The sequence below is a fragment of the Adiantum capillus-veneris genome, chromosome 16, assembly GCF_014529385.1.
Source record: "Adiantum capillus-veneris isolate H3 chromosome 16, ASM1452938v2, whole genome shotgun sequence".
Lineage (NCBI taxonomy): Eukaryota > Viridiplantae > Streptophyta > Polypodiopsida > Polypodiales > Pteridaceae > Adiantum > Adiantum capillus-veneris.
The window spans coordinates 108,472,971-108,545,059 of record NC_140946.1 but is presented as its reverse complement, the minus strand read 5'-3'; the positions used below and the strand labels follow the sequence as shown (position 1 = coordinate 108,545,059).

Here is a 72,089-nt window from a genome sequence, read left to right as displayed (position 1 = left end):
GCAGCCTCATGATTTTGTTCATAATGGGAAAGAAAGCAAGGTGTGCAGGCTTAAGAAGGAATTGTATGGTTTGAAGCAAGAAACACGCGTGTGTTATCAAAATATTTATCCATACTTGGCTGCACATAATTTTCACAATAGTCCAATTGTAAGCACTTTGTATATCAAGTCTATGTATGATGGATTTATGATCATTGTGCTCTGTGTTGATGACATATTTCTCATTGGACCAAAAGAGTGACTATTGTTGATTTTGATGTGGATTTTATTTTGTGCTAGACAACGTATATTGAGAAATTTTTGCATACATTAAGCCTTGACGATTGCAAGCCTATTGCTACTTTTATGGAAATGTTTTGAAGCTTAGTCTTCATGATGTTGGAGATTACTTTGATGTCACACTCTATTAGCGAGCAAGTTGTTGGTTGCCTTAGTTATGTATGCATTACAAGGTCGAATGTTCAGTATGCATTCTCACATGTGAGAAAACTTATGCATAGCCAAAGGTTTATGCATTGAAAGGAAATTAAGTGGACCTATTGCAGCTTGATCACATCTTTCTAATATAGATCTTTGGTTTTCTAATCCAAACGACAATCGTTTCCACCAGATTTACATGCTTTTTGAGACTTAGATTAGGTTGGCTCTTATTGAAGTCGCGGAGCGGAGCGTGGGTCGACTCTCTCTCTCTCTCTCTCTCTCTCTCTCTCTCTCTCTCTCTCTCTCTCTCTCTCTCTCTCACACACACACACACACACACACACACACACAGCGAGCTTACACAGTACAGTACGTAGAGAACTGTTAGAAGGGTTATCTCCCAATACCTTATTATTCACAAAGTATATGTGAGTATATACAAAGAGTTAGAGGAAAGTGAGTTAGGCGGGCGGCCAGCCATATCCGCATAAGAGGCCACTTGGGCTTTAATCCCAACAACCTCCCACTTAAAGTCCAATGTGGCACTTTAAGTAACTGTAAATCTATGAACATAAATGTACAAAGATTTACATGGCTGCCATCTATCCAATGCCCAATAACTCACAACAATGCACAAAGCCCTCTCCTGGAAGTCCCTTTGTGAGTAGATCAGCAGGATTGTCCTTGGTGTGGATCTTTAGCAGTTGTATCTGCTTGTCTTCAAGTACTTCCCTAATGAAGTGATATTTGACATCAATATGCTTAGTCTTCGAATGGAACACTGGATTCTTTGCCAATTGTATAGCACTTTGACTATCACAATATAACTCTGGCATATCTACTTTGATTCCCAAGTCTGCAACCAATCTACCAAGCCAAATAGCTTCTTTGCATGCCTCATTTGCTACAACATACTCAGCTTCTGTAGTAGACTGCGTAACACAATCTTGTAATCGAGATCGCTATGATATGGCACCTCCAGCCAATGTAAAGACATAGCCTGATGTAGATCTCCTCTTATCCAAGTCTCCTGCATAATCTGAGTCAGTGTATCCTCTGACACTCAAATCCTAACTACCATAGCATATGCGCATACTCTTTGTATGTTTTAAGTATCTCATGATACCTTTCACTGCCTCCCAATGTTTCTTGCCGGGATTTGACATATATCTGCTAACCACTCCCACTGCAAATGCAATATCCGGACGTGTAGCAATCATTGCATACATCAAACTACCCACTGCAGACGCATATGGAATCTTATCCATTTCAGCCTTTTCTTCCTCAGACACAGGACAATCTTGTTTGCTAAGTTTCACATATGGTGGCAATGGAACACTCAATGCCTTTCCCTTCTCCATATTGAAACGTTGCAAAACCTTGTCAATATACTCTGTTTGAGATAACCAAATCAACTTCTTTGATCTGTCTCTCTCAATGCGCATACCAAGTATATGACTTGCCTCACCCATGTCTTTCATGTCAAACGATTTTGCCATCTTTGACTTCAAAGCTGAAATTTCTTCCAAGTGTTTGCCAGCAATCAACATGTCATCCACATACAAAATAAGGATCAGCCAACTGCCATCCTTAGCCTTCTTTGTATATAGACAGTGATCGAACTCACTACGTTTGTAGCCTTGAGAAATCATAAACTGGTGGAACTTATGGTACCATGCCCTCGGTGATTGTTTTAAGCCATAAAGACTCTTTAGCAACTGGCATACCAAATGTTCCATGCCTTTCTCAACAAACCCTTCTGGCTGCTGCATGTAAATTTCCACATCTAAATCACCATGCAAGAACGCTGTCTTAACATCCATTTGGTGCAACACCAAATCCAATATAGCAACCAATGCAAGAAAGCATCTCAATGTAGTCATCTTGACCACTGGAGAGAAGACTTCATCAAAGTCAATGCCTTGTTCTTGCTTAAAGCCCTTGGCAACAAGCCTTGCTTTGTACTTTGGCTGACTATCATGAGCGGTGATCTTATACCTGTAAACCCATTTACAAGGTAGAGCCTTTTTGCCCTGTGGTAATTTAACCAACTTCCATGTCTGGTTTTTATGCAGAGCTGTCATCTCTGACTGCATGGCCAACTGCCAATTTTTCGACTCAACCACTTGTAATGCTTCCTTGTAACAAGGTGGTTCTCTGCAATCTATGAGCATGACATAATTTAGAGATGGCACATAACGATCAGGTGGTTTGGAGACACGCTCAGAACGTCTCACCACAACTGATTCTGCCTCTCTAGCCACTATAGGCTGTTCTTGAGCCTGACCATGCTGTCTTGATGTGCTAGCACTAGGTCCATCTTCCCTGAAGACAACTCTTCTGATCTCCTCTGTATTCTCTGGCTTAGCGTGAAACTTGGCTTCATTGAAATGCACATCATTGCTACGAATAAGCTTTCTGGACTCAGGATCCCAAAGCCGGTAACCCATCTCGCCCGATTCTCCGTAGCCAAGAAATATACACTTCTTGCTCTTTGGTTCTAACTTATTTCTGAACTCCTTAGGAATATGGCTATAAGCTTCACAACCAAAGACTCTGAGATGCTTATACGAAGGTGCCTTGCCTGTCCATAGCATCTCGGCCACTGCACTCTTATCCAGAACCCTACTAGGAGACCTGTTGATCAAATGGACTACTGTAGCCACTACTTCCGCCCAAAATCCATCAGGCAACTCAGCATTTGACAACATGCTTCTGACCTTCTCTTGTATGGTCCTATTCATACGTTCTGCAACCCCATTCTGTGAAGGATTATATGGTGCAGTAAGTTCCCGCTTAATCCCTTTTGCTTCACAAAAGTCTTGAAAAGCTTTGGAAACGTACTCTCCACCATTGTCAGTTCTCAAGCACTTCAGCTTCTAACCACTCTGATTCTCCACCAGCTGCAAGAATGTCTTAAAGACCTTGAGCACCTCATCCTTGTGCTTCAAGAAGTAAACCCATACTTTGCGAGAATAGTCATCTATGAATGTACAAAAGTACGCTGCTCCCCCTAGTGACAAACTAGGCATTGGTCCGCATAGATCACTGTGTACAAGAGCTAACCGTTCGTCCCTACGATTCCTCTTTGATCTGTGTGGTTCCTGTGTTTGCTTATCATAAACACAATGCTCACAAAACTCGAAATCTTGAAATGAAAAGCCAGGCAAATAACCATAATGAGAAAGTATTTCCATTCCTCTTTTTGACATATGTCCCAACCTACACTGCCACAGTGACACACTTGGCTGCTCAATCACATTAATTACATGGTTTTTAACCTCTGAAACATGTAAAGTGTACAGAGTTCCTGACTTGCTGCCATGTGCTACAGTCATCGAACCTTTGGAGATCTTCCAAGCGCTGTTCCCAAAAACTGTCACATAACCCGCATCATCCAACTTCCCTGTACTAATCAAGCTCTTTCGGATTGCTGGAACATGTCTGACATTCTTGAGCCATAAAGAAGAGCCATTCTGAAACTTCAACTGCACATCTCCCACTCCAAGTATGTCACAAACCTGCTCATTGCCAAGTCTGACATAATCTTTAGTAGCCACATATGATGTAAACCACTCTTTGTGCGGAGAAACATGTAAAGATGCCCCTGAGTCGATAATCCAATCACTCATAGCATGTCCATCCTCTGCAGTCAAGAAAACAGAATCAAGATTGCTTATAAGGAAGATGTCACCAGCTGCTATACCAGAATCACTGTCTGAACCAGATCCTGTGACATTCACCTCTTCAATCTTCACTGAACTCTTCTTTTCATCTTGCTCAGAACTCTTTGTTTTTCCTTTTTCTTGTTTCCACTTCGTACAGTCTCGCTTTATGTGACCCTTCTTGCCACAATGGTAGCATTCTATGTCATCCTTTGACTTCGAATCACGAGACTTACTTCGGTTTTGTGCCTTCTTACCCTTCTTCTCTTTAAACTGTTGTCTCCCTCGAACAACCAAAGCACTATTGCCTTTGCCTTTGTCAATGTTCTTCCTGTTCACTTCCTCTGTGAGCAAGCTGCCTTCTACATTGACACTTATAAGACCTTCTGGCGCGACAGAATTGCTTAACGCTGTACGAAAAGTATCCCAACTGTCTGGCAAAGTGATTAAGAGAAACATAGCTTTCACTGAATCTGGAAAGACTATCTCCTGTGCTGTTAACTGGCTGAAAATTGTGTGAAATTCATTCAGATGATTTGACATGGTTGTCCCTTCCTTCATCTTCAAATCCACCAATTTCTTGAGCCAGTAAATATGAGAAGCAGCACTTTGTTTCTCGTACATACCACATAGCTTTTGCCATACGCCATACGCTGTAGTCTCTTCTGCTACGTTGAAGTAAACATTTTCTGCCAGTGTCAGCATGATTGTGGAACAAGCTAACTCGTCAAGCTCTTCCCACTCATCTTCAGCCATACCTTCTGGTCTCTCCCCTTTGAGCTTCAGCGGCTTCACTTGTTTTTTCTGCACCAAAACCTACCAAATCTGCTTCTTCCAGAATGGAAAGTTTGTGCCATCCAGCTTCTTTATGTTGTAAAGAGTCTCACTTTGAGAAGATGCCATATCTGCCAAACTGCTTACTCCTGAGAAAAATCCGGCAGAGTTTCCCCTGTAAACTGGCCTCTGTACACAGTAAACAAGCTGTAATCAACAAGCTGAACACCTCTCCTCAGGAACTGTCAGTATTTTGAAAATTTTTGACAGAGTCTCCCCCATAAACTGAGCTCTGGGAACCAAAAGATAGCTCAAAAAACAATCATAAATAGCTGACCAGTGACAAATCTAAAAAATCTCTGTAATATGCTGTCCTGTAAGCATACATTGTCTCCTCTCTGGGCGATGACAGAACCTGTATCTGTCTCAAGACTGAACCCTGAACAATGCCTCAACGGCCTGACGCATAAGATGCAATCCAGTGTCTACACAAAGTCATACATCCTAAGGGATAAAAGTCGCCGAAGAGGATGCGTGTAGAGGGGAACTCCAGCAACCTAATCCACCTCACACTGGGTAACCCAGCCCCTAGTGCTTGGCTTCAAAAACCCTCACACACGACCCTCTCAGATGGCTCAGCAAACTGCCCAGAACTAGCATGCATCCTATAATAGACCAATCACTGTCCTATGACCGCTGTGGCGGTCTGTCTGCTAGCGTGACTCACAACTAGCAGACCCACAATCACAGTACATCAATCTGCAATACATGCCAGTGGTGTTAAGCCATCGTATGGCCACACCTCCCCTGGAACCTGGCAAGCACAAGAAGTAGCAATGCAGACTGCAATATATATATCTGATGATATATATGTGTACCTGGTCTATAGATGATGCTCTGAAGACTAATAAGTGATGTATGTCGAAGTCGACCACCTCCTGCTTGCCAATCTACACAAGACGGATTTCTTTGCGGTTGAAATCTATCTTCTGCTGTAGTGCTCAGAACGAAATTCTGAGGGCATAAACGGCTTCGAAAGGGGGGTAAAACCCAGGTCGCCCGCTGGAAACGTTCCCGGAACGCCGAGTGTGAATTTTCGAACTTCAGATCCAGAATCTGCCGGAAAAGTGCGCGCGCGCGCGATTGCGCAGAACCGCACTGAACCAAGGCTCTGATACCAATTGAAGTCGCGGAGCGGAGTGTGGGTCGACTCTCTCACACACACACACACACAGTGAGCTTACACAGTACAGTACGCAGAGAACTGTTAGAAGGGTTATCTCCCAATACCTTATTATTCACAAAGTATATGTGAGTATATACAAAGAGTTAGAGGAAAGTGAGTTAGGCGGGCGGCCAGCCATATCCGCATAAGAGGCCACTTGGGCTTTAATCCCAACACTTATGACACATGAGTGTCCACTAGTGGTTTTTGAACCATGCTCGGCAGGTCATGCATATCTTCTTTCATGCTCATCTGCATATACAAAAAAAAAAATACCAATTGATGGAATGTAACAATGCATTTGCAGCCTTGTTTCCATAATGTGGTTTTTGATTGAACGATATTCATGTAATACGCCGATCAGAGATTATTGGTTGTGAAGGTAAATGGAAAACGCTCTTTTAAGCAGTTTTAATCAAGAATTCAAATCCCATTAACTCCACAATTTCATACACAACAGCTAAAAATTACTAATCATAAGTAATGTGCATCAACACAACACCAATACCACAACCACTAGCATCAATTGTAACCAGAAAGAAGGGTCTTTTAAAATCAAAAAGTTGCAAATAGGATCATGTGTACATGCATATTTGGAGTCCCAAAATATTTGTGATGTTGCTTTGTCCAATTCAAAGATGTATTCTTCTTTATAAATTGAGTGGCAAAGCTATACACGAGAAATTTTGAATGAGTCTTTTATAGTACTTTCATAGTCCAGAAAGAAAAAATTTCATGAAGGTCAAGGCCATTCATTAATAATAATAAAAATTATATCCACAAACATCCCACTACCAAAGAAAATGTGACCTAAATGTGAGTGCATGAATGTGTGCGTGCGTGAGGGGAAGAGGGAGAAGGAGGAGAAGAGAAGGCACTATATGTGGGTGGAGCAAAGTGGCAAGAAGAGCCCTCACTCTTTATTTTTCTATCTATATAAAGAATAAGGATTAGTGCAGTCAGTGGACGACTAGACATCGGACGTCTGACTCGCACCCTCTATGTCATATGTTGATCCATTAGCTAGAACACACAACCGAGGCTCCCACTAGCAAAAGTGATAAACCACTCACGCCATGATGTCTCATGGACACTGCATACTCATCTAACAGCCATCGGGAATCAGTGTCATCTTTGTCAGACATAAAAGCAAGAGGAACACTAGAGGTAAACATGACATCACAGTCACTACCATATGAAGCTACCTCTCTAGTATGTATCAAAATCATCTCTACATCACGCATACATCTTTGTCGTTGCCTCATACGTTTGAAACAACGACGTCTAATGTGCCATGTGTGACCACAATGCCAGTAATGCATGTATCAGCAAGAATGAAACCGTCGTCTCCTCTCACCAATCATCGGTGTTGACTATGACCTGTTACACAAACAAGATGTCATATCTGTGAAAAAAAAATGCATATGCGTTAAAGTGGGAGATAACTAGACCACAACCCGAATAAAACATAAAATTGCATCTATCCAATGCTCACATATGCAATCCGTAGCTCGACTAAGCTTTACCACGAGATGTACGAAAATAGTGTCCAACTGCTCTAAACCAAAATAGAATCCGTGCATAAACAAGCGCCAAGTGATAACGTAGGCACAAAGAGTATCAACAACTCAAAACTAGGTTAAACAGTCGTTAACTGAGCATAAATCACATAACTATAAACACTAGTCGTGAGCAAACATTGTGTTCAAAAACGCATCCCATAAATAATATTGCGGATCCAACAACTACGTTTATCGGTACTTAAGCATGTAGAACTTATAACCAATGACTACTTGTAAACTATATGCAGTAGACTCACAATCAGAATATTCGTCGGTCGATAATAGTGCATACCATAAATCAACCTGTAGCCACTACGAGCATACTATAAACTCACCCGTATGAGAGTGGATACAAGAACACTAAATTTGTGTCCAAGGAAACAAAAATTTGTCAAAGTGAGAGTAAATTGACCACTATACCATCATAGAATGAGACTCCAGATACATGCAACATATGGCGAGAATCTAGGGACAATCGGACAAAGTCTCCCTTGAAAAATGAGTAAAATCTTAATGCAAATCTCAACAATAAAAAATTGCATCCAAGATGTCAAAGTAGGAGATGATCTCGACCATTATAAATTGACCCAAAAATCTCTCAAATGCTCAACATAGATAGACTGTTGTACATATCAACAATGGCTCCATAGAAGTGTACAATGGCGGGAACCGCATATAACCTACATACACGGTACCAAGACATGCGCACAAGCCGGTGCAATGTAATGCAAACACTACTTGTGGAGATACACGCTCTCAACAGAGCTCAAAACGCACTCCTCAATGCCATATGCATAAAACCTATATGTATAAACTTTCCACATTTGTGAACTGCTGCAAAACCATAATTTGCCAAATGCCTGTCATCTACAAACCTGTAAACTGTCAAGACCTGTGATAGCCAGGCTAGAGCAGGTCAAACCACAGATATCATACATCACAGCCAAAACGCATATAGCAATGCACATCTTCTCACAAAAATGAATGGGGAGCTCGAGGAATCTATGAACGCACGAAATTTTTTGCGAAGGCAAAATATAACTTCACTTGTACCGATAAGCCGACACGACTATGCTGACAATCAAAGAAAATCAGTCTTTGAACCACATAAAGCATACATCAATACGCACTCCCGCGTGTGTCAAAATACTGCTCGTCAGAGAAGTCAAAATCTCTGGATATCTGTGTGTCAAAACATTGCTCGTCAGAGATGCCAAAATCTCCGGATATCCATGGAAAGGGCATGTATGTGGCCGAGAGTGGTCATCGATGTCGAGGCTATAATCCGTAGTCAGCACAGAACCATTCACCAGATGTCAAAGTCTGGGAGTTTCGGAAAATAATCTATGTCGGAGAAAAGTCACCAACAGTGCTGACGCCAGGAGGAGGCTGAGAGCCGATGGCGAGAAAAGCGCTCGATGTCGATGCCGATTTCCACCGTCGGATGAAAATACCTCGCCAATGCCGAACACTGATGCGAAATCGTTGAAGCAAGATAATCGCTAATGGTTTACTACGCACACAATCCCACTCTCTCTCTTTTCCAAGCAAGAGCATGAACCATCGGATGCGCACGCGCATGTATGTGTGTGTGTGTGTGTGTGTGTGTGTGTGTCATTTCCACACACTCGCAACAATCTTGCCTCCAAAGCCAAGTGTGTGTGTGTGTGTGTGTGTGTGTGGAGTACACACACTCCAAGCTTCCCTTGCTTAAATGTCTCTAGCTCCGAGTCTTTCTTCTCTTTATAGCTCAAAAGCTCCTCCTTTTTTTATAACACTGGCCAAAAACACCAACGATGATAAATTTGCTTGCTTCCAGGAGCAGTCTGCCTTTGCCAACGCTACTCATTTTCTGCATAGCCGTAATTTACCATGCTACTGGATATTGGCAACGCTGTATTGCTTTAATCTTCCAGCGCTGCAAATTTTTTAATGCTCCCAGGCTTCCAAGCTCTTTAGTTTTTACCTTCACTCCTGTAATGTGAACCAATCGAGCTCCAATCTGCACACAGAGCAACGTGGATCTTTGCACACTAGCCAATCCTTGCGTGCATGCGAAAGAGCAGGCACTAAATAAGAGGGGTGGGTGGAGCAGAATGGCAGGAAGAGTGCAGTCAATGGACGACCGGACATTGGGACGTCAGGCACACATGTCGTTCACTCAACACGATCTTCATACTTCAATAAGATGCGGCAAAAATGTAGGTGCTGTATTTTGCAAAACCAAATGCCATTTAAAGAATTTTATTTTGTTCAAATTGTGTGAAGAATGCAGTTCTGTTGACATCACTTTCCATGATATGCACTTTATGATATCCAGACTTCATATCTATCTACGAAAAAAAAGACAGCAACTAACTTATCTAACAAACCATCAACACGAAGAAAAGAAAATCAATTCTTTATGGTGATATTATTCAGTGCTCTATAGATGCATATGCAATTGTTGCACTAAGAGAACCGGTGCAGTAAATGGTGAACTACTTGGTTAAATTAAATCAATAATTTTTCAACCTATACTTGAATTTTCTTTTATTCAATTTGATTGTGGTGATATGGTGCTCTACACAGTGTCCATTGCTTTGTGAGTTACTGTATGGTATAATCACCCTAGATAATGGTAATCATTGAGGTAGGTCTTCAACAAAAATTGATATCTTATCTTCATGTGACTCAATTTCATTGATAAGAACCAAAATGTGTTTGTTATCTTGTTATGATACCCTTTTACTTTAGATGTAACTAAGAAGAGATTCTATTTATAGCTTTAGATCTGTTTAATTAGAGTATATATATAAAGACTAAGCGATGATCTCCACCCAACCACCTCCTTTTATAGGATACTTGGCCCTATCTTTAAGAGACCCTTCTACTTAGTACGCTAGCTAACCTTACTTAGAACCATGTCCCACGCTACTCTTGTTCTAACATTACTCCCCCTCTTAAAGGAGAGTTTTTGTCCTCAAAAACATGAATGAAAAATCTCCTCTTAAGAGCGCAAATGTTTTTGTAACTTTAATTGAAAAATACCAAATTGTATACTCATACATAGAACTAATTGCTACGAGACAATAGTTCACAATTTTGACAATAACTCTTCGTCTAAACTCCAATTTGGGCAAATTGTAGGTTCACTCAAAATCGAAAATAACCTTTGTACATTGATGTAAAAATCAAAAGACATTTGGAGTATAAAAGGCTTTGCTACAGCAACAATTTTGAAGTGAATAGGTTGGAAAAGTTTACTCTCATCTTTTGTTTTGCATATAACATTGCATGCAACAAGGTTAGCATGTAATGTGGAAAACGATTCCTCAGCATGGAGGTCTCAACACAACCATTCTTATCAATGAAAAACATGATTTTGACGCACTTAGTATTGTTGCAATTTTGCCTTTCAGATACATGCCAACAAGGCCTAAAAAGTATGATCCTTTTGTTGACACTTTTCTTTTTTGTCTTATAATTTACTTTTTACTACTACTCTTCTTGCTTGCAAATCCAATGAAGAAATGAAAATAAGGCCTTGTGCAAGGATGCGCCGCGGGAATTGTGCATTTGGTCCCAAGATAAGAGCATCTCTGGCCAACAACTAGAATTTTGTACAAAAACCCTTCATATAAATGAATATTACTCATTTGGTACAAACGGTCATTACCTAAGTGGTGTCGCCATTTTTTAGGCTTTTGGGTGCTTTTTTTATGTAAATAGATTTACCATTTTGTTTTGTACATTTGAACCTCACTGGTTTCAGTTCTTAGAGTTGTCTATGTGCTAGGTTCTTGTACCTTGACACTAAAAAGACCAACCCATTTTGAAATAGCAAACCAACCTGTTGTTCCAAACTCGCTCAAACTTAAGAATGGGCAATAGAAATAGACATATGGCCAAAGATGAATGCTCCTTTTCCTTGTATCCTACGAACAATAGGCAAAAGAAAAAAGAGAAAGAAACGAGAAGACAATAGAAGAAGAGGAGAAGAAAGACGAAGTAGAAGAACATGTAGTTGAGGAAAATGTAAGAGTCAAATTTCATATTTCCACTCATCTCAAGCAGCTTCCACCATAGCTGGCTCTAAGGCCCTTGAAGTAAGGCGTGGAAATGGAGGGGTCATGCTTTGGGGTCGGACATGCTACAATTGTTGGTGAAACTAAGGGACTATATTAGGAGTTACGCGAGAGTTGGCGTGACTGAAATTCAAACACATGTAGCAATGAAATAGTGCTTCTCCATTTGTACTCACTTTTTTTCTTTGGTTTGGACTCAAAATGCTTTGACTTTACAAGAGCAATTAATAGAGATCAACATTTTGGGTTTGGACTCAAAATGTTCTCTTGGAGGCATTCCAGCTATGCACCAATCAAAACATTTTATTTCGCATTTTTGTGTAATGTTGCACTTTATCGTGTGCTTATCTCGATTTCTTACAACTAACATATAAGCAAAAAGTAAGCACAAATTTCTCCCTTATATGAGTTACAAGGTTTAGTTAATGATGCATAAATTACCCCCAGGGACCAGCATATAGACAATTCAAACACCACCACCCAACCAAGTATTAACCAAGATAAGAGACCCTCTTGCACTTTTTATCGAGAAAAGCAACAGATAAGAGACATAATCATGTTTCATGCAAGTACTGTAAATAAGAGACACAAACGAGTCGATCGTGTTTCCTTACCATTGCAAGTACGTTAGTTTGCCAAATCATGTCAGCACTAGTGAGGGGGGGAGAGAGAGAGAGAGAGAGAGAGAGAGAGAGAGAGAGACCACTATGTTACATAAGTCCTCCAGAAGGGAAAATCATGTTTGAGGCAAAACTGAAATGACACCTGAATGTTGGAGCAAGCGAAACGAAGCCAGAAAAGACCACGATGCAACCATCCTTGCCAATAAAACAATGAAGTAAATGCACTATAGAGGATGACATGAGCACCCCTGGGGATTGTAAGGAAAAGCAGAGAATAAATTCATGCTACTCCTTGTTCCAACTCTGCCACAAGACTCCCAAATTCCTTCTGTAGGAAAAAAACACACTGTCAGAACAATCAGCTCTTATTTAACAGTATTCAAGTGAAAAAAAAAAAAAACAAGCTGTTCTTTCACAGTATTCAAGTTAAAAAAACCATAAAAGAGCCAATCAACCCTCGTGCATGTCCTAAACTAATTATTGTCGGACAATGCGGACTCCTAGCTTGTATCAGCCAATGATAGTAGGCTACTTTGGACAAAAGCCAATCTGAATCAAATTATCTATTGAGGCCAAGCTACCTCATTTGAAATTGCATCCAGTAAATTGGTGCGGCGGCTAGATCAATTTCTATTTATTGACGATCTCGTTCCCCTGTCCCTGCTTCATCAAAGCGAGGAACAAAGACTGATCGTGTTGCCAAATGGCTCTAAGAGTTCACAACGAGCCTGCCCAATTTCTTGTCAAAGCCCCTACATTCCTACTAAACCCGTCTCTACCCCTTATAAAGACTAATCCAACACCTAACCACAAGTCCTACAGTGCTAGCAATGTCCACAAGGAACCAATCCTATGATGTTAAATGGAGACTCCGGCTGGCAACCCTCTGCATTGCATGTTAGGAGCAGCAATATCCGCAGTGTCTGAGGAAGGCATCGAGCAGGGCCATACATCGAGGGACAAAGGAGGTGAGGCATGTTGGAGTTACACCACTTTGCTGCTTCACCTAGGATAGAGCATACCCGCATCCTATCAGGTATATAGGCAGCTGCTGGTGAAGGCCCTCGTGATCCCAATGCAGTCCCCATCTCTAGACTGCAGCTGTGAGAATGCAGATGGCATGGCATGCTCCTACGATACATAAAAATATAAGAGCACGAGAGAGGGGCCCAGCTGACCTGCTTCCTGATAGGTATATAGGCAGCACTAGTGCACATTCTCCCGACATACGTTGCTTGACCGAGCCACTCAGCTAGGCAAATCCAGACGCCCGCGACCTCGAGGGGTCTCCCACCATCGACGAAGGCTGCGGCAGAAGATACAGATCACGCTAGCTCGACATGCAAGACGCCCAACCAGAGTACTGACCATGGAGGAGGTTGATGAGATTCGACAGCGACCGATGAGAGATTTCATTTGAACCCACCAAACACCCCCCCGAATCAGCTTCAGATTCATTTCCTTTTTCCTTAGTGTTTCAGTGTTAGTTCTTTGTAATTTTTGTACTCAGACATGATATCAGATTCACCAATTGTAACTTTTTGGTCTCATAGGTCATTTTGGCCTTTCAAAGATGTTAATATAAACATTTCATCTCTCTCTCTCTCTCTCTCTCTCTCTCTCTCTCTCTCTCTCTCTCTCTCTCTCTCTCGCACGCGCGCTTCTGTGTACAATGGCCTATCACCCAGAGGAAGTACAAAAGTGGGTTAACAAGGTGTGAACTATATAAACATCAAGGTGGCCTCTATGATGAATGTAAAAGGAACCACTATTGGGGTGCATAATGCCATGTGATGTGGCCATGATCTCGACGGAAAAGAACTGACGATCTCGCCCATCTATGAAGAAAGACATATCATTCTGGAGGAGCCAAGTGTATACAGCAGCTCTGTCCACATGGCTGTCAAAACAGTGAACATAGGGGAGGACTAAGAGCCCAGAATGTGGGCACGAGCCTTCCACATGGTCCAAAGCGTGATGCTGCGTGTTGTGGTGAAAACTGAGTCTCGGTGGCAGAAATCCAACTCATGACCTGCATCCGGTATCATCTATAAAGTGTCTGATCTATATGGGAGTACGCAAGAAGACTGGATTTATCGACAAGCCCTGAAAATAGGTGTGTGACCATGGAAATTGAAAAGCCATGCAACTACCCCCCACGTCACAAACCCATCATGGATGCCCACTCTAATCAACAAACAACAACGACCCATCCATACTGGCTGTGCATATGGACAAACCCAGAAACAGTGCCTCAAATACTTGGGCTCCATAGTACATCTCTGTCAAGTCGGATCATGACCAGTGACTGCCGACCAAGTGCCTACAGGCAATCCAGCATGTGCTAGGATCCACATGGAAAAACATATCCTGCAGCTGATCCGGAGGGTCCAAATGCAGGACCAAAACTGTAGTTGGAAAGCGGGTAGGATGCGCTGATCCTGCCACACCTGTGGACGGTGAGGTGTATGCCGGGTTCGTAAAAGAAACCTCCTCCCAAGGGAGACTGTACTCAAAATATGATAGAGGGACTTCATCATCGCTCAACGAAGGCCAGTGCCACTCTCCAAGATCCTAGTCCAGCTGAAAAAAGGGGTTTGCCTTGCCAAATCCATAGTCTCGAAAGTGGAGCCTCCTCACAGTGAAAACAAGATCGACACATGATCTCCTCAGAGCCAACCACTCTAACAGGCTGCCAATGGGCAGTCAGCCTCTGATCAGGTAAAACCTCACCCTGAAAGTCCAATTTGATGTGACATCCATGATGGCCAGTCTTGGCACTCCTTAAGACTAGAGCCCCCTGCTAAGCAACAATCGGGTCTCCTAAGATGGGATCGAAGTACACCCACCATCCTTGATGGGAAGGTAAAGGAGTCTAGCCCTCAATCAAGGCATGCCAATCAGGTGGAATGACCTCATCGATCTCTCTCATACGGGCAGTAACCTCCCCGCGAATCCCGTAGGTTGCTCCTATAACATGTGCCCCAACCAAGGAATCATCTGACCAACGGCGTAATGAGCTTGCCGATCTGTCATGCTATCTAGCCCAATAAATGTGAGTCCTCTCACCTAGCTAACGGCCTTCTGCATCTCTTACATATGCATTCCATACAAGTGGCTGCCTCTCTATAACAAACTTGGACACTCCAAGTCAAGATTCTACCGCGACACAGCAGAGATTCACTTCAAAACAGTCCACAATTCACAATTGATTCGACACGGCCCGGCGGAGTTCCGTGCCTAGCGATGTTGGCCCCAAAGACTAGTGCCCCTTTCAGTATTTCTTTTTGTATTAATCTGAGTTCAAAGTACAAGAGAGTGGGAGGGTTCTCACTCTCAGACTCTTCGTCCAAATGCTCTCAAGAGTGAGGGCCCTGCCCACTTATTTATAAGTTACAAGGGATACCCAAAAGCAGAGTCCCAAAAGGAGTAAGTCAAAAGCCTTAAAAAATAAAGCAACTTATTCCCAAAAGCTGCCAATTTTTTTCAGCAAGCGTAAAATCTGCATATCTGTATGCCTTGCCACGCCATCAGCTGTCACGCAAAAAATAGAATTTCCGTACGGTATGTCCCGCTTTTCGTGTCGCAAATCAGGGAGCTACCACATCAGCACTGTCTCTGCGTTTCTCGATGCTGCCAACAGGGGTGTGTGTGTGTCCTCTGCTGTCCCACTTGTAAAGTGTGTCTAGGGCCATGCCACGTCACCCATTTGTGACATACCCCCCCCCTCTTGAAAGCATTGTAATCGCCCTCGATTACGCCTGCAAAACAGACAGAGGCCAGAAACCATCTTAGCAGACATTAACTGTTAGTACCAACGCACTAGGAGTAACACATCTAGCACATGTACCAATCGACAGTCACATATCACTTGACATCACAGGACATCACATGACAAATCACATTCAAAAATCATTCCAATCTCAGACCATGATTAATCGGCAACGTATATAGCAATGGCATCTAGATCCAGTCGGGACCTCTCACATGCCCGATTCACTAATCCTTATTGCAATCATGTCTATAGAGATTTATCAAACCGACATGCTGCAGTCATTTCGTCTATCAGTTCTTGCACTTAAACAAGTCAAGTACAAATCAGTATCATATTATCGGGAATTCCAAATCTTAAAGTCATTACAGCAGAATGCTGTCAGCTCACAATATCCCTGAAACCCAATAGAAACATCAATGACTCTATTATCAAAAATCGGAGCAATCCATTGACAAAGGAGTAGAGTGACTCCCCCTCTTGTGCAAGCCCACTGCACCAAATTCCGCCCAAGCTGAAATAGCTGTTCTATCAGAGTAGACTATGCTAAATCGAATGCTTCAAGGTAAAAATTCACAATCTAAAGAGTATCTGCCAAGTCCTCCTCCTCCATTCACTTCGCATCCAATGCGGGATAGTTCTTGAATTTAACCAAGAACCGTCTTATCGCTTTACCTTTTATCTTTCTATCTTTATGTGCCAATATTCGTTCTGGAACGAGTATCTCCTCGTTTTCCTCCACTTCAAGTTGCTCATCTGGCTTCCCATCATCAAGCACATCGCCTTTAATAAGCTTAAGGAGACTCACGTTAAAGGCTTTGTGAATCCTCCAAGTATCGGGCAGCTTAAGTCTAAAGAGACATCATTTATCTTTTCTTTTATCTGGAACGGTCCATAGTATCTCATGCTAAGCTTTGGAAAAAGCCGCTCCTTTCTCCTTCTTTCTCAGGCGTGCCTTCTCAAAACATAAGAGCACCAATCGTTCTCCTTTAATTTCAAATCACGACGATGTCGATCTGCTGCCTTTTTGTGTCTTTCCTGAGATTTCTGTAAAGCCTCCCGGACCTTGGTAAAAGCTGTGTCCAAGTCCCTCGTATACTGGTCGGCTTCAAAAATCTTATCTTTCGTGCTTAAGAAGAGTGGAACCTTCAGGACACCTACCTCTCTCCATTAAAGTTCAGTAATTTTGAAGTTTATGTTGTTGTGTTGCTATTGAATTCTCGCTTGGAGTGTCCAAGCTGGTTACAAAGCGCATATGTATGACTTTGAGGGTTTCAGATGTTTGGCAGCACTCTGGCTTTGTGAGGCCCTTAGAAAGCTTGTCATTCTCTCGCTCTTAGCAATGAGTAGGAGGACTGAATCTATCTCAGATAGATCCCTTCTACGCCAATGACCACATTTGTGACATGGGGAGATTTGTTTGCATCCTGGTAGGTACTACCATGCACCGGTGATTCTCACCATGGCAGACATACAGAGGAGGAGGGGTGCGATGGTACGCATCCCTAAGAGGATCTTGCTGGATCTAGAGCTTAGAGAGCTAGTGGAGGGTCTCTTATCTTGGTTAATACTTGGTTGGGTGGTGGTGTTTGAATTGTCTATAAAAAGTGCAAGAGGGTCTCTTATCTTCGTTAATACTTGGTTGGGTGGTGGCGTTTGATAAAAACTGCTAGAGTGACCTCTGGCCTGGTTAAACTCAATCGCTTCTTCCTCCAGGTGTCGGCAGCTCGCTTGGCTGCAGCCAGGGGGAAGAAGTAGCGTCTCCGACGGGGCATTGTTTCGTTTAGCCACGATACAGGAGCAGCATCCAGACAGTCCTTGGTTAAGGGAGCGGCAGGCTAGACAAGAGGTGGCTAGAACTGAGGAGCGGCGGCATGAGTTTGCCTTCCATCGACGACAGGCATCTTAGTGGACCCACGTGGGTGACAGAGTTATTGGGGAGTTTTTTGAGACGGTGCGCCCACGCCATGCACACACCAGTGCCAGCCTTCAATAATCTCAAATGGCGCCTTCCCCATCGAAGAGTAAATCGTGTTATTGTAGGCAAATTCCACCAAGGGCAAATACTTTTCCCATTGAGTCTTCTGATCCGAGATGTAAGACTTCAATAAATCGAGTACAACTAAATTTGCAATCTCAGATTGCCCATCTGTCTGCGGGTGGAAAGATAATGAGAACTGCAACCATGTGCCAATGTTCTCCCAAATAGCCTTTCGAAACAAACTCGTGAATCGGGAATCTCTGTCAGAGACAATTGTCTCGGGCATGCCATGTAATATGAATATCTGGGCAATGAACAGTCTCGCTAAGTGATCCGGCTTGACTTGCTTCTTCACCGGAATATAATGAGCTTGTTTGTTGAATCTGTCAATAACAATCCAGATACAATCGTGCCCGCCCTGTGTCTTTGGGAGATCAAAAATGAAATCCATAGCAATACTTTCCCAGGGGCGGGTGGGAATGGGTAAATGCTGTAACAATCCTTGCGCTTTATACCTGTCAAACTTGACCTTCTAGCATACCAAGCAGCTCCAAAAAAAATCGTCCACATCCTTCTTGAGTCTCGGCCAAAAGAAGTATTTCTCACACATCTCAAGGTGGTAACAATGCCGCGGTGACCCGTAAATGGTGGACAGTGGCATTCGGTTAAAACCTTTTCCCTCAACGGCTGTGTAACGCACAACATCGTTTTCTTCATCAAGTAGCCATCCCAAATGGAATATCCCGCTACTACCTCCCCATATCTGCAAAATCTGTATTTGTGGCATACTGATCAACCATATCCTCGAAGCTTCTATGGTGTATCGCGGAAATAGCCAGAACCAACGGCTTCCGAGACAAAGCATCTGCCACCAAATTCTTTTGTCCCTATACATGGACAATCTGGAAGTGAAACTGTGACAAGATGTTCGCCCACCGCATCTGCTTTTCCGATAGCTGCTTCTGTGACAAGAAGTAGCGTAAACTCTGGTGATCTGTAAGGACCGTAAAGTTGGCTCCGAGTAGGTAATGTCGCCACTGAGTAAGAGCATGGATAACCGCCAAAAGCTCTTTCTCATATATCTGTGTTGTCAATTCCGGCCTTGAAAACAATCGGCTTTCATAGGCAATGGCATGGCCTTCTTGCATTAAGACCGCACCCAGACTACGGCCACAAGCATCACAATATACCTCGAATGACTTCTGCAAATTCGGCAAAGTCAAAACTGGTCTTGTAGTCAATTTCTCTTTCAATGTCTGAAAGATAGTCACCTTTGTGGGTCCCCACGAGATAGGGACTCCTTTCTCTATCAAGATGAAGCAACCTCTGCAAACTTTCTAATGAACCGCTGGTAGTAAGAACATAAGCCCAAGAAGCTTCTAACTTCATGGACATTCTTCAAATCGGGCCAATCACGTATAGTCTCAATCTTGGCCGGGTCCATCTACACTCCTGCTCTGTTGAGATGATGTGTCCCAATAAGTGCATCTCCGGTACGAAAAATTCACTCTTCTTGGCATTAATCACCAACTTGTGATCTCGCAATGCCTGAAAGACCTGTACCAAATGATGTCTATGTTCTGCCTCATTCTTGGAGAAGACAATAATGTCATCAAAGAAAGTGCCAACAAAGATTCTGTACTCTCTAAAAATCCTATCCATCATTAGCTTAAAAGTATAAACCGAAGGTCGTCCGAAAAGCTGTCTTGTAGGCATCTCCAGACACGATTCGCATCTAATGATATCCACTTTTCAAATCGATCCTGCTGAAACAAGAGGATGCTTATAGTCTAACAAGAATATCATAGATCCTCGAAATCGGAAATCTGTTCTTGATGGTGATTTTATTGAGAGCTCTATAATCAATGCACATTCTCCAAGATCCGTCTTTCTAACAACACCAGAGAGCAGTAAGGTGAAGTACTCGACTGGATTCATTCTGGGCTCGCTCACACGGTAAGGTAGCCGGTTCGGTGGTGTGCTTCAAGGTATCATATCAATAGTATGATCCTTAGGACGAGTTGGTGGCAACTCACCTAGCAAGCCCTCCGAAAAGCAATCAGCATGAGTGTGGAGAAAATCCTAGCGTTCTTTATCAAGCTCAAAACATATTCGACCTTCAATCATCATTCAATTCTCTCCAAAAAAATTGAGTAAAGAAACTGAGTTTCATCAAGTACAATCTCTTTGCCTTGCCCTTCATTTGTCAAAGTCACTTTGTCAGATCGATAGTCAACCACGGTATTGTTCTTATGGTACCAAGGGATTTCAAGGAGGACGTCACAACCTCCCAAGGGCATTACGTAGAAGTCCTCGTGCCCTAAACACCCCTTTATGCATCTCTTTGTTGTCCTTTGTCTTCTGGCAATTGCTCAGTAGGTTGCTGCTCATTTTCAGCATCAAAAAGAGTTGAATTTTCAGCCAAAGATGGTTTTATGGCTGGCTGATTTTGCTAAAACTTGACCTTCTTTTTGTCAATGTCTACATGTGTAGCATGTTTCAGCAATTTACCTCATTGAAAACTACATCTCGGCTGCGTATTATCTTCTTGTACTGAGGTATCCAAACTCGGTAACCCATCTCTCCCTCATCTCCATATCCCATGAGGATGTCCTTGATAGATTTCATGTCAAGTTTGGTCCTCTGATAATAGGTACATGCACAAATGCATCGCAACCAAAGACTCGTAAATGGTCATATGAAGCCTGTTTGCCATACCAAACCTCTTCAAGGATGCCATTATCTAAGGCACGATTCGGAGAGCAATTGTGCACATGAATTGCGGTTTTAAGAGCCTCTCCCCAAAACTCTTGAGGGAGATTAGCCGTGGAACATGCATCTCACTCTCTCACAAATTGTGCGATTATATGTTTCAGCCACACCATTAGATGATGGATATAAGGGGCTGTCAATTCCCGTTTAATACCGTACATCTCATAGGAACTGTTAAACTCACGTGATACATACTCTCCTCCATTATCCGTCCTGATAGCTTTTAACTTAAAGCCCTTTTGTGTGGTCACAAATGCATGAAACTTCTTGAATGAGTCAAGTACATCACTTTTACTTTTTAGTATATACACCCATGTCTTTCTACTGTGATCATCAATGAAAGACACAAAATACCGTGCACCTCTATGTGAATTCACATGCATAGTGCAAACATCATAATGTACTAAATCAAGAACATGCAATTTGCGAGCGACACCAGAGGAATAAGAGAACTTCACTTGCTTTCCATAGATACAATCATTACAAAAATCAAGGCCAGGGCCTTTTACATCAAACTTCCCCAAAGAGGAGAGAACATCAAGCCCTTTTTCACTCATATGGCCAAGTCTTTTGTGCCAAAGCTCCTTGTGAGAATCAACTTCAGCCACAGCCAAAAACTTGCCACGTAAAGCCTTGCAATGCAAATAATAAAGAGTTCCCTTCTTGCTACCCTTTACAATCATCATAGAGCCTTTATGCACTTTCCAACAGCCACCACCAAACATAGTGTAATAACCCTTCACATCTAGCTGCCCAACCGAAAGTAGACTTTTCTCGATGCCAGGTACATACCTAACATCATGCAAAATCAGCTCTTGACCATTTTCAAGCGCCAAGTGTATAGTGCCAACGCCCTCAATCTCACATGCATGATTACTGCCCAAGTAAACTTTACCCAGATTACCTGCAATGTATGAAGCAAAAGACTCCAAAGATGGAGTAACATGAAACGAGGCACCACTGTCTACTATCCATGATTGTGACAAACCATCATGTGCTGAAAGTAATGCATCAATTACCTCTGGTTTTGTGATATACATATCACTAGCCATTGCCACACTATCATCATGAAGGCATGAGTCAACAACAAGTGCATCATCCGTATCAATGCTTTTCTTCATGACAGACACTCGAAGCAAGAAGCCAATTTGCCTTTGCAACTTCCTTGGAAGAAGAGTCGTGCATCAATCACTTATAGCATGATTAGAATCCTTCTTCTTCTTGCCCTGCTGTTTCTTTCTTTCAAGTTCCTGCTTGTAGTACTTGCAATCGGGCTTTTTATGCCCTTTGCATCCACATTGATAGCATGTAACATCCTGGGACTTACCCCTACTCTTACTCTTGTTCTTGCCTCTATTGTTTGCATTATTCTTTTTTTCAGACCTGCCTCTTACATTATACGTTGGCCCGCTGCTTTCACCGCTAGTCTTTCTTCTAATTTCTTCATTGAGAATAGAACCTCGTACACCATCAAATGTCAAAGCAGCATTGTTGCTCAAAGAGACAACCAAAGCTTCCCAACTGTCAGGCAAAGTCATCAATAAGAAGATAGCCTCATAGTAACAGAGGACGGAGCCTAGAGACAGGGGACACTCAGTTCCGGGACGGGGATGAGTGGAGACGGATAGCAAACTGCCTGCCAAGTGGGAACACAGCCAAAACGTCCCGGAGACGGCAAGGAACGGCACGGGACAACAGTCAAACAGTCAACTTTTTAAAAAAATTGAAGAACTAATCGTTTCTAATGGCCAGTTCCTCTCCAACAGCCATATTTTTGAACTTTGAAGCACCCCAATGGCTATAAAAGCCACCCTTTGGGTCCTCATTTCTCGATGTTTTATATGCACATTTGCGTCTATATGACTCATGTTCTTTGGTCTATTCAGTGTAAATTTGTGGTCAAAGTGATGCTCTATGTGTGTAGCATGTGTAGATCAAAAAATGCCAAAAAAACTCTTTTTTTTCCGTTCTGACCCTCATCTGTTCCCTAACTTTTGCCGTCCCCACCCGCTGTTCCATGTTACTATGGATAGCCTTGAGCTTATCACCAAAAGGCTGCAAACCAGAGTCTTGCAATCGACTCAAGACACCTGTGAAAGCACTCAAGTGTTCAGATGCAGGCTCAAGTGCTCAGATGCAAGCTTCGACTCATCCAACTCCATGTTTACAAGCTTTCGCATAAGATGCACTTGATTCACAGGAGTTGTATTCTCATACTCTTCCACATAGCATAAGCAGTGTCAAGACGCTTAATGTCCGTGAGCACATCATCAGGCACCGCCATCTTGATGTAAGCAATCGCTTTCTTGTTAAGCGTAGCCCAATCTTCATCTGACAAAGCAGCAGGTTTCACTTCCAAAATTGCATCATCGCAATCTTTCAGAAATAGGATTCCCTACATTCTATCTTTCCACAAGTCAAAGCCAGAGCCATCAAACCTTTTGATTTCAAGAAAAGACTTCGACTCACTGCTTGTAGATGCATTAGAGGCCATTTCGGTGCAAAAAGACTCAAAAATTCACTGTTGTATTTTTATAACAGCAGGCTGAAAACTGAGATTTGAGCCTCTTACAGGCTCAATACTCAGTGTAGAAGAGCAAGAGATGGTAACAAATTGTTACCGGCACTTTACCACAAGTGTATAGCAGTAAGGAAGCATAAATTTCAACAATAAAAGCTGAAATTTCAGCACACAAATAGGAAATACAATCCTTGCATGCATACTCTCACTTCAGCAATATAACCAAAATGCATATGCATCAACCTCAAATCTGCAAATGGATTAAAAGCTGCTGCAAAATAAATTTTCAGCAATACATCAACTCAATGGCGAGCATCCCGCATGTAAAATACATAAATGTGCGCATACATAAGCTTTCCGATGCGTATAAACCTGCGTTTTTTCGTAATTTCTTGAAAAACTCAAGAACAAACCGCAAATTCTCTGCTCAAACTGTCCACAAATTGCAATACATGCACCAATGTCTGCAAAGTAGTGATATTGCAACAAAAGCCTCAAATTTTGACGGTCTAATTTTTGAAATTTCATCAATTTCAGCAAAAGCCCCAATTTTTTCTCAACCTGTAAGTGCAATTTCCACCTGTAAAGCATCAATATGCTATGAAATTGCTGAAATTTCAGCCACCTGTAAAATGCCCCTTTCTTCTGTAATTGATTTTGTCTACTAATCCCTGCTGTATCGCAAAACGAGACCCTCACAATCTCAAAGCTTCATCAAGAAGTTGTGGGCTGTAGTGAGAGAAGAGAGAAAGAGCATACGGCTGAAAATCGTAGAGAGAGAGCGTCGGCTGAAATCGAAGAGAGAGAAAACGCTTGATGTTTGCTTCCCAATGCGGAAACGTGCGGCAGAGTTTTGGTCTCAGGTTGTGGAGTCTTTTCCGCATGCAAAGCAGTGGTGTGTTGGAGGGGACTTCAACATGTTGGAGGACCCTCTGATCGGATTGGAGGTGGCTATGTCAAGGTGCACAGGGCTGAGCTGGCAGCTTGGGAGCGGCTATGTATGACTACGAGGGTTTCTGATGTTTAACAACATTCAAGTATTGTGAGACCCCCCAACAGCTTGGCTTTCTCTCGCTATGATCACAGAGTTGGAGGAGTAAATCTATCTAGATAGATCGCTTCTACGCTAGTGACTGCATTTGTTACTTAGGTGGGTCAGTTTGCATCTTGGCTGGGACATCTTTTTCGGACCACACACCAGTGATCCTCACGGTGACAGATAGACATAGGAGGGGGAGCACGATGCTACGCATCCCTCAGAGGATCTTGTTGGACTCCGAGCTCAAAGAGCGAGTGGGTGGCTCTTTGGACAGAGGGCTTGGACACACAGGACTCTCCTGCAGACAGAGTGGCCTTTGGACTTGCTCAGCTTAGTCGTTTCTTTCTCTAGGATTCTACGGCCCACTTGGCAGCAGCAAGGGAGGAGCAGCAGCGTCTCCAACGGGGCGTTGCTTCCTTGCAGAGGATGCAGGAGCAGCATCCAAACAGTCCTTGGTTGAAGGAGCAATTGCAGCAGGCTCGCCAGGAGCTTGCCAGCATAGAGGAGAGGCGTCATGAGTTTGCTTTCCATCGACAAGCATCTCAATGGACTCACGTGGGTGACAGGGTGACTGGGTCTTCCTTTGAGGAAGTGGAACCTCATCATGTGCACACCAGTGTCAGCCAATTGAGGAGACCTAACGAGTCAGTTGCTTCAGAAACAAAGGATATGCGTGCAGTTGCTACTAACTTTTATCGTGACCTGCTGTCAGCAGAGCCTCAGTCAGAGTGTCAAGATGCATGCAGAGAGCAAGTTTGGGCACAGATGCCTTGTCTTATGACTGAGGAGATGTGGTTTGACTCCCAGTTTTTTCCTGGAGTACTCGAACTTACTGGGCTCAGACCTTTGCAACGCTTTTCAATACATCTTGCACACAGGAGAGATGCCTGACAGCATGAGTGAGGGCTTCATCTACCTCATTCCCAAGGAGGGTAGCTCCTTGGATGAGATTTGACAGTGACGGCCCATCACCATCCTCAACTCAGCCTACAAAATTCTAGCCAAGGCTCTGAGTTTGAGGATTCAGCCACTTCTAGAGAGCATTATACATGGGACCCAGACAAGTTTTGTCAAGGAGCACACTATCCTTGACAATATCTTCACTTTTTGGAAGGCGTCTGCCCTCGCACGTCTCCGAGGTGAGGATTTGGTGATACTTCTTCTCGATTTTGAGAAGGCCTACGACAGAGTTGACTGGGACTTGTTGGAGGGTACTCTACGTAGGATGGGCTTCTCAAATGCTTGGATCAGAGGTGTGTCAGCTCTCTCCAGGCGTGCACACAGTCAAGTGCTTTTGGCAGGAGAGGAGACCGTTTCATGCTCACACGCTCAGTCAGACAGGGCTACCCTCTAGCCCCCTTCCTCTTTCTGTTCTATGCTGAGGCGATGAGCAGATTCTTGGTTTCACAGCAGGTTGGTCTACGTGGGTTAGTGCTCCCTATCCGGGGTAAGGAGCTACTGGATGCCGAGTTTGCAGACGACTCAGCTTTGTACTTGGAGGGCCAGGAGGCCAACTTACACAGGTGTGAGCAGGCTCTTGAGACTTTTTGTTGTGCAATAGGCGCACTGATCGACTAGAGGAAGACAGTGGCTTTCTGGGTTGGCAATGCTCCTACGCCTGATTGATTGCCAGGTGAGGGTTTTAGATGGATTCCCCCAGGGACTGCAGTTCGCTACTTGGGCTCCCCTCCTCCTGTCCATCAGGAGGAAGTTGCTACATTGGAGTTCGGCACGACGCTCTTTGGTAGGCAGAGTTATAGTGACCAACCAAGTGTTGTTGGCTACTAGGTACATCACATCTTGTTGGATCTTCTCAAGCTCCTGCATCAGCCAGGTAAAGAGGCGGATCAAGAACTTTCTTTGGTCAAGGCGTGACACTCAAATAGCCCAGGCCAAAGTAACATGGCAGGTCATCACTCTACCTTGTGGTCAAGGGGGGTTGGGAATCATAGACCCAGCACAACACAGCAGAGCCCTTCTTGGGAAGTTTGTGGTCAAAGGACGGCTTCAAGGAGAGGAGCCCTGGAAGGAGTTTTTGCTTCAACGGCTTAGAGCTCGAGTGCCTCAAGCAGGAGGCCCTTGGAGACCTTCCATCAAATGGATCTTTACAGAGATGCGCAGAGTTGGTTTTAGCAGGAGACTGGAGGATCATTTCGCTATGAGCCTCCTTCGCTCTTGGGAGTAGCTGCGGAGAGGCCTAGAGCAGCACCAGTCCACCTGCATGGAGGAGCACTTGAGACAGCTCCTTGTTTGGAACCCCATGGTCAGCACTCAGAGAGGCCACTTGGTTGGTAGTAGGCCTCATGTTTCTTAGAGTCCCATGGCAGAGGGTCCAACACGCACTGTAGGGGATTGGCTTCAGTTCTCACGTTTGCCAGAGGAGTTACAGAGCATCCAGCTGCAGGGCATGAGAGGGGTGCAAAGCATGTGTCAGGACATCACTGAGGCAATACCAGCTGAGTGGCTCACACCTCTAGAGACAGCAACTCCCATATGGATGGGGACCTTCATGCAAGTGGAGGTCCTCATCACAGTTCGAGCTTGATTAGAGACCGTACCCTCCATGTTCTTCAAGATAAGAGGGCGAGGGTCGACTACACAGTCTTAGTAGAGGCTCCACAGGTCACAGAGTGTTGTTTTCAGAGGATCCGAGTAGTCGGTATCTGCGGGAGGACTTGTGTCATCGATCTTGACACAGCAGCTCTTGAGACAGGTCACTGGAGGCTTTGGGCTTGGGAGAGTTGTCCACTGGCACGAGTGGAGTGGGATCTTGGACAGTGGTTTTGGAGGGACCCTTTCTCCTCAGTCGATCTGTAACAAACTTGGACACTCCAAGTCAAGAATCAATCGCGGCAGCACCAAATAACCACTTCAAAACAATTCACAGATCACAATAGATTTGCACTCGCCCGGCGGAGTTCCGTGCCTAGAGATATTGGCCCCAAAGACTGCGCCCCTTTCGGTATTTCTTTTTATATTAATCGATCATCAAAGTACAAGAGAGCGGTTAGGGTTTCACTCTCAAACTCTGCGTCCAGATGCTCTGAGAAGTGAAGCCCTCACCACTTATTTAAAGATAGAAGGGATGCCCAAAAGCTTTTAAAATAAAAAGCATCAGTTCTCTCTCTCTTAGAGTCTTTTCCTCTTTTTTTTTTTTTTTTACGAAAGCAAAATTCGCGTCGCTCATCATTTTCCAAAAAAAAAAAATTCAACCTCCGCGATTTCCGAAAATTAGGGTTTTTGGCAGAAATTAGGGTTGCAGGAATTTTAGGGTTTCTGGCACAAATTAGGGTTTCTGTTGTCTGCCACGTCATCACTTTGTGACATCATTCAACATTCATTCGGATCTTAGACCATGATTTATCGGCAATGTATCTAGCAATCACATCTAGGTCCAATCGGGACCTCATCGATGTCCGATTCACTAACCCCTATTGCAACCATGTCTATTCGAGATCAATCAGACCAAAATGCTGCAGTCATTTCGGCTATCAGTTCCTGCACTCAAAAAAAGTCAAGAACAAATCAGTATCATTATCAGGAATTCCATTTCATAAAGTCATCGAGCAGAATACTGTCAGCTCTCAGTATCCTTGAAGCTCAAAGAGACATCGGTGACTTTAGTATCAAAATCGAGGCATCTCTTGACAAGGGAGCGGAGTGACTCCCCTCTTGTGCATCCCACTGCACCAGATCTCCGGCCAAGCTGAATTTCTGGGTTCTGTTTAAAGTTGACTATGCTAAACCAAAACATCGAGGTAAAGTTTCACAATCCGAGGAGTATCTCCTACGTCCTCCTCCTCCATCCACTTCGCATCAAATGCAGGAAAGTTCTTGAACTTAACCAAGAACCGCCTTCGGACTTTACCTTTCTTCGTATCATTATGTGCCAAAATCTGTTCAGGAACAAGGATCTCCTCGTTTTCTTCCACTTCGGGTTGCTCATCAGACTCCTCACCATCAGGCACATCACCCTTAATAGGGTTCAAGAGACTCACATGCAATGCATTATGAATCCTCCAAGTATCTGGCAGTTCCAATCGGAAGGAGACATCATTTATCTTGTCAGTGATCTGGAAAGGTCCGTAGTATCGCATACTAAGCTTTGGAAAAAGCCTCTCCTTTCCCTTTTTCTTTCTTAGACGTGCCTTCTCAAAAGTAAGAGCACCCAATCAACCTCCTTCAGTTTCAAGTCGCGACGATGGCGATCCGTTGCCTTTTTCTGTCGTTCTTGAGACTCCTGCAAAGTCTCGCGAACCTTGGCAAAAGCCGTATCCAAATCTCGCGAATATTCATCCGCTTCAAATATCTAAGCTTCATGCTAAGGAAGTATGGAACCTTCGCAGCACTTTCAACAATCTCACATGGCGTCTTCTCCGTCGAAGAGTGTATCGTGTTATTGTAGGCAAATTCCACCAAAGGTAAGTTCTTTTCCCATTGAGTCTTCTGAATCTAGATACAAGACTTCAATAAATCTAAAATCACTGAATTGGCAATCTCAAATTGCCCGTCAGTCTGCAAGTGGAACGATGAGGAGAACTGCAACCGCGTGCCAATGTTCTCCCAAATTGCCTTCCAAAACAAACTCATAAATCTGGGGTCTCTGTCGGAGACAATCGTCTCAGACGTGCCATGTAATCGGAAAATCATCGTGATCATTCTGTGTTCTTGGGAGATCAAAAATGAAATCCATTGCAATACTTTCCCAAAGGGTGGGTAGGTATGGGTAAAGGCTGTAACAATCCCTGTGCCTTATGCCTGTCAAACTTGACCTTCTGGCATACCAAGCAACTGCGCACAAACTCTTCCACATCCTTTTTGAGTCTCAGCCCAAAGAAGTATCTCTCTACCCCCTTCATGGTGGTAGCAATGCCGCGGTGACCCGTCAAAGGTGGACAATGGCATTCAGTCATAACCTTATCCCTCAACAGCTGTGTAACGCACAAGATAGTCTTTTTCATCAAGTAGCCTTCCCGAAGGGAGTATCCAGCTACTGTCTCCCCATCCCGTATCCGTGTGAAAATATCTGCAAAATCTGTATCTGTGGCATACTAATCGACCATATCCTCAGGGCTATTATGATGTATCGCGGAAACAGCCAGAACCAACGGTTTCCGAGACAAAGCATCTGCCACCACATTCTTCTATCCCTGCACATGGACAATCTGGAAGTGGAACTGTGACAAGATGTTCACCCACCGCATCTGCTTTTCCGAAAGCTGCTTCTGTGACAAGAAGTAGCGCAAACTCTGATGGTCTGTAAAGACAGTAAAATCCGCTCCGAGTAGGTAATGCCGCCACTGAGCAAGAGCATGGATAACCGCCAAAAGCTCTTTCTCATAGATCTGTGCTATCATCTCCGGCCTAGAGGACAAACGGCTCTCGTAAGCTATGACATGGCCTTCTTGCATCAAGACCGCGCCCAGACTACGACCACAAGCATCACAATATACTTCAAATGACTTCTGCAAGTCCGGCAAAGTCAAAATAGGTCCCGTAGTCAATTTCTCTTTCAATGTCCGAAAGGCAGTCACCTCTGTGGGTCCCCACGAAAAAGGTACTCCTTTCTGTGTCAAGGTATGCAAAGGGGAAGCAACCTCTGCAAACTTTCGTTTGAACCGCCTGTAGTACGAACATAGTCCCAAGAAGCTTCTAACTTCATGGACATTCCTCAAATCGGGCCAATCACGGATAGTCTCTATCTTGGCCGGGTCCATTTGCACTCCTGCTGTGCTGACACAATGTGTCCCAAAAAGTGTATCTCTAGTAGGAAAAATTCACTTTTCTTTGCATTAATCACTGACGTGTGATATCGTAATGCCTGAAAGACTTGAAGCAGATGATCTCTGTGTTCTGCCTCATTCTTGGAGAAAACAATGATGTCGTCAAAGAAAGTGCCAACAAATAGCCTGTACTCTCGAAATATCATGTCCATCATCCGGTTAAATGTCGTAGGAGCATTGGTTAAGCCAAAAGGCATCACCAAAAACTCAAATAACCCAAAAGTCGTCCGAAAAGCTGTCTTGTAGACATCTCTTGGCGCTATCCTGATCTGATAATATCCACTCTTCAAGTCAATCCTGCTAAAGCACGAGGATCCCTGTAACTTGTCGAGTATATCATCGATCCTAGGAATCAGAAATCTGTTCTTGATGGTGATTTGTTGAGAGCTCTATAATCGATGCACATTCTCCAAGATCCGTCTTTCTTCAAAACCAACAACACTAGAGAGCAATACGGTGAAGTACTAGGCTGGACAATACCCTTTTCCAAGAGGTCTTTCACTGGGCTCATAATCTTTTCATTCTGTACTCGGCTCACACGGTAAGGTGGCCGATTCGGTGGCGTGCTTCCAGGTATCAGATCAATGGTTTGATCTTCAGGCCCTCTGAAAAGCAATCCGCATGAGTGTGGAGAAAAATCACGGCGTTCTTTTGATCAGGTCAAAACATATTTAACGTTGATCCATCGTTCAGTTCTCTCCCAAAAGAATGAGTAGGAAACTGAAGTTCATCAAGTACAATCTCTAAGCCCTTCATTTATCAAAGTCGCTTTCTTGGGCCGGTAGTCAACCACGGCGTAGTTCTTGTGGTACCAAGGAATCTTGAGTAGAACGACACTCGCGTGCCCTGAACACCCCTGTCATTGCAAACGAAGTTTGCCAATGCTCGGTGTAATGGCAACATCCCATCCGGGTGCCAATCGAACTACCTTCGCCTGTGGCGTCAGTCTGTCGAGCGTAATTCCATATCGAGCCGCCAATTCCAAATGAAAAGAAGTTGGCCTTGGCTCCTTCAAAAGAGCGTCCTCATCCTTCACTTTGCCCCAAAAGCGGCAAAGTTTGTACTTTCATTCATTCGATTCGGTGCAGGTCCCACGCCATGTGGTACCACTTCTGCTTTTCTATCTGCCTTTTCTGCCACATTACTCGGCTGCTCTCGAACTCTCAGACCTGTCGTCGTCGTCTTTCTTTGCCTTGTCAAATGTCGACCGACGACCCAAATATCCCGGGAAGTCAGTGCCTTTCTTCTGCTTTTTGCCGTGCTTTTTGGCTTCCTTTTGCGTGTCAAAAAGCTGAGCAATCCGTGCATCAACCACGTTCTCCAGTTCCTTCTGCGTATATTTCTTGGAGGCAGAAGGTTTCTTGAGAGCGGGTTTCGGGAGTGGTGTTGTGGTTCTCTGCCACTCCGTCTGTACCTCTTCCAAAGAGGTCTGGTTCATATATTTTGCCATCTTCGGGTCCTTGGCAAAATTGAGCATCATCTTTGTTGCATCGCCGATCAACTGGCGACGCTCTATCTCTCGCCGCTCTGCCTAAGTAGGCCAAGGCGGGCCATACTCTGCCTGAATCTTCGTTGTGATCCCAGCCCGCATCTCCAGATGCAGAGGGAGTCGACTAATCATTGCCTGAAGCCATAGGTGCCGCGGAAAAAAAATTCGGGGATTGGATTTCCCGTAGAAGAGAAATTGGCCGTGGAAGAGAAATTGGCCGTGCTTTGATACCACTATAACCGACTTGGACACTCCAAGTCAAGAATCAATCGCGGCAGCACCAAATAACCACTTCAAAACAATTCACAGATCACAATAGATTTGCACTGGCCCAGCGGAGTTCCGTGCCTAGAGATATTGGCCCCAAAGACTGGCGCCCCTTTCGGTATTTCTTTTTATATTAATCAATCATCAAAGTACAAGAGAGCGGTTAGGGTTTCACTCTCAAACTCTGCGTTCAAATGCTCTGAGAAGTGAAGCCCTCACCACTTATTTAAAGATACAAGGGATGCCCAAAAGCAGAGCCCCAAAAGCTTTTAAAATAAAAAGCATCAGTTCTCTCTCTCTCTCTTAGAGAGTCTTTTTCTCTTTTTTTTCTTTTCAAAGCAAAATTCGCGTCGCTTATTATTTTCCAAAAACAAAAAAAAAAAAAATTTCAACCTCCGTGATTTTCGAAAATTAGGGTTTTTGGCAAAAATTAGGGTTTGCAGGAATTTTAGGGTTTCTGGCAGAAATTAGGGTTTTTGATGTCCGCCACGTCATCACTTTGTGACACGATCATCCAAGGGTCCCTTTCTTTCAGTACACTGTTCGACTGGGCAACACATACTGGCAGCACGGAGAGAGGCTCGTCCTACTGCAGCACCTCATTGGCAGGAGGAGGGTCTCATAGTTGAGCTCTTGTCAGCCTTTTGAGCGAGATTGTGGGACGCCAGACATCCGCGGCGAGTCACTCTGTTTCAGTGGCTAGTTGCACATAGAGCTACAGCAGTGGGGAGCTGGCTAGTACATAGTGGCCTTTCGGCAGCATGCGCAGCTTGTGACCATCCTTTGGAGAGTTAGCGTCATTGTTTCTGGGACTGCCCTATGGCACGGCAGGTTTGGCTTCGGGTCCTTTGGTTGATGCCAGTCCTTTCCACAGCACGACAGTACACTTGGGGGACAGCTACTTGCTCCACTCTCACAAGCCCTGCACTACAGTTTGAGCTATCCTCCACCAGCAGGATGATAGTGGTACAGGGAGGTCGACCTACACTCCAGCCTACTACAGAGCTTACCCCACAAGAGTGGTGCAATGAGAGAGAGGTGTGTTGGGAGCTTGTAGGTGGCCTGACACTCTGGTTCATTTGGCGGGCCCTTGCTTCCGCAACTTCGAGGCTCGCCTTGTACCACCAGCGGAGACTGTTCGAGATTTTTGGTTGGAGCTGATCCATACTCTCAGGGGACAGTTCGAGAGACTTCAAGGCAGCTCCGACCACATGCGGGAGCGCAAAGAGGAGTTCCTTCGACTCTGGCGCCTTGGGAGTTTCTTCACGATGGTCCGGGTGAGCTCAGATGGCACTACCGTCCACTTGTGTGGCTTTTCCCTCCTCCCATCTCTTCATTTAGCCCTCATTGTACATATGTTATTGGGAGAGTCTCCCCTTATGGTTGATGTAGCCCTCTCTAGTAGAGGTGGTTGTAGCCCTATGAGCAGTTTTATTAACTAATAGAAGGATCTTTTCCTTGAAAAAAAAAAGTATATAGCAGCTTCAATCTAAAGGACACATCATTAACCTTTACATAAAGAAAGGGTCCATAGTATCGCATAGTTAGCTTTAGAAAAAGCCTCTCCTTACCCTTTTTCTTTCTAGGACGTGCCTTCTTAAATCTAAGAAGCACCCAATCACCTTCCTAAGTCGCAGCGATGTTGTCTGCTACCTTCTTATGCCGCTCTTGACACTTCAAAAAAGCTCCTTAACCTTGGGACAAGCAATATCCACACTCCCAGTCGAAGTGTGAACAGTGTTGATATAAGTAAACTCCACAAATGGTAAATAATTCTCTAAATGAGACTTATTCTCAAAGATATAGCACTTTAAGTTTCAACAAGTCAAAACCATTGAGCTGGTAATCTCACTATCCATCAGTTTGTGGATGAAATGAAGAAGATAATTTCAGCATGGTGCCCACATTCTCACACACTGCTCTCCAAATAAACAAGTGAAGCGGGGGTCTCTATCAAGAACAACAGACCACAAGTTTGTGACATGGCACTGCAAGGGGTTAGGGTTCGTAAAAAGACCTAATGTCCCTTCGTTCTAAATCTCAGACTCAATGGTCGTTTCCTTCCCGTTCGGGTACCTGAGAGACTAGCTCTCAACTCAGATTCCTTTCGATTTGTACTCAGAGCGCATAAGCTCTACAAACCGTTCTCAATTCCGTTTCCGGAATCCCTGAGAGTAAGCCAAAGCCTCCTTGCTGCTTTCTCCTTGATAGAGTATCTGCAAAATCACAAACCATAGCAAAGAAGCGTAGATATTATGCACAACTAATACCTGCCAAAGTACAATAGTTCTTGAACTTGACCAAATACTTCTGTGTAATCTCTCTGGACTTTAGTGGGCGCTCGTGATGATGAATGATCTGCTCCAGTTGGAGTATCACTTTTTTTTCCTCAACCTCAACAGGTTCCTCAGCAATAGGCTAACTTGGAGGCGGTCCCACATATGGCCAGAGTAAACTAACATGGAAAGCAATGAGCATGATGGATCCTCGGATACCACTGTCATAAACACGAGCGTACACAAGCAATTAATAAGCTGAAAAATAAATAGAACTTGACAAAAAGAGAGAAAGGAGAAGATCAACATTGATGGGAACCAGAAGAGCACAGAAGCTCTCCATGTAACAGACTTGGACACTCCAAGTCAAGATTCTACCGTGACACGACAAGAATTCACTTCAAAACAGTTCACAGTTCACAATTGATTCGACATGGCCCGACGGAGTTCCGTGCCTAGAGATATTGGCCCCAAAGACTGGAGCCCCTTTCAATACTTCTTTTTTTATTAATCTGTTGCACAAAGTACACTGAGTGGTTGGGACACACTCTTAGACTCTGCGTCCAGATGCTCTGAGAAATGAGAGCCCAACAACGCTTATAAAGAGATTACAAGGGATGCCAAAAGCAGAGCCCCAAAAGCTGTCCCAAAAGCTTTCAAAAATAAAAGCATGTTCTCTCTCTCACAAGCTCTCTTGAGTAAATGAAGCAAAAGTCTCTCTCTCTCTCTCTCTCTCTCTCTCTCTCTCTCTCTCTCTCTCTCTCTCTCTCTCTCTCTCTCTCTCTCTCTCTCTCTCTCTCTCTCTCTCTCTAGCAAATTGCGTAGCCAAAAAGCAGCCCCAAAAATCTACCAGCAATTCCATACGCAATTTTGTCACGTCAGCTATACGGATTCCGTGAACTGTGCCGCAAAACACGGGCCTGTCCGTATGGTGCACTGCCACGTGTCACTGCAGTCGGCAATTCAGCCAGGGCGGGAGTGTGTGTGTGTACAGCAGCCACGTCACTAGTTTGTGACACTCCAAACCGTTCCGGATTCCGTTTCTAGAATCTCTCAACGTAGGCCAAAGCCTCCTTGTTCCCATCTCCATGATGGAGTAGCTACAAAATCACAAACACAATAGCAAAGAAGCATAGATCATATGCACAACCAATACATGTGGCTCTTGACACGGAAACCAACCTATGTACGCAAACTTGTCGTGAGCATTTGTGATTCCGTTGCGACAGAGTCTCATTGTCCTAGCGCTGGCTACATATGTTGACAGTGGGGTTTAAATTGTTGCTTTTATAGGGCTCGGGAGGTGGCAAGAATAGAAAAGGAGGCAGCCGCTTTTTCTGTGAACAATAGCAGGTGAGCGACCAACTGAAAATAGTTATAGGGGAGAGAGAGATCGCTAATCGTGGGTTGTTTTTAGCCAGCAAGGGAAGCACCTCCTTTTATTTTGCTTTAATTTAATTAGTGGCTGCCCACTTATCAAGTGGGTAACGGGCCACTTATTACAATAAGCGTGAACATGTTCAAAAACTACGTAGAAACTTGTGAGTTGAAAACTAATGCTTACACAGCACTCCCAGGCGTCCTCGATGCAACCTCATGCACAAATGCAATGCAGACATAGATATCCTTGCAAGAAAGCATCTGCTTTCCCGGAAAGCACTCAAAAACATCCTGCTTTTATTCAAAGCTTCTCAGAGCCCATCTTTATTCATGTGCTTGCATCCTTACACGTAATTCTTACCTCATTCGGATTTCCTTCTCACACCAATGGAATATGCTCTTTTCGATGCTCTTGTCACCCATCTTATGACGCATCAAGAATAACACATGGCATAGCTGTGCTTTGGCTGATGCTGACATGGAAGGGCCGCATGGATGGCAAATTTGCGCCTAGCTTCTAAGCACCAAGCTTTTAAATGAGATTATTACTTTTGGAGCTCTGCTTTTGGAATCCCTTTAGCTGTTTATAACGAACTCTTGGGGCCACTCTCTAGCAGAGCATTTGGACACAAAGTCGCAAAGAATTGGACCCTCGGAAGTTGTACCTTTGTGATGGGCAATCAAGAAAGAAATACGGAAAGGGGCGCCAGTCTTTGGGGCCACTGCATCTAGAAGCGAAACTCCGCCGCTTCATGTGGACTCTCTCTCTCTCTCTCTCTCTCTCTCTCTCTCTCTCTCTCTCTCTCTCTCTCTCTCTCTCGCAGTTAGCATACAACATCTCAGGTTTACCTTGTTGAGACAAAGCCCAAAAATCCTCCTCCAATTTCTTCAGGTACTGCGGAGGCAAGAAGCGAGTCTTTAGATCGACCTCAAACTCCTCCCAACAAAGCTCGAGAGGGGGAATCAAGAGACTCAGAATAGACCACCTTGTGGGCTTCCTCCTCCTCCATCCAGTCATCCTTCCAAGATCATGATGAGTTCACGCATGGCTTCCGTTTCTTGCCTACAAGCCTCGGCGTCAACCTCGCGCTCATATAGCATTGGTCGTTCGTATAGCATTGGTTGCCTCCGCGATGGTCTTGGCAACCTTTTCATAATCCGGCTCCAAAGAAGAGGTATCTGACCGGACCGCCAACGTCATGATGAAATCACGCGTAGCTTCCGTTTCCTGCCTACAAGCCTTGGCTTCAACCACAAATCGATGTTCCTCTCGCTCCACCACTTCCACACGCTCTTGTCGACGTGCCTCCTCCGCATCCACACTCTTGTCGGTGTGCTTCTTCTTGCCGCATCATCATCTTCATCATCATCCACATCATGGAATCCATGAATTTGGTGGCAAGGATGGAGGGGTAGGGGGAGGACTCGTGGGGAGATCCGACAGGGGAACTCCATACCGCTACGAGTCTTGACCATGCAAGGATTCTACTCTTGGTTCAAGGAAGGTCGCAAACTAATCTGAGGGAGACTATCTACCCCCTCGTCCGTGCAGCCCGCATGAAACACTCGGTATACAATTAGTTGCTGTTTTTTGACACTCAAGGTGTGCGGTCCCATGCGCTATGGCAGGCCTATTGTTCCAAAAGTGGGAGGAGTATCCCTCGTCACTAATTGACACCTCCATTTGGAGGTGGGATCGATGGCTCACGATCACCAGTTGATCGTGACCGTTGGATTGCCTACGAAATGCAAAAGATTCCCACTTTCTCGGATCCGGGACTTGAACCCACTACCCTCTCCCCCACGGGATTAACTCTAACCACTAAGCTAACGCGCGCTTGTTGAAAGGTGTGTGTGGGATAAGCTTATAGATCACGGCGTCGCGGACAGGTTTACACCTAGTTCAGACCGAGTTCGCACTGAGTTCACACCAAATTTGGTGTGGTGTGCAGGCCCTCCCCAGTTCACACCTAGTTCACACCGTGTTCACGTCGAGTTCACACCAAATTTGGTGTGGTACACATATCTCCAAGTTCACGATTAGTTCACACCTAGTTTAAATGTCGATCAGACGGCCCGGATTGCACCCGCCTCGCGACGCCTACTGTGGGCCATTGATCCCACCTCCCTGGGGAGGTGTCATTTAGTGACGAGGAGGAGTATCACCAAAGTGCTGCAAACACAACCAATAACACGAGAGGAAAAAAAAAACTTTTTGGGGATTAGCGGATTAGTGCAAAATCTTCAAAGCTTTGATACCAATGTCAGATGCAACAGAACTGAAATGATGACAAGATCTAGAATTTTACACTTCCACAAATCTTTACTTCTTTCCTTGCGTTGATGATTGCTTTTTAGCATAAATAATGGTTCCTTTTATTTCCTGAAGAGAGGAAATGAGAGAGAGAGGTAGAGATGTGTAGAGAGAGAGAGAGAGAGAGAGAGAGAGAGAGAGAGAGAGAGAGAGTGTCTTGTTAGCTTAATTGGATTGGGTACATGTAGCGGAGTAGGACATGTTTCCTACTTCTTTTATCCTTTTTTTTTCCTCGATTTGATTTATTCAATCAATTATTACGAAAAAGAGAGAGAGAGAGAGAGAGAGAGACCCATTGGGGTCCCAATCAACCCTCTCAAGAGCTCCCAAGACTGTTGTCGATGTGGTATATGCTATTGATTGTGTAAATGTACACACATGCAATACCTCAAGAGAAGACTCTACTGACTCAAATGGGAAATGTCGCCACGGTAACTTTTCAAGATGAAGCACCTTCGAGGCTAATTAGATGCACCTTTGGATCCTTCTCAATGTGGGATTGTTGATGGCCAACAAGGAATAGATATGGGGCTGATTTGCGCTCTCAATGTGAGAGAAATGAAGGGCTGAAAACGCAGATGATGATACAGCCGACAATGGACAGCAATGGGAGCACTCGATGCGCTGAGGGATTGGACCTCAAAAAGTACCCGATTGATAAGATTCACTTGACATGGCGTAAGGCCATTGATTCTCCTGTCAGGACCGGAGGAAAGCTGAAAGGACAGACGAGGGCAGAAAAGCGGAAGCTTTACTCGCAGGAAGAGAAGGACAAAGCTGTTGATCAAATACTGGAAAGGACACTAAAAGGAATACTAATGTACTGACTATCTGGTTGTTTGTCGCGATAACTACCAAGAGTGAGGAACATGCATATGAAAGCATTTGGAAGCATGGAGCCAGACATCGACTCCTTTGCAACGAGGTGAACCATTTGCTTGAAATTTTGTTTGTTTGCAGGTGAAATCGAGAATGACATGGCGAGGAAACTCGCATCTGAAAGCAATCGGGAGCAATGGAAGCTCATGAATGAATCTATCGATTCAAGATAGAAATGATAAATTTTATTTTAAAATTTCAATGATGATACATGAAATTGATGAATGATGAAATAAGATTCTAGTGCATCAAGATTCCCATATGAATGAGATGATTGGATATGATGGTGAGTGCATCAAGAGTTCCTACGGGATGAGATAGCTACACAGGGATCTAGGTGCATCAAGACTTCTGGACAGATGAAATGACTAGACTGAATGATTGAAACATTGTGTTCAGTATGAACTAAGTGTGAATGAAGAACTCTGAAATAGGAATTATCGAAGTTGAATCTCACTTATGTATGAAATTAATGTTTTTTGGAAGAACTTGCTATTTGTGTACAGATAACAGGATCGAGAATGAGATGATGATGAATTCGGAGCAATGACAGCTCCAGAATGAACATGATAACGATAAAAATCATGAATTTTGAATCATGATGAATGATGGAATGGAACTGTCGTGAGCGGCCAGTGCATCACGAGTTCCCGAGGGATGAGATGCCACACAGCTAGAACTAAATGATTGAAACACTCTGTTTAGTATGAATTCAGTGTCTAATTGATGGATTGGAATTCCCGGAAATGATTACTCACACATGACTATGTTTAAGTGAAGATAGAATGATTGATGAAATGAATGCAACATTTCGGTCTCGAGAAATCTATGGACATGATCGCAATATGGGATTAGTTAATCCGACATCAGTGAGGTCTCGTGCAGATCTAGATGCAATTGCTAAATATGTTGCTAGGAATCATGGTCCTAGATCTAGATGGATTCTATGTGATATGACTTGCATGTGATGTGATGTGATTGTCGTCTTTGTACAAGTGTTGGATTTGTGTCATCTAGTGCGTCGCTACTTAGAGTTAGTGTCTATTGAATTGGTTTATGGCTTATGTCTGATTTTGCAGGCGTAATCGAGAGCAATTGAATCTATCTACAGTATTTCAAATACCACTTTGCTAGAGAAGATCAAAAATGAAGTCCATCACAATACTCTCCCGTGCTCTATCTTGAATTCGTAAAGATTGTAAGAGTCCTAATATAAAATGTGTGCACAAAAACTCATCAACATGCTGCTTTAACTAGGTCTCAACACCTTTGAGTATCGCATCTATGATGAGCGCGCAACGGTGTGTGCAAGTGATAGAGCACGCGGAGAAGTGCAGAGCTCGTGCCTTGGAGAGATGGCGAAGGCCTGCAGAGGATGGGCGCTAGAGAACGAAGAGAGAGAGAGAGAGAGAGAGAGAGAGAGAGAGAGAGGGAGTGCACGATTTTGCAAGGGGAAGATTGAGAGAGTAAGTTGGGCTCCTCTCTTCACTTTATTATAAAGTATAGGACCAATTTAAAGTTAGTGGCCAAGTTCAATGTGAACTTGGCCAAAGGTTAATAACCTTTAAAACTATACACAAAAGGGGGCCATTTGGGCCTTTAACCCAACAACCTCCCACTTAAAGGCATAAATGGCGCCTTTAAGCTACGTGACTCCCACCATCTGTATGCATAGATGATGTTGTGCTTTGGATAAGCACTTAGTGAGAGCATCTGCTGGATTTTGTGATGTATGGACCTTAACCAATGTAATAAGGCCATCCTCAAGCACTTCTCGAATGAAGTGATACCGCACATCAATATGCTTTGTGCGTGCATGAAACGTGGCATTCTTTGCCCGACATATGGCACTCTGGCTATCACAACCAAGCATAGGTGCTTTGGCAGGCAAACCAAACTCATTGCATAGACGTCCTAACCAAATAGCTTCTTTAGAAGCCTCAGTGGCTGAAATATATTCAGCAGTAGTAGACAACGCAACGATCTTTTGCAATCTAGAACACCATGAAACAGCACCTCCTACAAGAGTAAACACATAGCCACTTCAAGCAGAGGCATTTGTTTTTAGTCCCCTTCAAGTACCTCATAATGGACTTCACTGCATCCCAATGCAACCTGCATGGATTAGCCATAAACCGGCTCACAACTCCCACTGCATAGACTATGTCAAGCCTAGTAGCAACCATAGCATACATAAGTGAACCACAAGCGGAAGCGTAAGGCGCACTTTGCATGTCATTGGGACAATCATCCTTCGAGATTTTGACATATGGCTGTAATGGCATGCCAAGAGGCTTTGCTTCAGTCATGTTAAATCTGTCCAGCCCCTTTTCAATGTACTTTTCTTGCGACAAATACAATGTGCGCTGGTCCCTTTGCCTTCTAACACGCACTCCTAGTATATGTTCAGCTGCCCCAAGGTCTTTCATTGAAAATGCAGATTTCAGCTGCCCTTTAAGAGCATCAACAATGCTTCTTTTCTTTGCAGCTATCAACATATCATCCACATAGAGCACAAGAATGATAGGCTGCCTTCCTCATCACCTTTGGTATACAAACAATGGTCTGCATGGCTTCTTTTGTAACCATGTTTGAGCATGAAGCGGTCAAACTTCTTGTACCATTGTCTACATGATTGTTTCAACCCATACAAGCTTCTATTGAGCATACATACCAAATGTTCCTTGCTAGGAATAACAAAACCCTCGGGTTGCTTCATGTAAAGCTCTTCCTCCAAATCACCATGCAAGAAAGCGGTATGTACATCCATTTGGTCTATTTCCAAATCAAGAGCAGCCACTATGGCAAACAATACACGCAAAGTGGTCATCTTCACAACGGGAGAGAACACTTCCTGAAAGTCTATGCCCTTGGTTTGAACATATCCCTTTGCAACTAGCCTTGCCTTATACTTGGGTTTTGCATCAACTGTCTTGATTTTATACACCCATTTGTTAGGAATAGCCTTCCTTCCTTGGGAAATTCCACCAAATCCCAAGTATGATTAGCATGCAAAGCTTTAATCTCTTCCTGCATAGCAAGCTTCCACTTGTCGCTGTGCTCACATGTCTATGTCTCTTTATACGTAAGAGGCTCTCCCTCATCTGTCAACATAATGTAATGCAAAGAGGAATCATATCTGCTCACAGGCCGTCTTTGACAAGTAGACTGCCTCACCCAATGATCCACATTATCCGGTAATGGGTCTGCATCAGGTGGCATGATAAAATCATCAACAATGGGCTGTTGTACATCATTTTCATCACCATTTTCAGCATTGTTTCGTAGCTGCAAATGCCCTTCAGGAGCCTCAATTTGCTGCCCAACATCTCTTGGCTCAAACACCACTGGATCATCTACATTTTCAGCCATATGTGGTGCATCCTGAGGGTCAAAAATAGGCCTAACAGGTGGCTGGTCATGCTGAAATTTGACCCTTTTATGGTCATGCTTTGAGGCACAATTGTTTTGAAGCAGCCTTGCCTCATTAAAAACAACATCCCGGCTGCGTATAACCCTTTTGAGTTGAGGTAACCAAATCCTGTAATCCATTTCGCCTTCTTCACCATATCCCATAAAAAGGTCTTTAATGGACTTGGCATCTAATTTACTCCTCAACTCAAGTCTAACATGCACAAAAGCCTCGCAACCAAAAATGCGTAAGTGATCATATGAAGCACGCTTGCCAGACCAAACCTCTTCAGGGATGTCACCTTTCAAATACATGTGAGGGGATCGATTGCATATATGGACTGTAGTTTTCAAAGCTTCTCCCCAAAATCCATGAGAGAGATTAGTTGTGGACAGCATGCATCTCACCCTCTCACAGACTGTCCTATTGAATCTTTCAGCCACACCATTAGAAGAGGGGTTGTATGGCACAGTAAGCTCCCTCTTAATGCCAAAATTTTCACAAAATTTGTTAAATTCATCACTTGTGAACTCACCCCCCCATTTTAGCTTTCTACCTGTTTGGGTGGTCACAAATGCATGAAATTTCTTAAACGCAGCAAAGGCTTCATCCTTAGATTTAAGCAATAAACCCAAATTTTCCTAGAATGATCATCAAAAAAGGAGACAAAATAGCATGCACCTCCCATAGACTTAGTAGATGCTACATACATCAGAATGTACAAGATCATACACACAAGATTTACGAGAGACACCAGAGTAATAAGAACGCTTTACTTGCTTACCATATTGACATTCATTACAAAAGTCAAGCTTTGTGCCCTTAGCATCAAGCTTGTTCAAAGTACAAAGTTTAGAGAGGCCCTTTTCGCTCATATGGCCAAGCCTCTTGTGCCATAACTCCATGTGAGAGTTAATTTCAGCCAATGCAATAAACTTTGCTCAACATGGCCTTTCCATGCATGCAGTAAAGTGTCCCTTTCTTTGTGCCCTTTACAATCAGCCTTGAGCCTTTAGTCATTTTCCATGATCCTCTCTCAAACAAGATGATGTAACCATGCATATCCATCTGACCAACAGAAAGCAGACTCTTCTTGATTCCCGCCACATATCTAACATTATGCAAGACAAGCTCATTTGTGCCATCTATGGAGAGATGCACAGTGCCAATACCCTCAATGGAACATGCATGATTGTTTCCAAGGTATACGTGGCCATGTTTGCCTGCATCAAAAGTAGAGAAACACTCCTTGATAGGAATCACATGAAATGAAGCACCGGAATCAACTATCCAAATCTGGGATAATGCATCATTGACAGTCAACAAAGCATCAATAAGATCACTTTTGGTGATCTGCATGTCCTGTGTATGAACATTAAGAGAAGCATCAAGGTCATAAGCATCATCATGTGACAAAGTGGCACAAAAGATGTCCTCTAAATCTGACAGCTCCTCAATCACAACACTAGAAGCCACATTGGCCTTCTCTTTGTCCTTTGAGCTATCCTGTGCATCTGACTTGGCTTCCTTCTTTTTTTTCTTTTTGTCTCTGCCATTCTTTTTCCGTTCTAACTCGGCTTTGTAGTACCTGCAATCGGGTTTCTTGTGACCTTTCCTGCCACACTGATAGCAAGTCACATCACCCTTGCCTTTGCTGGCATTTCCCCTTTCCTTACTCTTACTCTTACTCCTTTGTGCAAAGGCATTCTTCTTCTCTGTCCTGCCTCTAACCATGTTGGCAGAGCTGCCTCCCTCTCCACCTGCTTTCCTCCTGATTTCCTCATTCAAGATAGAACCCCTAACACCAACAATGTCACGTGACACATCCAACCCTACGTGTCCGTGGACAAGCTACAGCATGATCAGGGTTCAGTCAATCCAGTCAGTCTAGATTAGAAGTGATCTGGCACTTTTGTGAGTCTATTCGTAGACCGTGCATGCCCAATCACTTAGCATAGATGCATATCCTCTGGTTGCACACAGCATGATCATCAGTATTCCCTTCACAATCCATCAGATTCAATCAGGGGAATTTTCCAGTGCATTTAGACTATTTTCCCTATTTTTGGTATTTTTCACTTATTATTTTTAAGTGACTTTCCAACAAAAGTAGGTAGGGCAATTTTGCTAAGTTGCTATATAAGCAAACCCAAGTTAGCACTTTCTGGCAGAAGAGGCAGCAGGAGCACATGCTCAACACGCACCTTCTCAGCAGAACCCCAGCAGTACCCTTGGCGTTTTTGGTTCCCCCACCTTCGCCACACATCAGCCCCAGCGTTTATCAGTTGCATCATCACCATCATCACCAGATTGCATAGCGTTTTTGCATACCATCAGCAGTACTAGATCCCCTGGCGTTTTCAGCCATGATCGCCAGCAGCAGACCCAGAATAGCCTAGCGTTTTTACTAACGCTCAGCAGGCAGATCAGCGTTTTTGGTTTTCAGCCATTGCCGCATCAGATGGTCGGCGTTTTCAGCCCTATTGGACAGCAGCAGATTCAGCCCTAGTTGTTTGCAAAAGATCTCCATTTCTGCCCTCGAAAACGCAGCCAAAACAGTCATTTTCAGCCACCGAAAAAGCCCCAAAATTCAGCAGATAGAAGATCACAAATTTCAGCCCTAAAGTCGTCGTCGTCATCACCGTCGTCGTCACCGGCATAGTCCTAGATTGCATCAGTCCATTGCATCGTCATTGTACCACTTTGTGCAATCAATAACTAGACCACTCTCGCCGATGAGAGTGGGACCTTCGGAGGAGGGTTTTACAACGTCTCTGGTGTCGTATCTCTCTTCTCTCTCTATCTCTCAGTCTCATACACTTGCACGCACAGTGTCCATTCACTTTGTTTGTGATCATAGCACTTTCCATTAAGAACGGAAGGCTCTCCCTTCCATAAGAACTAAAAGGAACCTTGAGCACACTTCGGAGCACTCATCTTGAGCAAAGCGCAAACAATCATTCCGCTACACCTAACATTGGTATCAGAGCTTTGGCAGTATTCTGTATCACTCAAGGAAAGAACCACAAGATTTTTTTTTGCTTGTTGAGGTCGCACGAACCCAAGTTCGCTTGGGCGTGTCGATTCCTAGTCGTGTTTTGTTGAAGAGTGACAGGAATCCCAAGAAAGAAGGGCTTGTCCAGCCTCCCCTTGTGTCTCTTTTCACTCATTGAGAGCGAACCGTGCACTTAGCGGCCGGCCAATCGACGTGAGGTGGAAAAAAGCAATCTTGGTGTGAGCGCAAGGCCGCCAAGGGGTGCGCCCGCAGAAAGGAGTAGAACTCGGGTGAAGAGAAGATCCTTCTCGAACACAGATTGCAAGCGAAAGAAAACCTCAAGAACCCAAATTCCTCGTGAACTTCAGAACCCAAGACCCTCAAGAACCCAAGTTCCTCGTGAACTTAAGAACCAGAGACCACAAGAACCCACGATTGCAGAATGGTCATCACTCGAAGCGGAATGGATACTTCGCTTGGAGGTGATGAGCATGAGAGAGGCGAAGAAGAATTTTCCCCACCAGGAGGTTTTTCTGACCCTCCCCCTTCCCCATCTACGACAACGATTGCACTAACTCCAATGGAGGAGTTGGAGTTGTTGTTAATGGAACAGAATTTACAACGCAAAGCAAGAAATGCCGCAAGAATGGCGGCCATAGCGCGTGAGCGCGAGCAAGCACGCTTGGAAGCCAAAGAACGACAAGCCAAATTGGATCGTGAATTCAAAGAAAGAAAAGCAGAAATGGAACGCAGACAAGCAGAGAAACAAAGCAAGACAAGCAGAATTTTATCGCGAGAACAAAGCAAGAATGCAAGAGATGTTGCGACTCTTTTCTCAAGTGCAGGCACCGATGCAAGAGATTCGGGAAAAGGAGACTCTCTCAGTCTCTTCTTCTCCAAAGCATGACACACAGGATTTGCATGATTGTGTGAAACATAATGATGATTTGATTGACAATGACTTGCATGATGTTTTGATTGACAATGATTTGCATGATGATTTGAATGACAATGATAAGCATGATGATTTGAATGACAATGATAAACATGATGATTTGGATGCCAATGATTTGCATAATGATTTGGATGACAATGACAAGCATGATGCTTTGCATGATCAAGATGTGATTTCTCACAAGCATGATGAGTTGCATGAAGAGGATGTGATTGTTCACAGGGATGATGAGTTAGTTGCTGCTTTTTCTAGCGAAGCTAACCTCGTCGTAGATTCGATCAATCACGACGAACCGATCTTGGCTTTCGAGTCGAGGTCCAAAGAACCCCCACAGGACCATTCGATCATTCAGGAAGAACCAATCTTGGCTCTCGAGCCTAGGTTCGAAGAACCCTCACAGGAAGTATTATGTGTTCGATTAATACGCACGCATTGTTCGAATGTTTCATTCGTGATCGTTTCCTATATTTTAGTCAGTATCGTTATGTGATCCCTTTTCCTAGGCATGACATATTGTATGTTGAACACGTTTCTCTCATGGATGAGCACGAATGTATGCGGATTTTTTATGAAAAGCTGAAAAGTATGCATGTCTCTTCCTTGGCACGATACAGTAGTAGAAAGAGCACATGAAAGTATGAGCACCACGCATGGGCATTTCCATTGTGTTATGCCACAGTTGATTGCTTTAGAACAAAACAGAACGATTCGATCTCATTGTTTGCGTGTATCTGGTGAACGGTTTAGCACTCCGTCGCTTTGTTCATCTACATTGCATGCACAGTCTTTGAGGAAAACAATATTTTTTCCACTCACTTTACATGGAATGGGTTTGTTCATGGTTTTGTGTTGGAAATGGATTCAGGAATTTTCAGCCATGAAGATTCTTGAAGAAGAAGGAAGCATGACTCCTGACGAAGTTGAAGCAAGTAAGGAGATTCAGAAGACTTTGTGTCGCTTTCGGCACAGCCCAAAGAAGCAAGCATTGCAGACCTTTATGAAGTTAAAGTACCGCACGACCCACACATCAGAGTGGGCCGGCGGAGAGTTCCTTCCAGGATTCCGGATGTTGTTGGCGATCTCTCTCGACACCATAGAGTTCGGTACCAGTACCTCACTTTAAAAAGGAGGGGATGTCACGTGACACGTCCAACCCTATGTGTCCGTGGACAAGCTACAGCATGATTAGGGTTCAGTCAGTCCAGTCAATCTAGATTAGAAGTGATCTGGCACTTTTGTGAGTCTATTCGTAGACCGTGCATGCCCAGTCACTTAGCATAGACGCATATCCTCTGGTTGCACACAACATGATCATCAGTATTCCCTTCAGAATCCAACAGATTCAGTCAGGGAAATTTTCTAGTACATTTAGGCTATTTTCCCTATTTTTGGTATTTTGCACTTATTATTTTTAAGTGACTTCCCAACAAAAGTAGGTAGGGCAATTTTGCTAAGTTAATATATAAGCAAACCCAAGTTAGCACTTTCTGGCAGAAGAGGCAGAAGGAACACGTGCTCAACAGGCACCTTCTCAACGGAACCCCAGCATTATCCTTGGCGTTTTGGTTCCCCCACCTTCGCCACACATCAGCCCCAGCGTTTATCAGTTGCATCATCATCGGATTGCATAGCGTTTTTGCATACCATCAGCAGTACCAGATCCCCTGGCGTTTTCAACCATAATCGCCAGCAGCAGCAGCAACAACAGACCCCGAACAGCCTAGCATTTTTACTAAGGCTCAGCAGGCAGATCAGCGTTTTTGGTTTTCAGCCATTGCCGCATCAGATGGTCGGCGTTTTCAGCCCTATTGGACAGCAGCAGATTCAGCCCTAGTTGGTTACAAAAGATCTCCATTTTCAGTCCTCGAAAACGCAACCAAAACAGTCATTTTCAGCCACCGAAACAGCCCCGAAATTCAACAAATAGAAGATCACAGATTTCAGCCCTAAAGTCGTCGTCGTCATCACCGGCATAGTCCCAGATTGCATCAGTCCATTGCATCGTCATTGTACCACTTTGTGCAATCAATAAGTATACCACTCTCGCCGACGAGAGTGGGGCCTTCGGAGGAGGGTTTTACAACGTCTCTGGTGTCGTATCTCTCTTCTCTCTCTATCTCTCAGTCTCATACACTTGCACGCACAGTGTCAATTCACTTTGTTCGTGATCATAGCACTTTCCATTAAGAACGGAAGGCTCTCCCTTCCATAAGAACTAAAAGGAACCTTGAGCACAGTTCGGAGCACTCATCTTGAGCAAAGCGCAAACAATCATTCCATTACACCTAACAATCAAAGGTCAAATTGGGGTTATTCGACAATGAAACCACCAATGTTTCCCATGAATCAGGTAAGGTCATAAGCAAGAAGATAGCTTTCAGCTTATCATCAAAAGGAGGCAAACCTGAATTGTATAACTGCGACAAAGTACCTGAAAACAACGACAAGTGCTCTGCAGCGCTCTTGGACTCATCTAGCTGCATGCCAACAAGTTTTCGCATCAAATGCACTTGGTTGACAGGCGTTGTATTCTCATCCATCGCCTTTAACTTCTCCCACACGTCAAAAGCATTTGTGAGACCTTTCAAGTCAATGACTGTCTCATCGGTCATAGCCATTTTAATGTATGTAATTGCCTTCTTGTTCAGGCTAACCCATGCTTCATCCGTCATATTCTGTGGCTTTACCTGTTCAAGTACCCCTTCGCAATCCTTAAGAAATAGGATTCCTTGGATCCTGTCTTTCCAAAGGTCGAAACCTGTTCCATCAAACCTCCTAATCTCGAAGAGATTCTTCACATCCGAAGAAGATGAGGCCATAGTTGCACGAATAAGAGAACTTATACGCTGAATTTTTGGGAAAAATGCACCAAATCGGAGTATAACCTCACAGAAGTATGCACTACAGCTCCAAATGGTCACAGGAGCAATTTGGGGCAAAATGGGTCGACTTATGCACAAAAAATAATTTCTGAAATTTATGCGCAGGAAATTTCAACGAGTGAATTTGTGCTCATAAACAACAATTTTAGTTGTTTTTAGCCTCACAGAACATACATGAGGCTAATGCACAGCCTTTAGAAGCATGTGTAAGCAAAAGCCCCCATTTGTAGCATCAAATTGCACAAAATTGAGCCACAAATGGTCATACATAGCCAAAACTTATCAAATGTGCATAGATTGCATCAATTTGCACTTTCCTCAATGTAGATGCATCAAAAATACACTTGCAAAAACCTGCGTAAATCTGAAAACACTTGTTTTGGGACTTGTTTTTCGGCAATTCCTTTGTTTTCGGGTAGCGAGGACCTAGTAAATATGTTCCCACACCTTAATACATGATTTGCAAAACCTGTATTTTGCTGTCATAACCTGTAATTTGCTGATTTTGACCTAATTTTAGGCTGTTTTAGGTCAATTTGACTTGCCGAGAGCCCTCTAGTGTCCTTGGATGAGTCCTTTGGTGATGAAATTGCAAAATTTTGTGTGAAAGTTGACCTCCTTGGCTGAAAATCAGTGTTTGCAAGTTTGGGAGCAAACCCTTATTTGGCTCTGATACCAGTTGATGAGCGCGCAACAGTGTGTGCAAGTGATAGAGCACGCGGAGAAGTGCAGAGCTCGTGCCTTGGAGAGATGGCGAAGGCCTGCAGAGGATGGGCGCTAGAGAACGGAGAGAGAGAGAGAGAGAGAGAGAGAGAGAGAGAGAGCACGATTTTGCAAGGGGAAGATTGAGAGAGTAAGTTGGGCTCCTCTCTTCACTTTATTATAAAGTATAGGACCAATTTAAAGTTAGTGGCCAAGTTCAATGTGAGCTTGGCCAAAGGTTAATAACCTTTAAAACTATACACAAAAGGGGGCCATTTGGGCCTTTAACCCAACAATCTATACCCTTGTGTCCAACGAAAGGAGAATTGTGACACTGCATCAACACCTATTGCCTCAAACCACACATAACATGGTCTTTCGCATCAAAAACACTTCCTTGAGATAAAACCCTAACACTGTCTTCCCACTCTGTACCTTGTCAAAGATCTCACCAAAATCCAGATCTAGACCATACTGCTCCGGCATCACATCAAAATTTGGATGATGGATTGATGTACCAAAGGATATTTGTGGCTTGTGAGACGGCGCTTTTGCCACTACGTTCTTCTTTCCCTTCAAAGATACAATCTAAAAATGAAACTACGACAAAATGTTTACCCAACTCGTATGCTTCTCTGAAAGCTTGTTCTTCGACAAGAAGTACCGTAAACTACGGTAATCCGAGTACACTGTCAAGTCTGCCCTAAGCAAATAATGCCATCACTAAGTCAAAACATAAATAACAGCTAATAACTCCTTTCCAAAAATTTGTGCAACCCTCTCTGGCTTTGATAGCATCACGCTCTCATAAGCTGTGACATGGCCCTCTTGCATTAAGACCACTCTCACACTACTTCCGCAAGCATCACAGTAAACCTCAAAAGATTTCTCGAAGTCTGGTGACTTCATCACTCCCCCTGTATCATATCTATCAAGTTGCGACCTCATGAGGGGATGGTGAAAGATAAAAGAATTTCCTAGTGAAGAGGTCAATCATGCTTCGTGGTCCAACACATCTATCACCAAGAAAGTGAGGCAAATAAGAGAACCTGGATTCCCTATACTCTACTCAACCAAGGCAACATGCTCTGCCAAGGTAGGTAAGCAACATACAATGGGGGGTACGGGACAAAAACAAACAAGGGCCAAGATAGGGCAAACAAGCACATGAGAGCTGAGCAGATGAAAGCAGCAACAACAATGCACGACCTTAGCTACGGATCGATAGCACAAAATATTAACAAGTAGCCACATTGTCATGCAGCAAAAAACCACGCCGCATTTAAAACTTTAGGCTAACAGCAGCCGCCGCCACCAATGTCACATGTCAAGCTGGCAACGCAGAGAGGTCGATCGCAAGCACGTAGGGTTTGACAACAGTCAAGGTGGGGTAGGGTAATGGAAAGCAAGCGCATAAGAGCGTCCCGTTTGACCCGTGAGGGTCTCTCTCTCTCTCTCTCTCTCTCTCTCTCTCTCTCTCTCTCTCTCTCTCTCTCTCTCTCTCTCTCTCTCTCTCTCTCTCTCTCTCTCTCAAACTGCTGACGTGTCAAAGTCTAAAGAATGGAGCCAACTTACAGATGTGGCCGAGGGGCCTAAACTGTCACAAAGTGATGACGTGGCTGCCCGAGAGCAGAAACCCTAACCCTAATTTTTGCCAAAAACCCTAACTGTTGAAACCCTAATTTTGGAAACCCTAACCCTAAAACCTGCAAACACTAATTTTGGAAACCCTAACCCAATACCCTAACCCTAACCCTAAGGGCAACAGGGAGATTTCCGAAAATTGTGTTGGCTAATGAAGTGGCAGGCTGTACAAATTTTCGTGATTTACACTCGCAACTTTTTGGCTTTGCTTTTGGACCAGATGCTTTTAAGTTTGAAGACTTTTCACTGTAATTGCTTTTTAGGCTAAGGGCCTGAGATTAGGGCTCATTCTCTCGCATGCTTCCTAGAGAAGGTGCAGAGTCTGGAGTATCGGCTTACACTGTGTTGATGCAATATAAAGAAATACCGAAAGGGACGCCAAGGTTTGGGGCCAATACTCTCTGGGGTGGAATTCCGCCACTTCGTGTCACGTGTCGTCTCTCTCTTTCAGTTGCTATTTGAAGTGCTTGAAGTTGTTCAGTCTATTCTTTTCTATTGGCACGTGGTGCCCGCCTTGTGACAAGCCCCCCCAAACCGCAGCCTGCGTCGTTTGGAGGTGCTGAGAGTAACCACTGCTCAGACTTCTTAATACTCCTCCCACATAACCATCCAGGTCCGGACCTTTTTAGGTTATGCGGGAGGAATGATGAGGGAGTTGTTGAATATCTCCCGACCCGGACCTTGTCAGGTTATGCGGGAGGAGTGTTCATCGGCGGCTTTATGTTCCTATGTCTTGTAACATGCATATGTAAGCATTTGTGTTGCATTGTGATGTGCCAACTACTAAATATTCCTAATTGGATGAGATTGCCTGGGTATGTGATTTTAGTGCATCAAGACACTCGTGGAAGATTAGTACGGTCTGGGTGTGATGGCTAATTTTACTACGCCGGAATATCAAGAGTTTCGATCTTGACGATAGGAGAAGCTAACTCATTGATCAAAAGAGCAGAAAGGAGAAGCTAACTCCTTGATCAAAACAGCCGAAAGGAGAAGCTAACTCCTTGATCAAAACAACAGAAAGGAGAAGCTAACTCCTTGATCAAAAGAGCAAACTGATTGTCCCTCAGATTGTCCCTCGGAAATTTTTGAGCTAACTTGAGTTGTTTTGCAGATATGTTGTAATCACCCCTCTTGAAAGAATTGTAAGCACCCTGGATTACACCTGCAAAAACAGATGCAAGCCATAAACCAGTTCAATAGACATTGACTCTAAGTACCGACGCACTAGACGACACATCCAGCACTTGCACAAAGACGACAGCCATTGAACATCAAATCCATTCAAATCAAGTCACATAGAATCCATCGAGATCTAGGACCGTGATTCTTGGCAACACCGGACCTAGATCCACACCGGACCTCACTGATGTCGGATTAACTAATTCTTATTGCGATCATGTCCATAGAATCTCAAGATTGAAATGACGCAATCATTTTGTCTTTCAAACCTAAACTCAAATGAAATCACATGAGAGAGTACACATAAATCAGATTCATTTCAGGAATTCCCATTTCAAAGTTCTTCATTCATAAAGTCATATAGCAAAATACTGTCAGCATATCGGTACCCCTAAAGTCCAAAGGGAAATCGGTGACTTTATTCCATCGGGGTAATCTGTGACAAAGAAACAGAGCAACTCCCCTCTTGTGCAATCCCGACTGCACCAGATTCAACCCTACCGATCTGCGGGATCCATTCTCTCTCAAAAAAGACGCAGCTAGACCGAAAGCCTCAAGGGAATCTGTGCCAAAGAAACAGAGCAACTCCCCTCTTGTGCAATCCCGACTACACCATGTTGGGGTATAAAGCCCAATGTGGTCGCCCAGGTAAGTGGGCGGGCCACCAGGTATGTACACATATTCTTTTGTAAAAACCTAATTAGAACTCACTATTCTCTACACATTACAGTAGAGAGAGTTCACCATATCGTCGTGTTCTTCTTCTCGCACTATCTCTCGCGTCACACTTCTGCTCGTACTCCTTCAACTGGTATCAGAGCTCAGATCGAGGCTCGGGGCAGCACTGCAGGAGGCTAGAGTCACCGGCTCAGATTGGAGTGAAATTCGACAAGCAAAGACACGGCCCCAAATCCAGTGGGAGTGCCCAAAGGGCTTGGTGTTCTCAGAATTTCATTCTGAGGTCATCTCGGCCACCGTTCGACTTCGACAAAGTTCTACGCAGGCCATTTTCGACTACGTGGTCTCGGCGGGTGCAGATCCGACTCTGCAAATTTGGGGTTTCGGCCTACGACTGCAGGTGCTGAGGATATCGGCACTCCCAGAGTGCTGATTTGTGGTTGTCTACACATCGAAGGACGGCTCACACTTCTTGGAGGCGTGTCACATACGACACGGGCGCATCTACACACAGACTGTAGGCGACATCCACTAGTTCATAAGGTAGCTTGTGTTTGCTGCTTGATATTCCAGATTTCATCCTGACATTGCAGGTACTTCCACATGGGATGTATTGTCAGAGATGATGTATGTCTGTTGAGGGTTTGTTGGCTGTGAGTCACGCAGCAAACAATCGCCGCAGCGGTTACAGCATATAGTGAGACATTTGTGGATGTATGATTTTGTGGGAAGTCTATGTACTGTCAGATTTACTGCAGCCTTTGTTGAGGGTCGAGTGAGGTTTTATTAAGCTGGGGGATTCTCGAATGTTGAGATCCTTTCGGTGATACAGGTCCTGGAGCGATCCCTCGAGCACCCTTAGATAGGCAGCTAGGATGTATTGATTGTGAGTTAGACAGTTGGGATTGCATCTTTGCTTTACTGCCGTTGAGGCATTGTCGCAGTCTATGCTTACAGGACAGTGACAGACAGTACAGGTGCAGGACAGGTTTACCCACAGCTTACAGTGTTAGAGAGACAGTGGTTTTTTGAGCTTTTTTTTTTTGGTCTGTTTTTTGAGTACACCAGAGCCATTTTACAAAGGAGACTCTGCCGAAATTTATGCAGAATCTGAAGCTTCCTTGGTTCATTTGACAGGTTGATATTGGTTCAGAGGTCAGTTTACAGGGGAAACTCTGCCGAATTTTTCCCAGTAAAGTAAACTACTGTGAAGCGTAGCTATGGCTGGATCACAGGACACTGCTCTTTACAATATCAAGAAGCGGGATGGAACCAATTTCCCATTGTGGAAGAAGCAGATTTGGCACGTGTTGGTACAAAAGAAGCAGATAAAACCTATAAAGCTCAAGCGGATAAAACCAAAAGATATGGACGAAGATGAATGGAGCGAAATGGATGAATTGGCACTTTCTACCATTATGCTGACTTTGGCAGAAAGCGTTTACTTCAATGTAGCAGACGAGATGTCGGCTTATCAAGCATGGACAAAGCTGAGTGATCTTTATGAGAAGCAGAGTGCAACTTCACAGGTATACTGGCTTAAGAAGCTTGTTGACTTGAAGATGAAAGAAGGGCCCTATGTCCAATCATCTCAATGAATTCAACACCATCTACAGTCAGTTGTCAGCTCAAGGTGTCAAGTTTGATGAACCTGTTAGAGCTATGTTCCTGTTGATCACATTGCCAGAAAGTTAAGACACTTTTCGCACAGCTTTGAGTAATTCTGCACCTCCAGATGGTTTGAACATAGCAGGTGTAGAAGGAAGTCTGCTTACTGAAGAAACCAATAGAAAGACAATGGACAAAGGCAAAGGAACAGCCTTAGTTGTCAGGGGAAGGACCAAAGAAAAGTACAAAGGTGGAAAGAGGAATCAGTCTCGTAGCAAGTCCCGCAGTGCTAAAGGCAAGAGTAACATAGAATGCTACCATTGTGGCAAGAAGGGTCACATGAAAAGAGACTGCAGAGAATGGAAGCAGAAAAAGGCAAAGAGAAAGCTGAAGACCATGGTGAGAAGAACAAGTCCTCAGTGAAGATTCAAGAAATAAATGTGACAAACACTATTACAGAGGATAAGAGTCTAGTGTCAGGAGACATCTACTTCTTGAAGAATACAATGGACTCAGCTCTTCTTACAGCATCTGATGGAAATGCACTAAGTGACTGGATTATAGACTCAGGGGCATCACTTCATGTGTCTCCAAACAAAGAGTGGTTTACCTCACTGACAATGGTGGAGAGTATGTTTCAAAGGCCTTTCAAGACTTTTGTGAGTCAAAAGGTATAAAACGTGAACTTACTGCTCCTTACAATCCTCCTCAAAATGGTGTTGCTGAGAGGATGAATAGGACCATACAAGAGAAGGTCAGAAGTATGTTGTCTAATGCACAACTGCCAAATGGGTTTTGGGCTGAAGCTGTATCAACAGCTGTTCATCTTGTAAATAGATCTCCTAGCAAGGTTTTGCAGAAGGATTCAGTGCCAGAGATGGTATGGTCAGGCAAAATGCCCTCATACAAGCATCTCAGAGTCTTTGGCTGTGAGGCATATACTCACGTTCCAAAGGAATTTAGGAACAAACTTGAGCCAAAGAGTAGAAAGTGCATCTTTCTAGGCTATGGTAATTCTGGTGAGATGGGGTACAGACTTTGGGATCCAGAATCTAGAAAGGTTATCCGCAGCAATGATGTTCACTTTAATGAATCCAAATATCATTCTAAACCAGAGAGGGTTGAGGAGATTAGAAGAGTTGTCTTCCAAGAAGATGGACCTGCACGCATAGTTACCCGGAACGCGGAACGGGAACGGCAACGGGATCCCCGCGGAACGGGGGAACGGCTAGGGGTCCGGAACGAGAACGTCGCGGAACGGGAGGTATAAAAAACACCCAAATAGTGCAATTTTTAGCTCCTTGTGTTTAAATACAAGGAGTATTAGAGTGCTTTGACTCTAATACTCACAAAAAACTCGTTTTGAAGACCATTCAACCTTGCTATGACTAGATGATGTGAGAGAGAGAGAGAGAGAGAGAGAGAGAGAGGGAGAGGGAGAGATTTGAGAGAGTGGGAGGGAGAGGAAGAGAGCTTGAAGGCTTGAAGCCTTGAGCCTTGAGAGAGTGAGTCTTGAGAGGGAGAGATCTTGAGAGTGAGAGGGAGAGCTTGAGCCTTGAGGATTAGCTTGTGAAGAGAAAGGGGAAGGAGGGTGCATTTTATGAGTCCTTGAGGCCTTGCACACTTTCAAAAGAAGCCCAAACATTTACTTCAATTTTTTCAATTTTTGCCAAATTTGTTTGTAGCCGTTGGCCGTTCCAGGGGCATTCCGGAACGATCCGGGGGCATTTCGGAACGGTCCGGAACGGCCGTTCCGGTTTGCATTGGCCACCCGGAATGTCAGACATTCCAAGACATTCCGGAACGTTCGGGAAGAGAACTGCCCCCCGGAACGCCAGAACGGGGGCTAGGGGGCGTTCCCCGGTAACTATGCCTGCACGTGCAAGACAAAATGTCAGGGCTCAAGAAGAGCAAGGACAGGATAGATTGGAACCACAGGTTGTGGCTGAGCCTGAGCCACCTATTGTGCGTAGATCTGGACGTATCACGCGACCTCCTGATAGGTTTGTTCCATCTATGAACTATGTTATGTTGACTGATTGCAATGAGCCTTCATGTTACAAGGAAGCAGTGCAAATGAAGGACTTCGGGAATTGGCAATTGGCCATGCAGTCAGAGATGACAGCTCTGCATAAAAACCAGACATGGAAGCTAGTTAAATTACCACGGGGCAAAAAGGCTCTACCCTGTAAATGGGTTTACAGGTATAAGATCACCGCTCATGATAGTCAGCCAAAGTACAAAGCAAGGCTTGTTGCCAAGGGCTTTAAGCAAGAACAAGGCATTGACTTTGAGGAAGTCTTCTCTCCGGTGGTCAAGATGACTACATTGAGATGCTTTCTTGCATTGGTTGCCATATTAGATTTGGTGTTGCACCAAATGGATGTCAAGACAGTGTTCTTGCATGGTGATTTAGATGTGGAAATTTACATGCAGCAGCCAGAAGGGTTTGTTGAGAAAGGCAAGGAAGATTGGGTATGCCAGTTGTTAAAGAGTCTTTATGGCTTAAAACAATCATCGAGGGCATGGTACCATAAATTCCACAAGTTTATGCTTTCTCAAGGCTACAAACGTAGTGAGTTCGATCACTGTCTATATACAAAGAAGGCTAAGGATGGCAGTTGGCTGATCCTTATTTTGTATGTGGATGACATGTTGATTGCTGGCAAGCACTTGGAAGAAATTTCAGCTTTGAAGTCAAAGATGGCAAAATCGTTTGACATGAAAGACATGGGTGAGGCAAGTCATATACTTGGTATGCGCATTGAGAGAGACAGACCAAAGAAGTTGATTTGGTTATCTCAAACAGAGTATATTGACAAGGTTTTGCAACGTTTCAATATGGAGAAGGGAAAGGCATTGAGTGTTCCATTGCCACCATATGTGAAACTTAGCAAACAAGATTGTCCTGTGTCTGAGGAAGAACAGGCTGAAATGGATAAGATTCCATATGCGTCTGAAGTGGGTAGTTTGATGTATGCAATGATTGCTATTCGCCCAGACATTGCATTTGCAGTGGGAGTAGTAAGTGGATACATGTCAAACCCAGGCAAGAAACATTGGGAGGCAGTGAAAGGAATATTGAGATACCTGAAAGCTACAAAGAGTATGCGTATATGCTATGGGAGTCAGGAGCTAAGTGTAAAGGGTTTTACAGACTAATATTATGCAGGTGACTTAGACAACCGAAGGTCTACGTCAGGGTATGTCTTTACACTGGCTGGTGGAGCAGTATCATGGAGTTCTAGATTACAAGATTGTGTTACTCAGTCTACTACAGAGGCTGAATATGTTGCAGCATCAGAGGCATGCAAAGAATCAATTTGGCTTAATCGACTAGTAACAGATTTGGGAATCAAAGAAGAGATGCCTGTGTTATATTGTGATAGTCAAAGCGCTATACAATTGGCTCGCAATCCAGTTTATCACTCAAAGACAAAGCATGTGGATGTGAAGTATCATTTCATCAAGGAAATGCTCGAGGATGAGCAACTTCAGCTTGTCAAAGTTCACACCACAGAAAATCCTGTTGATCTACTTACAAAAGGACTTCCCTCAGAGAGCTTTGCGCATTTTCGCAAGCAGTTAGGTGTAGGGTAGTACATCACTTCTCTACATCTCTTGTATATTAGCTTGTATGGTAGCTTCTCTCACACTTAAAGTACCACATTGGACTTTAAGTGGGAGGTTGTTGGGGTATAAAGCCCAATGTGGTCGCCCAGGTAAGTGGGCGGGCCGCCAAGTATGTACACATATTCTTTTGTAAAAACCTAATAAGAACTCACTATGCTCTACACATTACAGTAGAGCGAGTTCACCATATCGTCGTGTTCTTCTTCTCGCACTCTCTCGCGTCACACTTCCGCTCGTACTCCTTCACACCAGATTCAATCCTACTGATCTGCGGGACCCATTATCTCTCAAAAAAGACGCAGCTAGACCAAAAGCCTCAAGGGAAGTTCCAATATCTGAGGAGTATTTGCTAGGTCCTCCTCCATCCACTTCGCATCTAATGCTAAATAGTTATTGAATTTCACCAAAAACCGCCGTATCACTTTACCTTCCACTTTCCTTTTCTTATGAGTCAGTATCTGTTCAAGAACGAGTATCTCCTCGCTCGCTTCCACTTCACGTTGCTCATCAGGCTCCCTGTCGACTGACACGTCTCTCTTAAAAGGTTTCAAGAGACTCGCATGAAAAGCATTGTGAATCTTCCAAGTATCTCGCAATTTAAGTCTAAAGGATACATCATTTATCTTTTCTTGAATCTAGAAAGGGCCATAACATCGCATACTTAGCTTTGAAAAAAGCTGTTCCTTTCCCTTTCGTTTCCTCAGGCGTGCCTTCTCAAATCGTAAGAGCGCCCAATCATCTTCCTTCAACTGCAAGTTGCGTCGATGTTTATCAGCTGCCTTCTTATGCCGTGCTTGAGACTTCTCAAGAGCCTCACTGATTTTGGCAAAAGCAATGTCCAAATCTCTCGTATAGTGATCCGTTTCACAAATCTTATCTTTGGTCCTTAGAAATGGAAGAACCTTCTTCGCACCCTCGATTACCTCAATAGGCGCCTTCCTCGTCGATGAATGAACCGTGTTGTTGTAGGCAAATTCCATCATTCAAATGGCTTTTACAAGTCTAGCAAGGCCAGCACTGGTCCCGCCGTAGTCAACTTTCCTTTGAGATTTTGAAAAGCAGTAATCTCTATCGATCCCCAAGTGAAAGGAACCCCTTTCTGAGTGAGTAATTGTTGCAAAGGAGAAGCTATCTCTGCAAATTTTCGAATGAACCGCCGATAATAAGAACACAAGCCTAGAAAGCTTCGAACTTCATAAACATTCTTTAAGTCATGCCAATCATGAATAGTCTCAATTTTGGTCCGGTCCATCTTTACCCCTTCTGCTAAGAGGATGTGTCACGTGACACATCCAACCATATGTGTCCGTGGACAAGCTACAGAATAACAAGGGTTCAGTTCAGTCCAGTCGGACTAGATTAGCAAGTGATCTGGCACTTTTGTGAGTCTGTTCGCAGACCGTGCATGTCCAGTCACTTAGTGTAGATGCATATCCTCTGGCTGCACACAGCATGATCATAAGCATTCCCATTAGAATCCTTCAGGGGAATTTTCCAGTGCATTTAGCCTATTTTCCCTATTTTTGACATTTTTCACTTATTATTTTTAAGTGCCCAAGACCACAAGAACCCAAGACTTCAGTGCATGGTCATCACTCGAAGCGGAACGGATACTTCGCTTGGAGGTGATGCGCATGAGAGAGGCGAAGAAGAATTTTCGCCACCAGGAGGTTTTTCCAACCCCCCATCTACGCCAAGGATTCCACCAACTCCTATGGAGGCTTTGAAGCAATTGTTTCTGGAAAGAAAGTTAGAACGCGAAGAAAAAGAAGCAGAAAGAAAGGCCTACGAAGAAGAAATGGCAGCCATAGATCGTGAATACGAAGAAAGCATGGCAGCCATAGAACGTAAGTACGACTTGGAAGACAAAGAAAGACAAGCCAACTTGGATCGCGAGATCAAAGAAAGTCACGCAAAATTTGATCGCGAGAACAAAGCCATCAAAGAAAAGAGTGACCAACACATGAAAGAATTCTTGAGACTCTTTTCTCAAGTTCAGGCACATATGCAAGAGATTCGGGAAAAGGAGAAGCTCTCAGTCTCTTCTTCTCCAAAGCATGACACACAGGATTTGCATGATTATGAGAAGCAGGATGGTTTGAATGATAATGATGAGCATGATGATTTGGATGACACTGACAAGCATGATGATTTGCATGATCAAGATGTGATTGCTCACGAACATGATGATTTGCATATCAAGATGTGATTTCTCACACGCATGATGAATTGCAAGATCACAATATGATTGTTCACAAGGATGATGAGTTAGTTGATGCTTTTTCTAGCGAAGCTAACCTCGTTGCAGATTCGATCAATCACGAAGGATCGATCTTGGCTCTCGAGCCTAGGTTCAAAGAACCCTCACAGGAAGTATTATGTGTTCGCATGATTAGTACGCACGCATTGTTCGAGTGTTTCATTCGTGATCGTTTCTTGTATTTTAGTCAGCGTTTTTATGTGATCCCTTTTCCTAGGCATGACATATTGTACGTTGAGCACGTTTCACTCATGAATGAGCACAAATATATGCGGATTTTCATGAAAAGCTGAAAGTATGCATTCAAGGAAGTCACATTCCATGTCTCTTCCTTGGCACGACACAGTACCCGAAAGAGCACATGAAAGTATGAGCACCAAGCATGGGCATTTCCGTTGTGAATTGCCACAGTTGATTGCTTTAGATCAAAAGAGCGATCTCATTGGTTGCGTGTGTGTGGTGAACGGTTTGGTACTCCATCTCTTTGTTCATCTACATTGCATGCACAATCTTTGAGGAGACAAGATTTTTTCCACTCACTTTACATGGAATGGGTATGTTCATGTTTTTGTGTTGGAAGTGGTTTCAGGACTTTTCAGCCTCGAAGATTCTTGAAGAAGAAAGAAGCATGACTCTAGACGAAGTTGAAGCATCGAAGGAGCCACAAAAGATTGTCGCTTTCGGCGCGACCCAAAGAAGCAAGCGTTGCAGACCTTTATGAAGTTCAAGTACCGCACGACCCACACATCAGAGTGGGTCGGCGAAGAGTCCCTTCCAAGATTCCGGATGCTATTGGCTATCTCCCTCGACGCCATATAGTTCGGTACCAGTACCTCACTTTGAAAAGGAGGGGATGTCACGTGACACATCCAACCCTATGTGTCCGTGGACAAGCTACAGAATAGCAAGGGTTCAATTCAATCCAGTCAGTCTAGATTAGCAAGTGATCTGGCACTTTTGTGAGTCTGTTCGCAGACCATGCATGTCCAGTCACTTAGTGTAGATGCATATCCTCTGGTTGCACAAAGCATGATCATAAGCATTCCCATCAGAATCCTTCAGGGGAATTTTCCATTGCATTTAGCCTATTTTCCCTATTTTTGACATTTTTCACTTATTATTTTTAAGTGACTTTTGTTGGAAAGTAGGTAGGGCAAATTGAGTAAGTTTGTATATAAGCAAACCTAGACTAGCACTAAATGGCAAAAGAGGCAACAGGAGCAAAGCTCAGCAGGCAACTTCTCAAGCAAGACCTTGGCGGTTCTCCCCTCCAAGCAAGACTCAAGCATCCAACGTTTTCTCCATCAAGCATCATCGCAAGGAGTTCCCTCAGCTAGCATTTTTGCAACAAGTAGTCACCGCAAGCAATCCCCATGCCTGGCATTTTCATAAGGCCTAGCGTTTTCAGCATTAGCTTCATCACCGGCAAAGCTGCAACACATCAGCGCTTTCAGCCATTGCCATCGCCACAGAAACCCCATGCCTAGCGTTTTTTATCCTAGCCAAAGCAGCCCCAGTTTCCAGCTGTCACGTGACACATCCAACCCTATGTGTCCGTGGACAAGCTACAGCATGATCACGGTTCAGTCAGTCCACTCAGTCTAGATTAGAAGTGATCTGGCACTTTTGTGAGTCTATTCGTAGACCGTGCATGCCCAGTCACTTAGCATAGACGCATATCCTCTGGTTGCACACAGCATGATCATCAATAATCCCATCAGAATCCATTAGAATCAGTTAAGGGAATTTTCCAGTGCATTTAGCCTATTTTCCCTATTTTTGACATTTTTCACTTATTAATTTAAGTGACTTCCCAACAAAAGTAGGTAGGGCAATTTTGCTAAATTTGTATATAAGCAAACCCAAGTTAGCACTCAATGGCAGAAGAGGCAGCAGGAGCTCCTCGCTCAACAGGCACCTTCTCAGCAAGAACCATCAAGAACTCCTTGCCTTGGCGATTTCCCTCTCCCTTGCCTTGGCATTTTCTCCAAGCCCTAGCGTTTTCAGTTTCCAGCAGGTCTCCACCGCATTGCATCCCTTGCACTAGCGTTTCTGCAGCAGATTGCTTCGCCACAGTACCCAGCTTTGCTAGCGTTTTTGCTACTCAACTCTCTAGCGTTTTTGGCTGCCAGCTTCCAGCGTTTTCAGCCATAGCGACAGCAGATAAACCAACGATTTTCAGCACCAAGCACAGAAGAAAAACAGCGATTTCAGCCCTGATTTACAGCAGCAAATCCCAGCGTTTTGCTGCATATACAACAGCGTTTTTTTCAGCCCTAAAAACGCAGCCAGACCTGCATTTTCAGCCGCCCAAAACAGCCCCAAGTTCAGCAGATTTGCAGCAGATAGAAGATCGCAGATTTCAGCCCTTTAGTCGTCGTCGCCATCCCAGTCGTCGTCACCGACATAGTCCCTAGACTTGCATCAGTCTCATGCATACCGTTTGTACCAGTTTGTGCAATCATAAGTAAACCACTCTCGCCGACGAGAGTGGGGCCTTCGGAGGAGGGTTTTACGTCTCTGGTGTCGTATCTCTCTTCTCTCTCTATCTCTCAGTCTCATACACTTGCACGCACAGTTTCCATTCACTTTGTTTGTGATCATAGCATTCTCTCATTAAGAACGGAAGGCTCTCCCTTCCATAAGAACAAAAGGAACCTTGAGCACAGTTCCGAGCACTCGTCTTGAGCAAAGCGCAAACATTCATTCCGCTGCACCTAACACCAACCTTTGGACATTTTCAGCCAATGATTTTCAGCCATCAAAGACCATCAGTTTTCAGCCCTAAGACCTGCAGAATTTCAGCAACAAAGACCAACAGAATCAGCCCCAAAACCAGCGTTTTTGGATTGTAGCAGATTTCAGCCCATAGCGTTTTTGGACAGCAGATAAAAGATTGCAGATTTCAGCCCTTAGGTCGGTGTCGTCATCCCCGTCGTCATCGTCGACATAGCCTAGACTTACATCAGTCACATGCATTCAGTTTGTACCAGTTTGTGCAATCATAAGTAGACCACTCTCACCGACGAGAGTGGGGCCTTCAGAGGAGGGCTTTACAACGTCTCTCTCTCTCTCTCTCTCTCTCTCTCTCTCTCTCTCTCTCTCTCTCTCTCTCTCTCTCTCTGTGTGTGTGTGTGTGTGTGTGTGTGTGTGTGTGTGTGTCTCATACACTTGCACGCACAATGTCCATTCGCTTTGTTATGATCACTGCACTCTCTCATTAAGAACGGAAGGCTCTCCCTTCCATAAGAACAAAAAGGAACCTTGAGTACAGTTCGGAGCACTCATCTTGAGCAAAGTTCAAACATTCATTCCGTTGCACCTTACACGATGTGTCCCACGAAATGTACCATAGGCAAGAAAAAGTCACTCTTTTTTGCGTTGATAATTAATTTATGCTTCTGCAATGCCTGAAAGACCTACAACAGTGATGTCTGTGTTCTACTTCATTCTTTGTGAAGACGATAATGTCGTCAAAGAAAGTGCCCACAAATGATCGGTACTCTCTAAAAATCCTATCCATCATTCGGTTGAATGTCCCCAGAGCATTCGTAAGTCCAAATAGCATAACCAAATATTCGTACAAACCAAAAGTTGCCGGGAAAGTTGTCTTGTAGACGTCCCCCGGAGCAATTGGATCTAATGATATTCACTCTTCACATCAATTATGCTAAAACAAGAGGAACCTGCAATCTGTCAAGTATATCATTGATCCTTGGAATAGGGAAGGAATTTGTTCTTAATGGTGATTTTATTGAGAGCTCTTTAGTCAATTCACATTCTCAAAAATCCATCTTTCTTTAGTACTAGCAATACCGGTGAACTCGATTGAGTTGTTTGGAAAGGAGACATAGGTACCTAAAAAAGCTATGTCCAAGTACACAACACTCGAGGGCGCATCCTTTTCTTTTGGGGAAAAAAACCTAACGATCGCAAGGGGAGGGGAAAAACTCTTGCATCTAAAAAGAAAGAAAGGACAAAGAAACATTTCACAAGCATGATGTACCCAGATGCTTGTCCATATTACATACCCATTTTTGAAACAAAGAAGTCTTTCACAAACATTATTTCTTCATTTTGAGCTCGGCTAACTCCATAAGGTGGTCGGTTGGGTGGTGTACTACCGGGAATCGAATCAATCGTGTGATCCTCAGGACGAGAAGGTGGTAACTCACCTCGGAGGCCTTCAGAGAAACAGTCAGCCTGTCCATATAAAAATTATTGTCATTCCTTTTCTAAATCAAACATGTTTGACCTTTGTTCATCATTCTATTCCTTCAAGAAGATCAAGTAAACAAAAAGACTCGATTTCATTAATTTGGAAATGGCCGAAGCCGATACAAGTGGGACGGACTCGCCCTTCAGCTTTACATCAAGTACAACCTCTCTGCCCTTCTCATTCTTCAAAGTCGCTTTCCTAGCCCTAATCGACCACGGCACTGTTCTTGTGGAACCGAGGGATTCCTAGGAGGACATCACACCCTTCCATAAGCAAGATATAAAAGTCCTCGTGCCTTAAATACCCCTGACAACGCAAATGAAGTTTGCCAATGACATGTGTAATAGCAACATCCTGTCTAGTGCTGCTAGAACAGCCTCCGCCTGTGGCCCCATTCAGTTGGTCGTAAATCCAAGTCGAGCCGCCAATTCTCGTGAAATAAAGTTGCCCTTGGCTCCTCCGTCAAAGAAGTTGAAGGCTTCTTGATCTCATACTTTGCCCCATGCACGACAAAGTTTTGTGCTTTCATCCATCTGATCTGGGTCAGTCCCCACACAATCTGGTACCAATCCTCAATTGTCTTTCCTTTTCTTCCGCGATCTTCTGTTGTTCTCGAACTCTCTTGTCTATCTTCTGATTGTCCGCTGGGTGTCTTTTTGGGGCACTGTGCGGATATATGTCCTTGTTCCCCACAATCGAAACACTTCTCTGCTTTGAGGTACTCGACTTTCTGTTCCTCTGTCAGTCAGGGACAAGTATCCTTCTTTTTCTGAAACTTCCCTTTTCTTCGGTTGTCATTTGCTGAATTTCGTCCGGTCCTTCGTGTCAACAGTTGATCCGTCGGTTAAGTCAGATTACCCTAATGCATAGCAAACCCTTGCTTAGCATGGCCCATCAATTGTTGTATGGACTCGAACTTCTATAGTAAGCACTATTTTGGGAAGTCCACAGCACAATCGCTCGATTTGCTGCTTAAAACTAATCTTTTTAAAAGAAGAAGCAGGTAGAAAAGCATCCCAAAATCTCTCACAATATAGATCCAAAGTGTCTCCCTTGGTCATGCGAAGATGATTCCAAGCTGTAACCACATCACGTTCATACTCCTGAGTGAGCCAAGAGGAGATAAAAAGTCACTTGAGTTTTAGCCACTTTGTCAGTGCTTCTTTTCATAGCAGAAGAGTGGACCGCCATGTTCGTGCATTCACTTTCAAATAAGATGTTGCTCTTCTGATCTTTGAGTGTTGTGAGTAGCGCCCTCCAAAAAAAGCTATGTCATTGTTGAATAAAAGCAAGGGCCTTGTGAGCATTTCAAAAACCTAAAAAGGTATCAAATTTTAGTGCTTATTCACCCTCCTTGAATTCTTTGGTCTTCTTGCTCTTATCCTCAAGATTGGATCTATATGAATGCTTCCGCTTTGAATAAAACATCTGGTCATCAGAGTCGGAACTCTCAAAAGAGGATGAATCCTCCTCAAAACTATCAGAAAATTTTCGAGATCTTCGATGGGGATCTGCTCTTGGCCTTCTTGTTCTTTCCATGTCTCAGGGTCTTACTTCGCTTCCTGCTCTTTCAATCCTCATCACTTGAATCAGAGGAGCTATTTGAACTGTCAGAAGAGGATGAGCATGAACTGGAAACGCTCTCACAATGTACATGCTTCTCTGTTTTTCGTGCATTGGCAAAAGAAGACTAACTGACGACCCAAATAACCAGGGTAGTCTTTTCATCAATTGCGTCTCTTTGAATGCTTCGTTTGTGGGCCCCAAAAGTTGGGAGACTCGTCGTCTTTCAACAACATCGTCAAGTTCATCTTCATGAACATCAGTGGAACAGGAGCTTTCTTCAGAGCTGACTTTAAGGGTGAATCGATGGCCGTACACCATCGGGAATGCATCTCATCAATCGGGTGCCGAGTCAAAAATTTTGCATATTGGGAATCCTTAGAATACTGGAGCATCTGCTTCGAACAAGCATCAACTTCTTGTTGACGCTGCATCTCCACTCCTTCATACTCTGTAGGCCATGGTGGCCCATACTCTTTGTCTGCTCGTCAATTAGAATTTTCCGTGCTTTCACCCGATCGAGAGTTGTCGGGAATGCATCTCATCAATCAGGTCATCAATCGGGCGCCGGGTCAAAAATTTCACATATTGGGGATCCTTTGAAGCATTTGCTTCGCACAAGCATCAACTTGTTGTTCACGCTGCATCTCCATTCGTTCATACTCCGTAGGCCATGGTGGCCCGTTTTGTCTACTCGTCCATTTTCCGTGCTTTCACCCGATCCAGAGTTGTCGGATTGGTTCGTCTGATTCTTGCGGGATTCGTCACCTTAATCAATGCGTGCCGCGATAAAAGGGATGGGATTTTCCTGGTGGAAGGAAAAATCGAGACACCCCAAGTCGAGAATTTGGCACGACACACGAGAGAATAACTTAAAAACACTTCACAAATTTAATCACAATTCACTTGAGTCGACACGACAAGGCGTAGTTCCGTGCCCGGAGGTATTGGCTTCAAAGTATGGTGCCCCTTTCGGTAATTATTTTTATATTAATGCTTGAGCAAAGTTACAGAGTCCGAGGGTCCTCTCTGCTCAGCTGCTCGTTAGTAAACTGAGTCCAAGAGGCCCTCTTCATACATATTTAAAGGACCCAAGGGCTCTCAAAAACAATACAAGAAAAGCTTCAACTCAAAAGCATCCTTCCCAAAAGTTGGCGCTGCCCTTAGGCTGCAACGTAAATCACAGAATTCCGTACAACTGCCACATCATCAATCAACGCAAGACACAGAGCGTCCGTACAGCTGTCACGTCAGCATCTTCTACGCAATCTCTCTTTTTTATTATCTAGTGTCCCCACGGCCCCATTGGACGGGACCCTATAAGTTGGAACAATTTATAACTTTAACTCTAGTCAATTTCCAAGCGGATATGCCAAGTCATTATTTTGTGACAAGGGGCCCTTGAGAGGGTTGGTTGGAATCCCACCGGGTGTCATCCTCCTTTCTTGCTCTCTCCCTCTACACCTTTCTCTCATTCCCTCTCAGGAAATATAAGGAACCATCATTCGTGCTAGGTCGCACACATCAAAGCAAGGAAAGAAGTTAAGATATGTGGAAGTGTAAAGTCTAGATCTCCACCATTTCAATTCTGCTACACCTGACAACCAAACGCATCTCTAATGAGAAGGGCTGCAAATACAGGTGAGATTTGAGATACAACGCAAAAAGGGGGCGGGGGGGGGGGGGGGGACTACAACAAAAAGCACTTAAAAACAAAGGGTTGATGCGAAAACGCAATAAATTTTAAAAAAACACGTTGATGTAGCCTCCCAAAGCATGTCGTAGGGTTTTCAGTTTTTGACCTTCTTGCTTCAATACCTTGTAGAGGTGGAGGAGCGCATGAGAGGAGACAAACACAATGTGTGAGGGAGAGAATGGCAAAGACCACTAACTTATTAACTCAAGAGACTACTCATACAACTAGATAATGAGAATGAGGGACAAAGGGTGGGTTATATATTGATAGTAACCTAAAAGACTGCAAGAAAATAGAGTACCCAATTTTGACCTAACAATCAATAAAGTTGCCACATCATAAACATAATGATGCTTGGCATAAAAGCTAAAATGTGCCACATCATCTAAAATGGGACAACTGACTAGTGAATGGTCCACAACAACAATGATGGGCCAAAAAGGGCTAAAAAAAGCATAAGCCAGGCCAATGTCACTGCAACCTAGGATGCTACCATCTAGTAATGACATATCTCCAACATCTCGCACATTTTCTAGAAATTTGATCCAGCTCAAGAGAAGTTGTCAAAATGGCATTGTGGTTACATTATCAAAAACGTTCTTATATACTTAAAACAAAGAATTTAACACGACACTTGCATTAAAATCTCCTTTTAGAAATTAAACGAAGTGTTCCAACCAGCAGATCGAAAGACTTTGAACGCTTCAACACATGGCAAGTTAATCACTTCATAAGCTAACTATCATCAAGATTGCATAACTTAAAGCTAATCTCTTCTTTTTCTTTTGGGGGGGTGTGTGTGTGTGTGTGTGTGTGTGTGTGGGGGGGGGGGGGGGGGGGGGGGGGGGGGGGGAAGGTCCGCAACAAAATCCCTTAAAACAAAGAGCTTATCTACTCTTTCTCTCTTGACTCTTTGAGTGTACAATTTTATTGCATTTGCCTCAATTCTGACCGTTAATGACTATGGAAAAGGGCCAGAAAATAGGTGGCTAACATGACAAAAGAGCTATCATGTTGCAGCTACCACGAGGAAAGAGCTGTCATGGGCGAAACACGTGAGGGCTTCACAGGTATCAACTTTGGAGAATGCCTATCTCCAGCCTTATACCATGACTAGTATACAAGATTCATCAGCCCAAAATCAACAAGCGAGAAAATCCTTAATAAAGCCACATGAAGGCTGAACCGGTACAGATATTTCCAGTATGCAAAATTACCTTCTTCATAGAAGCACTTTCATCTGAAGAACTGAAATGAGAAGAATAATGGCTGGGATTGTAAATTGATCCACCCAAAACCTCATCATTAAGCGACGACTGACGACTAGTTCGAGGACTAGATATGGGGCTAAACAAACCAGAGGTCCCAGCTCTTCCAAAATTTCCCTCAGCTGTGAAACGTTGATAGATACCTTGATCTTGTAAACCCAGCCTGTACATTTGAAGCCACACGAAAGCCGAAGAAAAGCGTACAACGAAGCCTGTTACTTGCATTAAAAGTACCACTTCCAGGGAAAAGGCCGTAAACTCCCCAGCATGAGTTTCAGCTGAATCTTGCCTGCATAAAAGACGACTGAGAATGCAGTTGCCACTCTTATGTGAACAAAAAGAAATTACGAATCCTTGAAACGCACCTAATTTCCACTGAAAACAAAACGAACCAAACAATATCAAGGAGGAGAGCAGATATCAGCAAGACTGCGTATGTTCTGGTCAGAGTCTGGCTTCCACTTTCAATAGCAACAAGAGCAAAGAGAGAGATGGCCAGATTTGCCAAAAGAAGCCCAATGTAAGAGACACCCAAAGAGCCGATCAATGAGCATCCAACCTAAAATATGACAATAGAATTTGTAAAAAGAAGTGCACATACAGTACATGCTGATTCATGAGCAGCCTGCTTACCCCTTGATACTTCATGACACACCACAAGTCAATCATGGTAGTTAATCACATGCTCATAAATGCACTTAAGCACACCAAATGACTAAGTAGATTCTTTGCCAGTGCCCGTGGGCATTACATGCGATGGAGAATTCTCCTTACACTCGAAAGAGTAATGCCATGCATAGATAGTAGACTGGCTACGGCTGCATCTTACAGAGCATGTGCTTCGTATCACCAAATAGCATGAATACTTTTTGCCACAACTATGCATGTAGGCAAGCATAACAGAAGGGACTGAGGGTGCAAGTTGTAAGCAATTCACCGCAAAACAAAACAAGTTGGAACAAAAGAATAGCAGTAGATGCCTTTGCTCTAACTCGGTAGGCTATGAAGTCAAAACGCAATAAGGTATAGTTGAGCTTTTACGAAAACCAAAGCACAGCTGGGCGGAGGGAAACCTGTATGTAAAGAAGAATAACAGCAAGAAACTGGAGGTTTTCGTAAGTCTGGAACCATGCCCTGATCCTTGCCCGGGCAGCAGCACACAGCATATTCTCGATAAGAAATAGAAATAGAGGAGCATTGCCGTCAGGTGGCTGGATCAGAAAATGAGAAGCAGAAAAGGAGAGGTTCTCTCAAAGAAACGGGTGCTTCCATTGACGGTAAGTATTTGCTTGCTTTAGGCCTCAGCTTGCTGGGAATGGATTGCCTTCTTGGTAGCTTTCTGCGCGATGATGGCGAATTGGCTCTGCATTAAAAATCGTGAAGTAGCTTCCCGCAGCAAAAATGGCGAAGAAAACGAGGCAACAGTTTCTGTATCTATTTCTCACAGCACACGGCTAACGGTAATGTGCAGAACGAAATGTGAACCTGCGTAGTCGCTGGTTATCAACGGAAACCAGCTGCAAGCTTGACGATGGTAGCTCCTGACGATGGAGATGGCAAATCGCAAGGCCTGTGTGCATCCCTTGGGGTCATAACTTACAAGTAAGAAGAGGCGCCTCCTTCTTTAAACAAAACTGCTGCTTCAACAAGCTTGCTGTGATGGTCCTGCTTTTCACCTTTCTTGTAAAGGGCAAAAGCCACTCAATTGTATTTTTCACTATATTTGATCGAGCTATGAGCAAATGGAGGGCATCTTGCTTCCACACACAGGTGATAGCAGGCCACCAATATTGGAAGGTTGGGGCCCAGACACCCTCAACACTATCTCATACGGGCATCAATGGCATACGCCTAATTCTCGGAGCGCGAGAATCATGGGTCGTCGATCTTGCGACGCGTTCGAAATTTACCAATTTTCTTGAATTTACACAACTGACCCGAATTTACACAGCGACAGGTTCATAATAAAAGGAACCCTTCTCCCTATGCTTTCAGCAAGCACGCGTAGGCTAGGTGGTTAAGGTGGTAGGCTTGCAAAGAGGACGTCCTCAGTTCGAAGCCGGGGGAGGAGGGGAGGGGGGGGAAGGGGGCCTGCCCGAATTTACAAGTTTTGTTGCACCCGAGTTTACTTGTTTTCCCGAATTTACACAAAGCACATCGGACGGCTCAGATCGTACCCTATCCCCGAAATGGGCATGGGCCATTGATCCCCTCAAGGCCATGCCCGTGTGAGATAGTGAGGAGGCCAAGACACTCCCATGGGACTGCAATCGTCAGAATGTGTGGGATGTCACTTATGTTCCCAATTATGAAGGGTTTAGACTACTCAGGGCCGAATCCAGGCAATGCCTTTTCCAACTTGCACTCGCTCACGATGGAGCAACAGGCAGCCTCCCTTCAACAGATCAAAGAGAGGCGGTGGTTAGCTTTCTGGACACTACTCCTACCGCCAAGGTCAAAAGCTCAAGTCACACCCATGCTTGGCGCTACAAAGTATGAGGACATCGTGCTTCGGAAATAGGCCGCCCGTCTCTCTGATGGGTCAAAGATTGCACCCACATTTTTGAAGAAATATGTTAGCCA

General features: G+C 44.0%; 1 protein-coding gene across 3 annotated transcripts; it reads right to left on the bottom strand.

The window, feature by feature from the left end:
* Nucleotides 1-12,204: 12,204 nt before the first annotated feature.
* Nucleotides 12,205-71,187, bottom strand: LOC147439624 (uncharacterized). 3 transcript variants are annotated; one of them, XM_086485439.1, is made up of 5 exons: nucleotides 70,992-71,184; nucleotides 70,580-70,869; nucleotides 69,872-70,065; nucleotides 69,456-69,795; nucleotides 12,205-12,664 (listed from the first exon to the last, which is right to left on the bottom strand). In XM_086485439.1, the coding sequence occupies exons 2-5, from the start codon at nucleotides 70,670-70,672 to the stop codon at nucleotides 12,617-12,619; spliced, it is 675 nt and encodes a 224-aa protein (XP_086341565.1). In that variant the 5' UTR covers nucleotides 70,673-70,869; nucleotides 70,992-71,184; the 3' UTR covers nucleotides 12,205-12,616. The 3 variants fall into 3 exon arrangements, with proteins under 3 accessions (XP_086341565.1, XP_086341564.1, XP_086341566.1); XM_086485438.1 differs by having other exon boundaries at nucleotides 70,580-71,184; XM_086485440.1 differs by lacking the exon at nucleotides 12,205-12,664 and adding an exon at nucleotides 69,157-69,351 and having other exon boundaries at nucleotides 70,580-71,187.
* Between the last annotated feature and the right edge of the window lie 902 nt (nucleotides 71,188-72,089).

Coding starts and splice junctions, on each gene's coding strand:
- LOC147439624 (XM_086485440.1), bottom strand. CDS start 70,672: ATGCTGTGTGCTGCTGCCCGGGCAAGGATCAGGGCATGGTTCCAGACT. Junction 70,066..70,579: donor TTATTCTTCTTTACATACAG/GTTTCCCTCCGC, acceptor GTCATATTTTAG/GTTGGATGCTCATTGATCGG. Junction 69,796..69,871: donor TTGTTTTCAGTGGAAATTAG/GTGCGTTTCAAG, acceptor TCTTTTATGCAG/GCAAGATTCAGCTGAAACTC.